The sequence below is a fragment of the Ursus americanus genome, chromosome 9 (genome assembly GCF_024610735.1).
Source record: "Ursus americanus isolate L20-20 chromosome 9, mUrsAme1.1.p, whole genome shotgun sequence".
NCBI classification, from domain to species: domain Eukaryota; kingdom Metazoa; phylum Chordata; class Mammalia; order Carnivora; family Ursidae; genus Ursus; species Ursus americanus.
The window spans coordinates 74,160,251-74,232,339 of NC_142135.1; the positions used below are offsets into that span (position 1 = coordinate 74,160,251).

At 39.1% G+C, this 72,089-nt stretch overlaps 1 protein-coding gene across 1 annotated transcript; it reads left to right on the forward strand.

The window, feature by feature from the left end:
• Window positions 1-22,910: 22,910 nt before the first annotated feature.
• OPRK1 (opioid receptor kappa 1) lies at window positions 22,911-53,340 on the forward strand. The gene is given in 3 exon segments (XM_045789159.2): window positions 22,911-23,167; window positions 38,368-38,720; window positions 49,272-53,340. Coding segments are annotated over 3 exon segments (1,230 nt in total). The 3' UTR covers window positions 49,892-53,340.
• Window positions 53,341-72,089: the final 18,749 nt, after the last annotated feature.

The following is a 72,089-nucleotide window of genomic DNA, read 5'->3' on the forward strand; positions in this document are numbered from 1 at the left end:
TAATGATAAGTAAAGGATCAAATATATGGAATATAAAAAACAATTTTGAATTTGAATGAATTTATAATATTACCTCAAAAGACCTAAACTGAAAATGAATAGAGGGGCACCTGGGTGGCTCAGTTGGTTAAGAAGCTGCCTTCAGCTCAGGTCATGTTCTCAGGATCCTGAGATCAAGCCCAGAGTCAGGCTCCCTCCTCGGTGGGGAGCCTGCTTCTTCCCCTTCCTCCTCCCCCCCACTTGTGCTCTTTCCCTCTCTCTCTCAAATAAATGAATAAAATCTTTTAAAAAAGAAAATGAATTGAAGCTAAGGAGAAACTGATAAATTTAACATCAATTTCAAAAACTGATAGATTAGGTAAGCAAAAATAATTAATAATAGTATTGATGATGTGAACAACACAATTAGTGAGTTTAATATAATGGGTGCATGCAGAATCCTATATTCACTTGTTAAGAATATACATTTTATAGAACATCTGGGCTGTTCATATAAAAATGGACTGTGTACTAAGCCTTAAAAAAACTGTCAGCAAATTTCAAAGTCTTGATATTAGAGAGACTGCATTCTGAAATCAAAGTTGACTAAGTTGGAAAGCAATTATAAACATATAACTAGGTTGCTAGCCATAAGAAATTAGGTAAAATCAGATTTATATCCTGTCCTAAACAACTATAACACCTGGAAAAATATATTTAAAAAGAACCTCTTTCAGGCATTGGAAAGCAATGGAAAAGCAATTACAAGCAGGCTTGTAATGCTGGAAACACAGGGGTACACAGGGTGAACTGCAAATTCACCCAGGCTTGCATCCTGGGGACATACTTCCAGGCCATGATTCAGGGAAAATGAGCCCAAGAAGGAAGCAGTGGTCCTGCTGGTGGAAGTGACAGAGAAGAGTTCAAAGTACTAAGGTGACTGAGATTTGGGGGACAGATTGACAGAGGGTGGGCCTAATATGAGTGGAAACTCATCTTAGGTCCGTGGATGACTTGTAGCTGTGTGAGAACATAGAAGAATGCAGCCGCTGGGAGGCCAAGAACTAAGTGAAAGTTCTGAAAAGCATACATTTCTGGGAAGGCATTAAAATTCAAGCTTAGAGTGGAGAGATTTGGAGGGAGGGATATCTCTCCCATACCTTCAGAAAACCCAAAAAGACCACATATTATGAGAAAGGATAACACCCTAGCAGTAAGGGCTATGCCTTAAGAATAAACACAGAACTACAGTTAAAAATGCTCTCTTAAATTTAAATATAGTTGATACCTTACATTAGTTTCAGCTGTACAGCTTAGTGATTTGACAAGTTTATACATTACGCTATGTTCACTGCCAGTGTAGCTATCATCTGTCCCATTACATTGACTGTATTCCTTATCCTGTGCCTTTTATTCCAGTGACTTATTCATTCCATAATTGGAGGCCTGTATCTCCCATTTCCCTTCCCCCCTTTTGACCATTCCCTCACTCCCTCCCCTCTGGCAACCATCAGTTTGCTTTCTGTATTTGTAGATCTAATTCTGCTCTTTGTTTATTCTTTTTTTTTAAGATTCCATTTATAAGTGGAATCATATGGGATTTGTTTTCTCAGTATGACTTATTTCATTTAAGCATAGTACCCTGATCATAAAGATATTCACTGGGCTGGAGAAAAGAGTGGAAGAACTCAGTGAGACCTTCAACACAAAACGACATTTGAAGTGACTTAGCCTGACAGGATATAGATGATCTACCAGCAATTTATCTACCTGTCAGAACAAAACCCAGACTCTTGAGAAGGGGCTAGCGTAATTCCCAGTGTTTATAACATATCATCTACAATGTCTAGCATTCAATTACTAAATACTTAGATACTTAAATAAGCAGGAAAAGGAATCAATAATCAAAAGATAATTCTGCCAGTATAAGGATGCCAAAAATGATCTAGATTTTTGAAATAATATAGAAGGCTCTAATATAACTATTATTACAATGTTAAAAAAAAGATAAAAAAAAAAACCTGGACCAAAAACGGATGAAAGAGGAGTATTTCAACAAAGAATTAGAATTTATAAATAAATCCAATGAGTGTTACAGAACTAAAATATAATATCCTAAGAACTCACTCAATAGGCTTAACAACAGACTGGATGCAGCAGAAGTTAGCATTAGTAAACAGGAAGGCAGGCTTATTGAATATATATATCCAAAAGGAAGCAAAAAGAGAAAGCAAACAAACAAAAAACAGGACAGAGTATGCAAAAGATACAGTGGGGTATGATATAAAGGTGTAACATATGTGTAATTGGAGTCCTAGAATGATAGGCAGGAAAAATGGAGGGGAAAATTTTTGAAGAAATAATGGTTGGAATATTTCTAAAATCTCATAAAAAGTCCAGAGAAACACAGAAAGTCTTGAAAATAGGACAGGAAGAGTATTAGCAGCAAATTTCTAGTGTAGTTTTTCATGTGACAAATGCTCAATGTCTCTTCAATTAGTGCTCTGCAATGCACCCATACAAAGGAGATCAGGCATGGGAATATCTGTCTCAAATGTTCTCCATGAATCCCTCAACCAAAAGGATTTTATGCTGAATTTTTCCTACAAGCCAATCAAGCTCCTGCCAGAATGACACAAGCTCTATCTGTGCTTTCTCTTTTGTCTAATCCTGTGGCTCTGCATTACCATTTAAGTGTCAATGACCTCTAAATGTATCTCTCTAGTACTCCCTTCAGTGATTAATAGAATTATTTCCAATTGAATAAAATACTTTCATTTGGATGCTTAAAAATGATAGATAATTAGCTTGTCCAAAGCATCATTAATGACAGCTCAGCTCTGAAACTCCCCTACATTAGTAAACTGGCACCCCAGTTATTCAAAACAAAAATATAGAAACTACCCTTGATTTCTTTCTTTACTTCATCCCCTACATTCATTCTATTAGCACTTTTTGTTAAGTTCTACATAATCTTCAAATTCATTCATTTCTGTCTATTTCCACCACTAGCCCATGGTCCATACCACTGTCATCTCTGCCTGGACTACTACAATATCTTCTTAGTTTGCCTTCCTACATTCACTCTTGTTTCCCCATCACCATAATATTTTGCAAATACAGCAGTATGAGTAATGTTTTTGAAAAAAAAAATGAGATCATGCCACTCTTTGGTTTAAATTTTCTACAGTTTAAGGTTTAACTTTTCATTATACTTGGGATAAGATTCCTTAGCCCTCTCTGAGACCCTGTGTCATCAGGCACCTGCTTTTTCTTCAGCCTCATCTCTCATCCTTCCCTCCTTTATCATTATAATGCCTCCAGCTACTGCTTTTTTTTCTGTTCCTTGGAGCAATCAGGCTGCCAGGCTGGCCCTGATGACTGGCTCCTGGCTGTCCTTCAGACCCCAATTCGAGTGTGGAGACTTCAGACGCCTTGCTGAACAGTCTCTCTCTCTCTCACAGCCCTGTTTTATGTTTATTTATGCGTTTACTTGTTTATTGCCTGTCTTCCTCATTGTAAGTTTCATGAGGCACAAGATGTTTTTCTTCCCGGAGACTAGAATTGAGCCTGCATGTAGTATGTGCTCAATTATCTGTGGAACAAATGAACATACATACAGAAATGTCGACGTCCAAAACAGTCTTGTTTTCAAAGTTCCATGCTAGGGACATTGAGCAAGCATTTACTAGTTTGCTGTCTGGTACATTCCACACATGACATTTCCTCTATATTGCAAGGAATACATTTCCATGCTTTGTCACATTCTGGCTTCCCAGCAGTTTAACCAACAGGGGGCCCAGGAGAAGTTTGGGTTTGAGAGGAATGAGAGGCCAGAATGTTCCTTTCCCAGGTTCCCTGTTTCAAGGGGCATCTTTAGCAGTAGCTACACTACCCTGTGGCTCCAGCTGCACCAGGGGGGCAGGTTGGGGTGGAGTGGAGAAGCAGTCCTTCACAATGGGGTCTGAGCTCCCTTTGGGCAGCCCCTCCTGTTGTTTTATCTCTTGCCATTAATATATTCCCAGATCCTGCCTGGGCTCTACGAATCTCATTTCCCGAAGTCCTTCAGTCTCAAGCTGGTACAACTTCATTCTATTCACTGGTCCCCTGTCTCCTGTTTGTCTCTTCATCTATGTAACCAGTTCCCAGGATTAAATATTCTTGTTTGCAATACCTGCAGTGGTTTCTCTTTTTTGAGTGGACTTATACTGATCCAAGCACATATTTCCAAAATGCTGTCATTGCTAAGAACACTTTGGTGCTCCTCTTATATAACTGTTATCATATCGTGTTTTATGAACCATCCAAAACAATAGTTTGATTAATTTGATTCACTGTACAAGCCTAGAAGTCACTTTGACTATTACCAAATATCTGAATGATATTTAAATTTTTAAAAACCCACTATTTCCACATGTACTAAAGTTTCTGGATGGAATTATAAAAGGGACATGTAAATTTTTTTTAGAAACTACTATATTGTTGGCATAACCATATCCTTCTAAACACATCTATGTATTCTGTGTCCCTCTCTCTCATTCTTTCTCTCTCTCTTCTTGCCCCTTCTTTCTTTCTTAGATCAATGATGGTACTTTAAAGTTATAGCAACTCACTTTTGCCCTTACAGATCCAAAATAGTATGGCCTGTGGTTAGATATTGGCATATGTATGATAATTTTAAAAGTTGATTTATCAGCAATTCTAAACAAAGAAGTGAAGAGAGACGGGAAATTTCAATTGCATTTTATAGTCTATATGTTCATTACATTTTTATATTGCCTATTGGATGTCAGTTTCATGCTTTAGCTTCATTCTACAAGTTGTTTATATGGAAGGTATTCTATCTCTGTGCAAGATATTCTATCTTCTCATGAAACAAGCATAAACTTGAGAAGTTTTATATATTTAAGATAAATGAAAATAAATCCTAAATTTACAACTAAATTTATATTGATGTCTCTCCCCCTCCCCCCAAAAAGCCAAGATCTTCAGTAAATGACTAAAATGAGTGTCGGTCATTTGACTTTCAAAGTATGAGCTGAATGCATCCCAAGCAGTATTGGTGCCTGCGTCTCCAGATGAGCCTTCTCCAGGAAGGTGCACACTTCACAACAGGCTGGTCAAGGCCCAGAGACAGTGAAAGTCCCACTGTAACTCTTGTTGGAAAAACACTAATTCACATCCAATACAATTCTTGTAATTGAATTCTGGTATGAGTAATGTAATATTTAATTTACCTTTACAGAAGAAACTATTCATCAGATCAAAATTTGATATAGTATTGTTCGTAACTTCTATAAAAACATAAACAATTAATTTGGTTTAGTACCTGTCACCCACTGTGTGGTATAAACAAACTGAAATGCATTCTTACCTTTCAGAGCTAAATGGTGCTGTTTTTGTGGAGGCAATCTCTGAATGTCAATATGAAATATTCTTTTTTCAAGTTCTGTCATATGGGGGAGCTTTACAAAATCTTCACAAAATCTTGTTTTGTAGTACATGTATCAATGAAATTTAATGTTTAAATTGTATAATAAAATATACTTATTCATTTGTATTTTATATCAATCTACCAATGTAACAAGAATTGTGCATGCATCAAAATCTCTTTTCTAGGGGTGCCTGGGTGGCTCAGATGGTTAAGTATCTGCTTTCAGCTCAGGTCATGATCCCAGGGTCAGGGGATCGAGTCCCATGTCAGGCTCCCAGCTCAGGGGGGGAGTCTGCTTCTCCTTATCTCTCTGCCTCTCCCCTTGCTTGTGTTTCTCTCTCTCCAATGAATAAATAAAATCTTAAAAAAAAAAAAAGAATCTCTTTTCTGGCCTTTCTTACTTCTGAATCTTCCAAAAGGCTAGTCATAGTCAACACCACTGATAAAATGCTTAGAGAGAGAAAAAGTGGATTTAATCCTGAGGATTAATTGTATTTTAAATATATTGAATTTGCGATACTATGTGGTTAAATAGCACGTCTAAAATACCTAACCCTGCTTGATTCTGGCTCCAAGGAGAGTGGCTGGAGACTTAAATACTCCCTCCTATGCAAGTAACATGACCAGATGACTACTTAGGTATTTTATCTTTTGAGTAGGCCATAGAGTATGTCCAGTATAAGAAGGAGAGAGTGTGCTAATGTCCCAGACACCTTGTGTGTGTGTGTGTGTGTGTGTGCCCATGCATGCACAAAGAAGGATGGAGAAGAGGAGCACAGGAAGAGGTGGGAGTGGGGAAGCAGTCTCTAGTCCTATTGCTTGGGCTTCCTGCTACTTCAGAAAATGTTTCCTGGTTTATATCTTTATATTATCCCATATAATTGTTTTGTTTTTCTTCAGTTAATTATACATTTTTACTTTTCATCTGTGTATATCATTTCCTCCCAGTCTCCTTTTAAATATATTTTCTTTTCATTTTTTCACTTTGATTATTCATCAATGACTGATTTTTATTTTCCTGGAGTATCTAGTTGTAGGAAGTTCTTATAGTGAAAGGATGATGTCAAGATAACATTCCATGCTTCAAAATCTCTACAAAGAGACTGACTTCTACATTCTGAAATGATAAGCTTTGTACCACAAAATTTGGTCTGAAGTGATCAACATTGAGAAACAACTAGGTAAATTTATTGGACCTTAAAAAATAATGAAAAAATTCTGTGGGCTGTTGAGAAAAATTATCCAGTCTATAAGAGTAACACAATTAAGCTGGTTTCATTTCTCCATGGGAGTAGTTAAAGCCATAGACAGTGAAATATTTAATATTTACAAAATACTCAAGGAAAGAAAGTGTGAACCAAGCATCTTATATCTAGTCAAACTGTCTTTTATGTGTAATGACAAAGAAAAATTTATTTGAGTATGTAAAAGCTTAGAGAATAAATTTTATAAAATTGTAATCATAAATACAACCACTTTAACTTTATAAATATTGTTACGGATTGAATTGTGTCCCCACAAATTCGTATGTTGAAGGTATAATCTTTAATGTGATTATATTTGAAGATGGGGTTTTTAAGCAGAAATTAAAGTTGAAGGACTTGTATCCTTATAAGAAGACGAAGAGGCACTAGCTTTCTCTCTCTGTACACATGCCCACAGAAAAGGCCATATGAGGACATAGCAAGAAGGCAGCCATCTATGAATGAAAAAGAGAGCTCTTACCAGAAACCAGCCCTGCTGGCACCTTGATCTTGGACTCCCAGCCTCCAGAACTGTGAGAAAATAAATTTCTGTTCTTTAAACTCCCCAGTCTGTGGTACATTGTGATGGTAGCCCGAGCTGACTAATACAAACATATAATCCACCCTAAATAATGGAAGAATTACATATAAAACACAAGGAAAAGAAAACAACCTATATTAAGAAAAGTTGTAAGAAAAAAAATTCAGAAAGCAGAAAACTTAACACAAAATAATCTGAGATAATTGAGTCTAAACATATCTGTGAGGTTAATAAATATAAATGAGCTTAATTCACCTCTAAGCGTAAAAAAGATTTTCAAATTGAATTAAAAGTCAAACCTCAGTTCTGTGCTATTTGTAAGGGACATTCCTAAACTGAAGTCACTTGGAAGAGTTGCAGATAAAATGATGAAAAATTATCCTAGAGAAATACAAAGGAAAAAAAAAGCAGGGGTGATATTGTGCTAACACATAGGATTCATTTTTTTTTTTTTAAGATTTTATTTAAGGGCGCCTGTGTGGCTCAGTCGTTAAGAGTCTGACTTCGGCTCAGGGCGTGATCCCAGAATCTTGGGATCAAGCCCCGCATAGGACTCCTCTGCTGGGAGACTGCTTCTTCCTCTCCCACCGCCCCGCTTGTGTTCCCTCTCTTGTTGGCTGTCTCTCTCTCTTTCAAATAAATAAGTAAAATCTTTAAAGAAAAAAAGATTTTATATATTTGTCAGAGAGAGAGAGAGTACAAACAGGGGGAGCGGCAGGCAGAGGGAGAAGCAGGCTCCTTGCTGAGCAAGGAGCCTAATGAGGGACTCAATCCCAGAACCCTGGATCATGACCTGAGCCAAAGGCAGCTGCTTAAGGGACTGAGCCACCCAGGCACACCTAACACATAGGATTCAATCGTGACATATGCTATGGCTTACTCAAAAGATAAAAATCTCTAAGTAGGCATGTGGTCAACTTACTTGCATAGGAGGGAGCAATGAAGTTATGAAATGCCTCCATTATATCTCAGATATACTTAATTTATGTGTTATTTTCTAGGAAGCTATGGCTCATACACCCAAAGATTCTTAAGTTATTTACCACAAACAATCTTAGGCCAGGAACATCCTGCTGAAAGCATTTAATAAATAAGGATATTCATCCTAGCTATTTCCATTAGTTTATTTTCTACAGCATCTATTATGGCATGCTTACAAGTAATCAGACAACCACCTGTCTCCCTATTACACAGGAGTAACCTCTAAATCCTATTAGTGAAGAAAACTGAATTGCAGGCCAACTGTTTAACTTCTTTCTTCCTAGATATTAGTATCAGACAACATGAAATACAGGACAGAAAGAATTATATTAATGTTAATAAGTTAAATTTGCAAGGAAAACATAACAGTTATAAATAATTATGAACAGCAATTCATCAAAAATATGGAAGTAATATCCATGAAGCAGAAAGTACAGAAGCACGAGGAACAGAAAGAAACACACTTCTGCTAAGGGAATTTAATTCACCTCTCACATAATACATCAAGTTGACAGTAAGTAAATGAGAATATAAAAGACTAAAACAACGCAATTAGTAAGGTACATTTGATCGACTTTTACTAAAGTCTATGTTTTTACATTGGAGAAAATATTTTTTTTCAAAAGATCGAGGAACATTCACATTTACCTTCTATTAAGTCCAGAAACAAATTTCAACATGTACTGAAAAGGACAAAAAAGAAGAAAGAAGAAAAATTTCAGACAACACTTACTCTACTTTTTACATTTTAATCATGATGGTATTAATAAATAATTATTTAGGTAGGTAGTAAATTTTCTTCAAAATCCAACTTGATGTGTTTCATTCAAAATTAAAGGAAGCTTATGGAGCAAAATCGTTTTATGTAATACTTGTATATTCCTTAAATATTATTCATAATGTAACTATGCAAGTCCCTTTAAATTGGACAAAGAGTAGAAGACAAAAAGTGGATCTTACATTATATGTTTTGTGAGACTATTTTGGCAATCCTCTGGATGCAAGTAAACTATATTTTTCAATTTAATTTTGTTAAGGATTTATTTATTTTGGAGAGAGAGCACACATGAGTGGGGGGAGGGACAGAGAGACAGGGAGAATCCTTGAGCAGACTCCCAGCTGAGCAGGGGAGCTTACATGGGGCTTGATCCCAGGACCCTGAGATCATGACCTGGACCAAAATCAAGAGTCAGCGCTTAACTGACTGAGCCACTCAGGCATCACTCAATTTAATTATTTTTTTACTAAGGTATAATTGACAAATAAAATTTTAAGATATTTAAAATACAATATGATAATTTGATATACATATACATTGTGCAAGGACACCACCACATCAATTCAACATATCCATCATCCCTTTTAACTTTTTTTTTTGTGTGAAAACACTTGAGTTCTACTTTCTTAGCAAGTTTCAATTATAAATTACAGTGTTATCAATATGGTCATCATGTTATACCTTGCATCCTCAGATATTATTCATCTTATAATTGGAAATTTGTATCTTTTACAAAACTCCCTATTTCCCCACCTCCCAGCCCTTGGCAACCACTTTTCTACTCTCCACTTGTAAGAGTTCAACTTTTTTTTTTCTTTTAAGTTCCACAGTAAGTGTAATTATACAGTATTCATCTTTAATGTCTGACTCATTTCACTTAGCACAACACCTTCCATGTTATCACATATGGCATGGTTTCCTTATTTCTTAAGGCTGAATAATATTCCACATTTTCTGTATTCATTTATACATTAATGGGCACTAAAAGTTATTTCTATTCCTTGGCTATTGCAAATAATGCTGCATTAAACATATGAGTACACATATCTCTTCAAGATAATGGTTTTATCTCCATTAGATACATACCCAGAACTGGGATTTCTGGATCATATGGAAATTCTATTTTTAATTTCTTGAGGAACTTCCATACTGTTTACCATAAACAAATTACCATAGTTGTAGTTATTTTTTTTTTCTTTAGAGAAAGCGCACAAGCAGGGAGGGAAGCAGAGGGAGAGGGAGAAGCAGACTACCCGCTGAGCAGGGAGCCCAATGTGGGGCTCGATCCCAGGAACCTGAGATCATGACCTGAGCTGAAAGCAGCCATCTAATCAATTGAGCCACCCAGGCACCCCAGCCATAGTTATTTTTAATAGTTTTTTCTTTTAACCTTCACACTAGAGTTATAAACCATTTACTCATCACCATTACAATATTAGAGTATTCTGAATTTAACTATGTATTCACCTATCTCAGTGTGATTTATAAGTTCATAATATGTTTTTCTGTTACTAGATAGTGTCCTATCATTTCCGTGTGAAGAACTGCCTTTAACAATTTTTGTAAAACCAGTCTACTGCTGATGAATTCTTTCAGCTTTTTTTTTGACTAGAAAACTATCTGTCCTTCAGTTCTAAAGGACAACTTTGCTAGGTTGAGCATTCTTGGTTGGCAGGGTTATTTTGTTTTGTTTTGTTTTGTTTTCCTTTCAGCACTTTGAATATATCACCCCATTTTCTTCTGGTCTGCAAAGTTTCCACTAAAAATCTTCTTACAGTCTATGGACATTCCCTTGCTTGTAGAAACAGTTTTCCTCTTGCTGCTTTTAAGATTCCTTGCCTTTAATTTTTGACAATTTAATTATAGTGTGTTTTGGTGTGGGTGTCTCCAGATTCATCTTGTTTACAACTTTCAGGGATTTCTTTATTTGGATGTCTATTTCTTTTCCAAGGTTAGAAAAATTTTCTGTCATTATTTCTTTGAATAAGCTTTCTGCCCTTTTTCTCTCTCATCACCTTCTGGAACCCCTATAATGCGTATATAGGACCACTTCCTAGTATCCCTTTACCTTTATTCTTTTCTAATCTTTTTTTCTTTTTGCTCCTTTAGTTGGATGAAATCTACTACCTTGTCTTCAAGTTGGCTTATCTTCACTTGACTTACTTTAATTAAATTGAAAAATATAGTTTACTTGCATCCAGAGGATTGCCAAAATAGTCTCACAAAACATATAATGTAAGATCCACTTTTTGTCTTCTACTCTTTGTCCAATTTAAAGGGACTTGCATAGTTACATTATGAATAATATTTAAGGAATATACAAGTATTACGTAAAACTATTTTGCTCCATAAGCTTCCTTTACTTGACTTACTTTGCTATTTAACCTCTATATTGCATTTTTCCAGTTTAATTATTGTATTCTTTAGCTCTGTAATTTCTGTTTGGTATTTTTAATATATTTTCTATCTCTTTGTTGAAATTCTCACTTTGTTCATGCATTGTTCACACTCTGGGGTGTCTGCATGACCTCTTCTGGGACAGCCAAGGATAAGGCAGAAAACAGTTGTTCACAAGTCAAAGAGTACCTCGGTTCCTGGGAAACTAGTTATCTTCCAAACTAGCAGTTGGTCAGCTCCTCAATGGACAGTGACTTTGTAAACCTACCCTAATGTCCTTGCTTGCTAATTTATGCATGATTAGTTATGGTTATTCCTCAATTAAAATCTCCTGACCGTCTCTCTCTCCTTGAAACTCGTGTTTTTATACATAAAGTGAAGCCATAAAACAATAAGATTCTTATTGAGTTCATGCAAATAACTATATTGCCATGAAACGGACGGAGACTCAATAAAATAAGTGAATTCTGTGGACGGTGAGAATCAGATATCAATTAAAAGTATTTAATATCAGTTTACCAAAGTAAAGTCTACAAAACTGTTATAGATCACAATTAGATTAAAGTCATCCATGAGTGGTATGCAAATAAATGTTTAACAACCAACTCTCTGGTAAGCACTAACAAAAACCATGATTTGTAACATTTGCCAGTTTCTGAGGTGTAAATATTCCTACCATTGCTGATTTCAGCTACAAGTATAAGGCTACTGAACCTGAAGTTGGGAAGAGATTGGCAGTAGTAGCTCATTATATAATTTCCCCTGTACTGATACAACAGCCATACACTCCAAAGCATGGATTGTAGTAAAACATAAAAAAATAATATGAAGTGATTCATTTTTAAGTATCTATTACCTTCAATTATAATATAATTTATTTAACTGTAAGTTTATGTGATGTAACTTTTAGTAATATCAGTTTTTAGCAGCTGATTAGATATTCCTAAAATGTTAACAGCTGATTTCAATACACCACTCTATCTCACTTGTGATCAAATTATTCAACCTCTGGGAACTTATCCTACCTGTATACATGTATAATGACATGTAAACACACTTGCAGTATTGTTTCTGGTAGAAGGAAATGAAAACAATCTAAGTTTCTATTTGTGAGGGACTTGTTATATAAACCCTGGTATATCCACAAAATGGAATGCTCTGAAGAAATTAAGACAATTTTTAAAAGAATAAGAAAACTGTATTGATATAGAAATATCTCCAGTGTATATGCTACATGAAAAACACATGATTCAAGACAATGAATATTTTTTGTGTAAAAATGTAGAGAAAGCACTTTAATTATATTTGCATAAAGGGGTAAAAAATAGAACACAGAGGAAACTCAAAAAGTAGTTTACTTGTACAAGATAAGGATAGAATACGGGAGATGGAGATAGGATGGGAGGGAGCAAAACTTCTCTATACCTTGGTAAACAGTTTGGATTTTTGGTTCATATTACCAAAACAAGTAATCTTTTTAAACCAACGAAAAAGAATCTTTTTCTATATTAAACAATAAATGATATTTTCTTGATGTTTACCAACTAAACTCAATAAATTGTACTATATTTTTAATTGTATTACTTTCACATGTGTGATACAGTCCTGTTAATATCAATTACTTTTCTTCAAATAAACATATTTGCAGTATGACACTTAGCGTCTTTCTTCAACTTTTCTGTGGAACGACTAGTCTTTCACTCTACTAACTGTAGTTGTCTAAATATAACCCTTTTTTAGGGGAGTTTAACATACTAACATTGGTGAAAATTTTCTAAATAATTCCCATTGTGACCATTTGTCTCTGTTTCATAAAATATATTAACTAGCTCTTGCACAAGAGACAATGAAGCCATAGTTCATACTTCAAAGTTAGAGCAAACACTTGACATTCTTCTCACATTTTAATTTTACTCCTATGACTCATCTCTGCTTTCATTCAAACTAAAATTTTTGTGCATCCTGAAGAGGTGAAAAGATCACTGGGTGGGATGCAAAAGAATGATTCTATTTCTGGATCCTCCACTTACTAAATGATCATGGCTATGTGGCTTGAGACCTTGGATCCTGTGTTTTAATTATAAAATAGAGACAGAGTTATTCTGCCTAAAGTACAAGGAAGTTATCACATTCGAATGAAATATTATCATATGAAATACTTTGACAAAATCAAAGGCTTACTCAAATTTATGCTACTGTTATAGCCATCAGTACAAAGAGATGCTTTGATATACTGCGAAGATTTTGAATCAGTAAAAATAGTACATTTGAAGTCAAACTGGGTTTCAATTTTGCTGTATTGTTGAAAATTTTTATATATGCATTCTATTTTTATTTACTTTTATTTCTTTACCCAAAGTAATATGTTATAGCACCTACTCCCTCTGCTGTTCAAATGTTTTTGTTTTCACTTTCTGTTAAGCTGGGGTCTAGAGGAGGGAGAAGAGGAAATCGGGAATAAAAGCAAACAAAATTCACCTCTGTGTCACCTGTTATATTACTGCAATTATCTCTTTCTTAGGGAGGATTATTCAAACATTCTGTACTTTTTTTGTAGTTTGTAGAACTAAGCTTTGATCTTCTTTTCAAGTATCACTCTTTGAGTGTAGTCTACAGCCTTTAATTTTAATGGCATATGTTGTAAAAATGCTAGAAATTGGAAACCTTTTTTCTTATAAAACAAAAGAGTCAGTCAGGGATGGTATTATTCGATGTCAGGAGTTATTGTGGCTTTGCCACTCAGGAGATTTTATTTCTAGACTGAGTGCTAACTGAATAATTGTGAAATTTATTGCAAAACACGTGACATTTTTGGCAAGCACTGCCGTCAAATGCAAAGCTTATTCTGAGTCTAAACTCTTTGGAGTCATGAACTTCAAAATTTTGTTAAGCTCAGTGGGTTTATTGATCTTAGTAAATGTACACAATGCTACCTAAGATTTAAATGAAACTACCAGCTTATTTTCTCCAGATTTATTATCCCTTGAGTTCTATCACTTTGCTCATAATTTTGCTTTAAGAAGTATGTAAGAAAAAGGGACAGAAAATGCTATTAAAGTATTAATATCACCAAGGTGATATTAAATCAAATGTAACCACTGTATCAAGTTAATTCTACCTTTCAAACATGGTAAGATTCTATCAGCACCTTTTCTGGTCTCAAGTCCATCCATCCACTTTTGCTTCTTTATTGTGAAATGTAACATATAACCTGCCATTACTCTTAATTCATTCAGTCAATATATTTTTTGTAGATGCCAGACACTGTATTGGGAATATAGGTAGTAATATCATTATGAATACTTATTAAATCAAAATACTTTCCACTCTTTGCATATAGAACAATGAGTTTGGTGAGGTTGAGTGAGCAAAATGAGTGAGGAGGATGAGGGTTTGTGTTTGTGGCATGTACTGGCTACACTCTGGGGTGTCTATACAGCTTATCCTGAGCCATTCAAGGGGAAGACAGAAAGTGGCTATTCCAGGATCAAAGAGTCCCTCAGTTCCCGGGAAACTAGCTATCGGTCAATTCCTCAATTGACAGGCTTTTATAAACCTGCCCTAAATGTCCTTGCTTGCTCTGTTGTGCATCAGTGGTTATGATTATTTCTGAATTAAAAACTCCTGACCTTCTTGCTCTCCCCTGAAACTCATGTTTTTATGCATAAAGTGAAATCATAAGATAATTGTATGAACGATGAGCAATACAAATAATATGCTCATGTTTTTAAAATGGCTCTTCTGATTCAGCTCGCAGAAGTTGAAGATCTGAAGTGCCTCCAGCTGTACTCCAGACCAGTGTTTTCAAGTAGAGAGGGGGCAGTAAAGATGGAAATGGAGAGGCACCCTCCTCTTCTCTAGACCCATTTGGGGTGGATTGCATCAGAGATGAAGAGATGGTCCAGGAAATATCTATGAAAAACGTCCCCTGGGAGGAGTCCCTTTTTACTATGCATCTTCTAAGCCAAACATAATTCCCAGAATAGCAGTCCTAGTAACAATTAACATAAGGTGTTAATTGGGGCTGTGTTAGGGATCCGCAACCCTATTGGTTTGACAGAAAACACACCAAACAAAGAGAAAAAGAGAAAAGATTCTCTTAAAATTCTAACATGTTTCTGCAAAAGGTTTTAAACAAATAATATATGAGATATGATATTACTGGGAGTCACATGAAAATTTTCTAATTTCTACAAATAATTCATATAGTGTCTAATGAGCTGAGACACAATGTGGCTTCCACATGTGTGGTTCCATGGCCCGGCAGGGCTGGATCATGTCTCTCTACAATAGCCAGTGAGGACACCCTTGGTCAATATCCATTCTGGTCATGACCTACAGTGCATGGAGTTGAAGTATGTTTTAACCTCCATGGAAAGACACACAATGTTGATGATCAAAAGGGAGAAGAAATCTCTTCTTGGGAGCCTTTGTGTTGATGTTGTTTTGTGGCACTAATGCATAGTTTCATCCATTCTAAGACAACTCAAAAGTGAGGCAAGAAAGTCAGGGCTAGGCAAGACAGTATCTTTTTAGTTAATTAGGACATTAGGGAAGGCAGATTATCAAACACAGAAGTATAATGTTTGAAAACGAACTGAAAGAAAGTCACAACCAACTTCCTTCTCTGTGACTGTAGGTCAAGGGTGACCAGGTTAACATATGAGTTGCTTCTCCCCAGCTCCCTCCTTGCAGCAGGGTAAGTATAATTAGCAAGGATCCTTGTGAATCGGGAATGTGGGTCCTGAGAGTTACCGTAAACTTGGTAACTGAGAGAATTTATTTTTTAAGTTTTTGTTTTAATTCCAGTTAGTTAACATACAGTGTTAAATTAGTTTCAGGTGTGCAATATAGTGATTTAACACTTCCATACATCACCCAGTGCTCATCACAAGTGCCCTCCTAATAAAAAGATATTTATATGGTGTGGAAAGAGCTGAGAGAAATCAGGAAAGGATGAATTGAGTACCTCAGCGAGAGAAGCAAGAGGGAGGGAGTTCTTCCCCCTTTTGGTATGAAGGACAAAGGGAAGGAGGAATTCTTGCAACTCTTGAGAGGGCAGCTGCATGAAGGGGGCTGCCAAGCAGGAGCTGTGCCTTCACAGGGGAAACAAGCTGACATAGGACTCTGGTGGGAGAACCTTGGGACAAAAATTGGACTTTACTCTCCACCTGCCCTCTGGTCTCTTGCCCGGCTGCCTCCCATACCTGGACCCAACCAGTACTTTCTAGACACAGAGCAGGATGAAGAAGGCAGAGAGTGGATGTGTAGGGGCAAAAAGATTTTCTGCATGGTTCTGGGGAAACAGGAAAGCTGGTGTTCTCCTGCCTCAGAGCCGGGTCCTTGACTCCTGAACATCACATAAGCTGACAGTCTGGAACCTTGTCAATACAGAGAGGACACCCCCCACTCCGCAGTGTGCACCTTTCTCTCGCCTGGTGACTGGCCCAGTAAGGGCCCTTTCTGTGCCCACAGTGAGATCCAAAGTGAGGAATGGCCTTGGGCAGGGCAGAAGGCAGGTCTCTTTTCCACTAGCCAGCTGAGTAGTCCTCATCTCCAGAGTAAGAGTTCCTTAACAGAGAACCCTAATATCAAGTGGCTCTTCTGACTTTCATTACATTTTATTGTCAGTTCACTTCTGTTCTAATGCTCCAATAGAAAGCACAGTTTTAATTATAGATAGTGCAAGGCCCCCAGTGACTTTTTGTCAAGCGTATTATTTTACATTGTCTGTCATGTGGACACTGTTGATGACCTTTCCTTGAAATTTTCTCTTATCTAGATCTGACTGTGTTTCTCTTTCTCCTCCTTTGTTTATGCCTGTTATCAGTGGTCTTTGTGAGATCCCTGTCCCTCTGGTGTTGTTTCTCAGCATTGTCTCATCAGTTTGCCTTTCTTTTCATCCTCACCCTGGCACCCTTATTCCTGTCCTTGGCTTTAACTGTCCTTCATCTCTCCAACACTGACTCTCCCCAGCATTAGATGATCCTGCACCACATGCACAAACAAATGCCTCATGGGCACCTCAAACACAGCTTTGCAAAACCTGGACTCATTATGTTCTCCTCCAAGCTTGCTGTGACTTCTCCTAGATTTTTTTTTTTTAAGATTTTAGTTATTTATTGGACAGAGAGAGACACAGCTAGAGAGGGAACACCAGCAGGGGGAGTGAGAGAGGGAGAAGCAGGCTTCCCGCTGAGCAGGGAGCCCGACGCGGGGCTTGATCCCAGGACCCTGGGATCATGACCTGAGCCGAAGGCAGACGCTTAACCACTGAGACTCCCAGGAGTCCCTTCTCCTCTATTTCTTATTTCAGTTAATGGTGCCATCCTCCACTTGGTCAGCCGAGCATAAGCCTAACGTAATTCCAGGCTCTTCCTCCTCCCTAACTTCTACATTCACTTAAACTACAAGTTTTTGCCAATTTAATTTCCTAAATGGTTCTCAAAACTATCATGTTCCCTACATGCTCAGCAATTACTTTGTGTTAGGGTTGAATCATCTCTCACCTAGACCATTACAGTAGTTTTACTACTGTTTTCTCTTCAAATACACCCTCTTTAAATCCATCAACCACCACTGCCAACTTGCAATCTACTCAAAACCCCTCAGTCTGTGCACCATTGTCCTTGGGACTCTCCACTTATGTCTTCCTCCATCCTCCACCTGGCTCTCACCTCAGTACCATTGGTGCTGCTAACACTGGGAACATGCCACAATGTGCTATTTATTGCCTTGTGTTGCCATAATTTCTCTCACTCCCCAACCTAGCACCTGACATGGGACTGGCCCTGAATTTTCAAATCTTTGGATTCAGTTTGATCAAGTGGCTTAGTGTAAGCAGTTTCAGGTTTAAGACTCAGCTCCCTGACCATGGGAAAGTCCTTATTTTATCCATCATTTAAATAATACTAAGACAACTTTTAGTGTTAATGTACATGATACTGATTCAATATGGGACTTGTCACACATGCTCCTGTCCCTTCCAATACAGTCTACAAATTAAAGATAAGTGATTTTTCAAAAATCCCAAATCTGAGCATACTACTCTACTGTCTGAAATTCTTCATGTCCCTTCACATGTCTTACATTAAAATCCAAAACTTTCACCATATATTTGTTAGGGCTCAGTGTAATTTTTTTCAAGATTTATTTACTTATAAGAGAGAGATTGAGAGAGAGAGAGAGAGAAGTGAGCACAAGCAGGAGAGGGAGAGAGAATTCCAAGGAGACTCCGTGCTGAGTGTGGAGTCCACAAGGCTTGATATCACGACCCCAAGATCACCACCTGAGTGGATACCAAGAGTCAGGTGCCACCCGGTGCCCTAGGGCTCAGTGTAATCTTGACCCTGACTGCCATTTTATCTTGTGCCACACATCTGTTGGCCACCAGGCTCAGATACCTTGGACTCTCCTTAACTCCATAAATGTGCTCCTCTCCTGCTCATGCACATTCTTCACATATGCTAGAATGTTCCTGACTACAATGTCCCTTTTTTCCTCCTCACCTGGAGAACTACCTTGCAGTCTTTAAGTGACAACTTCAACACCACTTGGTCCTGAGGGAGCTCCCTGATGCTTTTGTTGGGATGAAAGTTCCCTGACATCTGGTCTTCAGCACCCCCCCCCCCCAAACATGTGCAGGCTGTACACTTAGAATAGCTCACAGGATGTCTTCATGACAAAGACACGATGGGGACTTATATCTTTATTAAGGCAATTTGCAGATAGCGTCTTGAAGAAGAGAAACCTTTTATTCGCACAAACTTGTTGCATTGGTTATTGACTACCTTGTTTTATTAAACACGTTTCCTACAAAACACTTACTGGTTAGTGGTACTTGTTATTAATTAATTATTCATAAAACTTTTAAAAATTTAGGTTCTGTCTCTCACACTAGATTGCATAACCTGTTTGGGAAAAGATTGCCTTTGTTTTGTTACTCCCTCGAGTCCTGCCTTTCCACCTGCCACCTGGGGACATTCACAATATCTGATGAGTAACCTGACCTGGACCCTGCTGCATTCTGGCTCCTCTTAGGCTGTACTGGCCACATCTGGGGTCTTAGGCAAACGTAACTGCTGCCTTCAGCTATATACTTATTGCAGGTTTATGTCTGTTTTTAGAACTGCAAAAAAGCAAATTGATCACAGTTTCCTGGCGGGGTCCATAGTCTATACAATAGAAATACCAAAGCACCCACCACCCAAGACACTTGGTAGCATGAAGCAGTAAGAATCACTGAAAACACATTTTCAGCTTTACAAGTACTTTACTTGTAGTTATAAGCATAGTGTTAGCACTGAGCAGAATGGCAGGTAGCAATAAAGTGAGAGTAAGTTTATATCAGTGCATAATAGTGTACAGCATTTTAGCACTTTATTTTTCCTCTCGATTTTATATGCTTTTCTCCAATATTATGATAAAATCTCATACTCCTGACAACCTGACTCCACATAAGCACACTTCCGCACTGTGTTCAGAGACACAAGCCAGATTCCCCTAACAACCACAACTGCCTGAAGGTTTCTTAATGCTCTGCCCATTTTGGCTTCACTTTATTTTGACCATTAGTTTGGTAAAAAAGAAAAAAAAAGGAGTACTCAAATGAAACTGCCTTTATCATAATTAGTAATTTTTTGCCTTCAAAAGACTGTCTCAACTAACAGAGGAATCTTATCAGTGATCAGAATGAGAACATCATCTTATAGTTTAGAAGTCCCAGGCTGAGTTCTGCATTCTGTTTTCATTATAGAAGTATCTGACAAACCTCTCCATAAACATACACTATGTGTGTGTATATATATGTGTGTGTATATACGTGTGTGTATTATGTATATATATATAATATATATATTATATATATAATATATATTATATATATATGACATAGAGGGAGATCAAAAATTCAAGTTATTGGAATTGTACCAACTTGGAAACTTCTTTATAGTTTTTTATCTCTTGAAAACTGTTAGGGTGCCTGGGTGGCTCAGTCTGTTAAGTGTCTGCTTTTGGCTCAGGTCATAATCCCAGGGTCCTGGGATCCAGCCCCACACTGGGCTCCCCGCTCAGGGGGGAGTCTTCTTCTCCCTCTCCCCCTCTGCCCCTCCCCCAATGCTCTCTGTCCCTCAAATAAATAAATCTTAAAATAAAACCTTTACTTAAATCTTTTCAAGTAATACCTTTTGTGTTCCCCCATTTTTGTCCTTGCCAAATAACCCCTTTTATATATCTTTTGTCTTTTGGGGAAGAGAGGCTCTACATTTTCTCCCTTACATGAAATCATTCTGTGCAATTAGCATATGGTAAGAACCAGAAACACCTGTGTTTGAGCCCAACTCAGTAATATTACCAGCTGTGTGAGCCACCTGTGTGCTAAATACAACAAAAAAATTAACCAATGTGGTAAGTGCAAAAGGAGGATAGATCTTGTAAATACCCTTTCAAAAGTGTGTTGCACAGAGATAGTTGTATGTATTTTCAATGCATGAAATCATAAATAAATAGGTAGTAGACAGAAAAGATAGACGGATAATTCTGTCTTTCCTAGCTATTTTCCTTTAACATACTATTTTTACTTTCCTTTGCACTTGGGATACTACTTAGTTTTCAAAGAAAATGTCTTCCTGGGCTGGTTTGGTGGTAGTCTGGGATCCCTCTGGCAGGAAATGAGCCCCCAGACATCTGGAGAGGATTCGTCTCCCATCTTCCTAGCAGAGAAGGACCCTCAGACACATGGAGATCCCACCATTCTGATGTTTTGTCATCTTCTAATGAAAATCTGCAATCAAAACCTAAAAAATTAAGATTTGATAATAATTTTCAAAATACCAATGGTCTCAGGGTTGGAGGGATTCTATTGGGTAAAAGAGAGCTTTCCTGTTGTTCTTTGAATCAAATTGCTAAGAAGAGCTGTGCATTTTGAGGTTATTGTTAAGACTGGTGGTTAAATGCCTCTTCGGGGGGTCACAATATCTTGGACAAGATAGGAGCTCTCTTCTGCTGTCAGCTGATGAATGGAATGACTGTATCAGCATCCTGACTCCTATACCCAGTGGGGAAAGGGGAACTTCCCTACTGTCCTTCAGGGCCCTCACTTCAGTGGCTGAGTCATGGCTCCCCAGTACAACTTACCTTAGCCTTCCTTCCATTTCCTCATTTTCCCCTGGGTCTCTTTGCCTGAGGGTGTCTTTCACCCAGCAGAATCTGACAGGGATCCTTGGACTAACAGAGTTAAACACAGAAATGATTTCTCTATGGGGGTTCAGGTTCTTGGGGGCTTCATAGAGAAGGCACCTTAGGGACAGGAAAGTGATGATTGCAGGAATTAATAAAAGGGAAAGAGACATTGTTAATTACCCGGACAACACTGAGGCCTGAGTAAGGAGAGCGTTTTACTTATTCGCAGGTGAATGCGTGATTCTGGATACCACGAAACACAGGTAATACCCATAAGGTGCAGTCTGTTTGTTATCCCAGAGAAGACTAGAAGGAATAGGATGCACAGGAATATTTTATTTATGTATATGAAATTATAAATATCTTATGACCCGGTCTCATTCTAATTGGATTATTTTGCTACTTTATTTGGATGGGACATTCAAATAAACAGAAATACGCTTTTTCTCCTCTCTTGAAAGAAGGTCTGTCTCGAGAACGATGCCCACAGTTGTTCTAGACTTTATTATGAATATAATCCAGATGCATATTCGCAGTGAGACACACCCTTCCTTATTACTAAAGCTAAACGGCACAGGGGCTCAGTCTTAGGGCCATCCAAGAGAAGCTGACTGAGGCTCTGGGTAGTTGGTGCTCTCTGAGCCTCAGCTAGGGAGCGGAGCTGGGCAGCTCCCCCCGCCCCCCAAACTGGGTTTGGGTGGGCGGGACGGGGCGGGGCGCCCCTGAGCTCTCCGGCTGCCAGGCCAGTGCGCCCACGGAGTCCTAGCAGCAATTGCCTGGCTGAGCCTCCGCGGGTCATGGGAGCCGCGCACTGAGCCGCGGCCACCGAGCTTGGCTGAAAACGTGCCTTCACCAGAGCTCTGGACTGCGGGTGCGCGGCGACTCCGAGGGCTGAGAGGCCCCGGGAACGCGAGGTTCTGCAGGGGCCAGAACGTCCCCTGGACCACTCTCCGGGTCTCAGGGAGGCGGAGGTGAGCTTTGGGCTTTCGACTTTCGAGGAGCAGTCCTGGGGAGCGAGGGCTCTGTGCTCGAGAGCTTTTTGTTCCTGGGGGCTCAGAGCAACAGTCTGGGGACAGTTCCACCAGGGGACCGTGCCTAGGAAAGGGTTGGAGAGGATTTCAGGAGCCCGGGAAGAGGAGCGAGCGCTGTCCGCCTCACCAGTACCCAGCGGCCCCTAGAGGTCCGCCCTCCTTTTCCCGCCGCTGGGGACGTGCGCCGGGGTGGGCATCAGCGGGTACCGGGTTACCCGGGCTACTGGCCTCCGCGCGCTGGCCCGTGTGCGGCCAAAGTTTGCCTCTCCGGGTGCAGCTGGTTCTCTCGCTCTCGCGGCCCCGCAGGTTCTGCCTCTGCTTGCCCTCCAGCTGCAGCCGACTGAACATGGAGTCCCCGGTCCAGATCTTCCGCGGGGAGCCGGGCCCCACCTGCTCCCCGAGCACCTGCCTGCTCCCGAACGGCAGCGGCTGGCTGCCGGGCTGGGCCGAGACGGATGGCAACAGCAGCGGGGGCTCCGAGGGCGCGCCGCTGGAGTCCGCGCACATCTCACCCGCCATCCCTGTCATCATCACAGCGGTCTACTCCGTGGTGTTCGTCGTGGGCTTGGTGGGCAATTCTCTGGTCATGTTCGTGATCATCCGGTGAGTGCAGGGTCCAGGCGCCGCAGTGGCTGGGGTCGGGAGGGAAGGTCTGGCTCTGAGGCCGGGACGGACGGTTGGGGCTCCAGCCAGGCGGCGGGGACCCCTTGCCGTCGATGCAGGACTCCGGAGATTCTCAGAGGGTGGCCTTTTTGAAGTAAAGGATTTCCTGGAAGAGTTTTGGGTGGGGAACCGCGAGGTTCACACCGGGCGAATCGAACAGCTAGGGGCGTTTTGAGGATTTGAATGACCCTCCACTCCCCCCTCCCCGCCCCTGCAAGCCCCTACTGAAAACTATGGTATGGAAAGTACTAGGGTGTGGAGGAAGGTCAGTGTCTTCTGGAAAGGAAGCTAGTTCCTTTGCCTGGCTTTCTTGCTTGGTTGCCTGCGCCAGATCGGAGCACTTTGTTCTGTCCTTTGCAAATATTTCTTAAGGTAAAATTCAGGCCCATCGAATACACTGGAGATAATTCAGAATTTTCTGTGACTCATCAGATTGGTATTATGGTTTATGAGCAAAAGCCAATATACTATTTAGGGTTGTTGGTATCCATGCATGAGTCCTTTTAGTACTGAAATGTTATCTCATTTATTTAGAATATCAGTGATTTTTGTAAATAAGCCATCCAATATTTATTCTCTAAAGTGTGGGTTGTAGAGGTTTTAAAAAATTGCTTTACTTTTTATTTTCCACCGAGAGAAACTGAAGGTTCTATTTTATTGTTCTTTGGTGGCATTACATCCAGGTCAGCTTCTAATTATAAATAGCCAAATATGCACCTATTTTCACTAATTTTCTGGTAAGTGAAGTGATTCTTATATTGGCCTCTTTGAACAAAGAAAACAAGAAAAGAAAAAAAAATCCCAACTTTTCACTCAGTCCCCTTTGATATATATATATTTCACTTTCTGGGGGAGTTAATGCTTTGGAAATACACCTTTGAGAGTGAGTAAGGAGATTACATTCCTATGAGAAGTCCCTGTGAAATAAAGGACACAAGACACTCTTTTCAGGGACATTGAAGGGATGAAGAAAAACTACGTTTTTGTTTTTTAATTCTAACTTTAGTTTAGCTCTTTATTTATTATGAACCTTAAGAACATTATCTATAGTAGCATGAATCTTGGGAAATCGTCATAATAAAAAATGCCCATTTATCTGTCTATCTAGGTTTGAGAATATCAGGTCTTTTATCGTCATCTGTGCTCTGGAACTAAAACCCATCATTTAAGCCTCCAAATACATATTATAAATCTCATTTCACCTACAATTGGTGTTTGTAGCTTGGTAGCCTTGGTTTCCATAATTGTGTATTGCATATTATAGGCATTCTATCTGTAATGAGTAGAGGCTACAGAGGGAGGAGATATTTTAAAAGCACATTGTTTTTCTAAGTCATTAGTAATTTCAGGGCTGCTCTCCATTAGAGAGAAGATTATAGCAACCAAAAGAAAAGAAAAGACAGCTGTGTTCTCAATTACAATTAAAATTTTTAGGAGCTCTTTGGTTCAGAGGCTGTTATTTTGTAATAAAACATTGTTACACAAAAATAAGATGCTAAGAAAAAAGCCAACTCTGTTCCTACTTATATCATATTTAAGTGCATGAGCAAAACAAGTACATCTTATTGTTATTTGAATGAGCACCTGAAGTTTTGAATTTGAGAAGAGCTTCTTAGTTGCTTAACAACTGTTTGTATAGCCCCGCGGAGTAGGATCAAAAGGAATGAAGAATCCTAAAATATGTGCAAAGACAACTCCATGGGGAACAGTAAATATGTCAGAATGAAAACAGAATCCCAAATTAACTAGGACTTTTAATGGCAAATATGAATATGAAGAAATAGAAATAGAAATGAAATATAAATATATATAACAATTACATGTAATTATACATAATGAATAATCACCATTATAAATAGTAATATAGTACACTTACTAATTATTCATATATTTATATAACATATACAATATATAATTATATATATGTGTGTATGTGTCTCTGCGTGTGTGTGTGTATCCAAAAGGTATCCAGGACTAAAATTTGTTAAAAGGAGATAAATTCAGCTAAAAATACAAAAGAAGTTAGCTAGTTCATGTAACATCATCCATCCTCCCACCCCACTCCCAACTACTTGGAGATGAAATATGAAAAGTGAGAAGTTATACTATCATCCTGGAATGCCAATGTCCTGAAACATTAGTTTGCTTACATATATAGCTAAGAGGATTAAGAAGTATTTGCAGTTGGTTAAGACTGAGAGATGGTCAAAGAGCTGAAAAATAAATCCTCAAAAGAAAAGTTGGTGGATGTGGGTTTATTTCACTCGGAAGAAGGGACTGAAGACTAGAGAGAGGTGGCTATGGTGTACACATCAGAACTGAGAGCAGAACCGGAGTGAAGAATTCATATGCAGCTTTTATAATTGATGTTGAGGTCTGAGCAACACTGCTTGAAAAGATGGAGGATCACTTTTGAGAGGGGCACTATTTTAAAATATTACACATTGAAAAGGGCCATGGTTCAGTCATCTAGGACATCATTCTAAAGATGGGATTTAGAAGTTTGGATGTCGGGGCAGGTGCAGATCTGAGATGGCCAGCTCAGACTTGGGAAGAAAGTTATGGTTGTCGAAAAAGCTTTGACTATTTTTAGACCTATCTTGCAACAAATGCTGAGATGCCCACCCACACCAACATCCTGGATCTTGCCAGGCAGTCTCACCTGTGATATCTTAAACTTTTCCTTCTCCTGCAACTTCCATGCATACAGCTGTCTCCTCCCCTAGCAGATATGACTAAAACTTAAGGGACACTAAATATATGCCAAGCCAGTAAAGCTCCCTACTTCACGTGAATCATTTTATTTACTCTTCCCAACTATAGGTGTATTACCATCTGCATTTAACAGATGGTGAAATGAAGGCAAAGTAAGATTAAATAAACTAAGGTCACACCTTGCTGATTGTGGAGCCAGCCTGACCCGAGAGCCTGTGCTTTAGTTCACTGTTCAATTCACTGCCCACTACACCACTTCTGCAGACCTGTTACCCAGCAGCCTTCATTTTTTCCCAGATTCTCTTTTTATCTTACCTGACTGGACACCATAAACCATCGCCACAGCATCTCTTGACAATACATTCAGCTGCCTTGCCTTCTTGTCCTTCTGCCATTGTCTTCCACCGAACCTCAACGCTGGATCAAGCCAGTACCTTATTTTCCTATTCCTATTCCTGGCAAATTGAATGCTGCTGAATACAATCAATTCTATCTTTGTTAAGATAAACTTGAAGGCAAAGTCACCGCCTTCAAGTGTATCTGACCCCAAGTCTGCCTAGTGTCTCTGTGTCTCTCTCCTATTTCCAGAAAAAGCCAATTCCTTTTCCCATTTGTCACTAAAAAAGCAAAAACAAAAACAAAAAACCAACCAAACAAACCAAAAGCAGCAATAACAACAACAAAAACTAGTTTAATTGGCACTAATTTGTAAGCCCTCTTCCTGACCATATTTCATCATGCTCAGGGGATGTTCTTAACCCAGTAGTTCATTGTGACACTAGAGTCTAGCTGCTGGGAATGCTCTTCCTACATACATGCATTGGCATCCGTCCTCCCTTATATCATTCCATCTCTTTGGAGATGTTTCCATATTTGTATGCAGGGCAAATCCCTGCTCCTGAGAATTGAATCTCATCACCTCTGGCTCTCCTGAGGTCTCTGCTGTGTTAGCTATCCCCTTTCTATGCTATCTGTAATGTCTCCACTCTTTTTGTCCTGTAAGCATCTGGACATACTCAAGCATCTGTCATCTTACAGGTAATCAATATCCACGACCCTTCCATTTTTCTGAGTTCCCTTAGCTAATGTCTTTTCATCCTCCTGTGTGTTGTAGGTAAGCTTCTTGGAGGGATAATCCTTTTTCTTCATTTTCTTGTCTTCCACCTGTTACTCAGCCCCAAGCACTTGGGTTCCCTCCCTGACACTCCTTTACCAAAACTAGAGAGCATCATGTTTCAGCTGCTCATTTTCGGCTGACTGTCCCTTGATTTCTGTGGAGATTTGGCATGCTAAACCAGTCTTACACCCCTCACTTTCTCTGATAGCACCCTGTCCTTCACTTCCTGACACATCCTTGGGGTTTCTCATCTATAACACAGACTCTTCTTCCACTTGTGTTTCTTAATTGGTCATATTCTCCAGAGCCTTCTCAGCAATACTGTCCCACTTTTCACATTCTCTGTATTAGTCAGGATTCAATCAGAACAGCAGAACCAGTAGGAGATGTACATGTGAAGAGATCTATTGCAAGGATTTGGGTTATGTGACAGTGGGACTGGCTGAGCAAGTCTGAAACCCAGAGGGCAGGCATCAGCAGAGGCAGGCTGCTGGCCACAGGTGGAACTTTTTTCTCAGGGAAGCCACTGCTCTGCTTTCTATTAGTGTGCTAGGGCTGCCATCACAAAGTGCCACGGACTGGGTGGTTTAAACAACAGAAATTATTGTCTCACAGGGAGGCTGGAAGTCCAGAGATCAAGGTGTTGGCAGGGTTGGTTTCTTCTGAGGCCTCTCTCCTTGGCTTTATAGATGGCTGTTTTCTCCCTGTGTCCTCACATGGTTTTCCTTCTGTGGGTGTCTGTGTCCTAATCTCCTCCTTTGATACAGACACCAGTAAAATTGGATTAGGGCCCACCCTCATGATCCCATTTTACCCTGATTTTACCTCACTTTGACTCTTCGAAGGCTCTATCTTCAAATACAGTCACATTCTGAGATACTGGGGTGTTAGAACTTGAATGCATGTATCTGAGGGGACATAATCCAGCCCTAATCGCTGCCTACCCCCTTTCTGTTCTCCTTAAGAAAACACTTTCCTCAAGCTTCAATTTTCTTGATAATTATGTACATATGTTCTCTTTAGTTTGAAGAAAATCTTTACTCTTGTAAAGGCATGCTTCCTTTTAAGTTAAATGTAAGAATAAACAAGGAAAAAATTATTAGGACAAAAATAACAGGAATCAAGATTACTTGGTTTTTGGTCTTAAGTTTTACCTTTTACATTTCTCATTAGTTTTCATCAATTCATTGCTACCACAATAAAGACTTCTAGGCGGTCAGTCTTCTGCTAACCTTGCCCTGAGAGTAGATTTGCTTCCCCATAGTTCAGCCTGGGCAGTGTTGAAATTTCCTAAGAGGGACAACTTTACAAGAGGCTTAGGAAAAAAACAAAACAAAACAAAACAACAAAACAGAACCACAAATATACTCTGGAAATGGTTCCATTTCCTGAACTCAAATTTCTTCTCCAAAGGCAGCCAACCCACCTGAGCTTTCTGGGCACAGAGGTTGTTTTTTGCAAGGGTATCTGTTTTCTTCCTCATAAATTGGGGGACAGAGTGTTTCTTCCCCAAGCCACTGACAGAAGTCCCACTCTGCAGAGACCATCTTAGGTCACATTGCATATACGGACTCAGGTCTCCCCTGAGTTGGTCTGAGTCCCATGGTTGAACTTGTGACCATCCCAGGAAACTGTGTGGCTATCACTGAATTGGGTAGATATGGGAAGAAGTGAGTTGACCCAATCAGAGTGTCCGATGCAGTGCCTGCCTCTTTTCCATCCAGAGAAAAGAATGTCTGTTCTTTCTGGAAGTTCTCATTGCAGTCATGGCAGTTGTACGTACACACATATTCCATATTCTCTCAGATGTCACTATAGCCTACCTTGGATAATACCGCCAGACTACACCTAGTGAGGTATTGAAAAAAAGGCAAAAGCTTGGGTATAATTAACCTTTTGCTGCTCCCTCTCTGACCTCCATCTTATCTCAGGCCTTGATTGAAAAATATGTTCTCATTTATCCTGAGTTCTCTTTTTGGAATCAACGTTGAACATTTCCTTAAAAGTAAGCATAGTGAGGGGCGCCTGGGTGGCACAGCGGTTAAGCGTCTGCCTCCGGCTCAGGGCGTGATCCCGGCGTTATGGGATCGAGCCCCACATCAGGCTCCTCTGGTATGAGCCTGCTTCTTCCTCTCCCGCTCCCCCTGCTTGTGTTCCCTCTCTCGCTGGCTGTCTCTATTTCTGTCGAATAAATAAATAAAATCTTTAAAAAAAAAAAAAAGTAAGCATAGTGAAGATCCCTCCAGAAATTATTTTCAAAAGTGCCTATCTTGCATTTTTCCAAGTAATTTTATTATTTCATAAGCTCTCAAAAGAGAGAATTGGTTTCACTGCAACTGGTGATATGGATTAGCAAAATGGAACTATTTTCTTCCATGTGGAACATGTGATTGCAGCTGAAATCCAAATCCTTGTGTTTCACAGATCAGAGACTAGCCAGCTGCATCTCCCTCCCCCCCAAAAAAATGAAAAGAAAGAAAGAAAGAGAAAGAAAACCAATTTGGTCATCTGGTATAGAGCTCCTAACCTTTAACAGACTCCAGGCAAAATCCTAGTTTTCCAAATCACTTCTTGATTCTATTGACTTTATGAGACTTTAGAATTTTTACTGGTGCCTGTCTTCGACTTAGGTTGAGGAGGGACTTATTTCTGGCTGGGAGATGATTGCCCCTCTCCATTGATCATTCAGCTGTATTTCTTGAGTAGCAGTATCTTCCTGTGAGCTGAAAAGTTGGCGATTTTTTCACTCCAGATTAACTTCTGGGTGCACTCAATTGTTGTTGCCCCGGGGGCTCTGTCCTCAGTGCAAAAACCTAAAATTGTATGGCTGCAGGACAGATTTTTTTCTAAGGCTTGACTTATGTGGTTTCAGTGGTGCAAGTAATGCAGGCTCAAAACTGTATTAACAAAAGATTTATTCTTCCACAGAAAATCAGCCAATTTTTGTTTGTTTCTTTCTTTGGAGGGGATACTGGCTTATGTCTGAGATAAGGAAGACTGATGTAAGAGAGGAGATTTTAGGAGTGGGGATAATATTGTAAAAGGCTTGTGTGTGTGTGTGTGTGTGTGTGTTTAAACACCCCTTCTCTGGTCCAGCAAGTCGGAATTTAGAAGAAAGATGAGAAAAACAGAAAGCACGTGATGACTATGTGATGAATTGAGAGACCCCAAAGAACTGGTCTGAAGGTGGAGAAGGGAGCCTTCAGATTAACAACGGCTAGAATTTGGAGCATTTAGAGACAATTGGAACACTTTTCTGAGCTCCTGCTAAGTATTAACTTACTTAACCTCACAAGACAACTAAACTCGGTCTGTTTACCATGTTGCTTTCCACCCAGTGAAGGGGCCATTTCCTTCTGATACAGAGTGGAAGGGTAAACTTGTCTCCTCTCTGCCAGCATCCTGTGGCTCCCTTAGCTATGTCAGTTTTCTGTATAAAATTAGAAAAATCATTTAAGATATCTGTGTAATTCTAAATATGCAGATAGTTGTTGGCTGAGAAACAACATGTCAATCACATGAGATTTATAGTTTTTCTACTGGGTGTTGTCAGGCATGATAAACACTCACCCTGTGTGCACAGTTGAACACACTAGAACATTCATTCTGGGTGTTAGGACCATGCCTACAGAGGACAAATCTATCCTGGGCACCAGCTGTTGCAGTGAAATCACTGTTCTACTTTCTTCCACTGCCCTTCATGGACAGTCTGCCCACCCCCATGGTATGTGTTGTATGTCCACCGATCCGGCTGTATATCACTACCAGCTTGGCCACTGAGGCTGTGACAGTCGTGGAACTCAGGGACACATTCTGCTCCTCTGTTCTTTCTATAGCTTTTGCTCTTTTGCGTATGGGAGAATAATTCTGGGGAACTGAAGGGGCTTGACGTCTGTGTGAATCTGTAGATTCACACAGTGAATGTGAATATAGTGAATATATTCAATTGCAGCGTCAGATCATTGGAGAAACAGTGACCGAATTTCCTTTACTTTCCTTAAAAATTAATAAGCTATTGCCCCTTAGTAAAGAACCATAATTTCAGGGGTGCCTGGGTGGCTCAGTTGTTAAGCCTCTGCCTTCAGCTCAGGGCGTGATCCCAAGGTCCTGGGATCAAGCCCCGCATTGGGCTCCCTGCTTTGCTGGGAAGCCTGCTTCTTCCTCTCCCGCTCCCCCTGCTTGTGTTCCCTCTCTTGCTGGCTGTCTCTCTCTCTGTAAAATAAATAAATAAAATTTAAAAAAAGAACCATGATTTCAATAGTAAATAATCCAAAAAGACATGGCAACTTAATTTCGAGATGAACTGAAAGTTATCTGGAGAATTAATGAAGCAAACTCATTATGTTTTCAAATAAATTCTTCTGAAACTTCACATCAGTAAAGCCATCATTACTGATCGTTTCAAATATGAAATTTGAATGCTCTGTATCTGGAAAATATGCCCAGGAAAATGAATAAATCATTCTTGTTGCCAGTGCAGAGAAAAGAGTGTCAAAGCATGTCTCTCATTATGCTAGTCCTCCATTGTTGGTTTAAAAGGACTGCATTTTCCCAGGTATCACAGAAATTTCCTTCTACTGAGCTTGGTGTGCTAGGGGTCTTCAGACCTTAGCGCAGCTCCAGTCTTGTAAGATAGTGAGTGGCCAGCTTCCTGTGGGTCAGGAGTATTTGGTCACACTCATTCTTTTCACCAGGACCAAACAGCAATTCTTCAGGTGTATTCTGTAGGCCTGTAGGTATTTGCTATACTAAAGGGGTATATTCAGAAAAATGACCGCTCATGTGTTTATTTGTTTATTTCATTCTGTTGGACCTATAGTTCAATGGCTACAGATTTTACCTCCTAATGTCTCACTAACTTGTGGTCTGAGGCAAGCCATTTACTTCCTCTTTACTCTTTTTCCTCACCCAAGCAATGGGTATTGTTTGTGGAAAAACTGCAACTTTATAATGTACATGACAGCCTTTGTCCATGGATGGGCAGCGTGCTAGTGTTTAATATTAGTATTCCATTCCCCATATCAAATATTTTTACCCTCATGATGCGTACTTCACCACACTTATTAGAATGGTTTTCAATCTTTAGCTGGGGAAGAAGCAGAACTCACAGAATCACATTATTTCTCTGATAAAATTTCTCCCTCCTTAAAAAATTTTGGAATGAAAGCCCTGAATGCCTTTACTGATTAGCTATGGAGTCTGAGAACCCCTGAAAATCATCTCTAAGACTGTTTACTCTTCAGAAGAAGTGGGGGCAGTGGTATCATATGGAACTGTCAGGCAGGTTGTTAGGACCGTGGCAGGGAGTTAGTAACCACAGTAATGATACTAGCGGCAGCACTGATGACTGCAAGGGCTGGCATCCAATGAGCAATCATCAAATACCAAGTCCTGTGTTGAGTACGTTGAGGGATTGTCTCACTTAGTCATCAAGACAACTTTGCCAGATAAAGTTCCCGAAACAGAGTCTGCCCCACAATAAACCCTTAATGCTCCACATGGTTTGCCTCTTGGTATTCCAGGTCCTCTGTGGCCTGAGACCCCATTTCCCAGCTCAGCCAGGTTTCCATTACTGTAGCCATGAAAGCCTCTCTCTCCAAATCCTTCTCAAAGTGCAAGAACCTGTCCAGGTTATGTCTCCTTTAAATGTGTCCTGATCTCCTCACTACACGCTGATCCCGCCCTTCTGTCTATTCCTCTAGTTCACGTTGTAATTTTGACTCTGTCAGTTGAAAAGCTCCCAGGGGCATGTTCTGTATATTGAGTTTTTCAGTCATCCTCAATGCCTAGTATATTGCTGTGTATGGAGCAGGCACTTAAAAATGTGTTGAAATAATGAAATGATGAAGGCGGGGGGCGGGGAAGCTTGACTATAACCAGAGAGAAGAGAGGGTGTGTGTGTGTTGTCAGCATGGGGGACAATTGCAGGTAAGAGCTAAAAATAACTGAAATCAATAAAATGGAAAACATGTTTGTATTTAAAGCTATATGGTGATTACCCATCAAGATTATGGGTTTGTTATGCTGTCATAAAGTTAAAAGGAGCTCCTGATTAAAGAAGAATCATTTAAATTTAAAATAAAAAAGCACTTGGGCAATCAATACATCTCAACAGCAAGGGATGCTAATTGTTCAAGAATGAGCTCTTCTACCTGCACAGTGTCTGAGCACAGCAGGCCCTTGGGAAGAACAAGAAGATGTGAGACTGCTGTGGTTCAAGGTCAATGTTCCCCCCCCCCCCATGCCTCATTTTTCGTGTGGCAAGTGCCATGCTCTCCCAGAAACCCTGCCTGGTGACACTGATTCCTGATAGTTCAGCAGATAACCTTGTGTGTATATGGCTGCCAATCCAGAAGCCACCCCTCAATTCTCGGTAAAGAGAACTCCAGTAAGAAGGTCTTGAGTTAACATATGATGAGGAGCATTTCTCACTGCCGGAGACACCCTCCACCACGTAGCCAGGTGATGACCTTCCTCATGGCTGGCACCCTGGGTTCTCTGGTTGACCTCTCTTCCTGGCCTGCTTCCTGCATCCCCTCCAGTACACCTTACCATCATTTCCAGGTTTGCAACATTGACAAGTGTAGTGAGGACAGCCCACAGATTTTGCTCTTTTAGTGCCATATGCTCCTGTGGTGTGTACGCTAAAAAGTGCAACCACTCGCTGCCAGCCCACCTCCAGCTTCTCTATACGAGCCAAAACTTCCCACCCAGATGGTGCCATTTTACTTGAAATACTTGCACATTTTTGTAAAGCAGGGTGGATGAAATGGAAAATAATTTCATATCTTATTGTAGTAAGAAAGCTTACTTTTTTCCCCCTTCGGGGGATATTTGACTGAAAGGACTAGCTACTATCTCCTTTTGATTAAATGAACAATACCAGATTGTGAGGGTCTTATTATCACACTTTCACAGGATTCGGTCCGGTATAGCACATAAAAGACCCTCAGTAAATATTTGTTGAATTCATAGTTTATTCACTAGTTTGAATTACACCTGTCAGTTCTCCCTTTCAGTGTGGTAGGTTTATAAATATGTATCTTCCAGACCCCTGGAGAGAGGCCTTGCCCTGCTGCCCCTTCCAGATTGTCCCACGGAGGTCTGCCTTTGCCAACATTAGAAACATCACTTTAGAGTGCCTGGGTGTCTCAGTCAGTTAAGCATCTGCTTTTGGCTCAGGGTCTTGATCCCAGGATCCTGGGATTGAGTCCCGAAGCATTGGGCCCCCTGCTCAGCGGGGAGTCTGCTTCTCCCTCTGCCCCCCCCCCTCCCCCGCTCCTGCTTGTGTGCCCTTGCTCTCTCTCTCTTTCTCCCCAAGAATCCCTGATATTAACAAAGATTGTAGCAGGTAGTGCCTTTGACTTCTGCTCTCATATTTAGTGACTCTAATATTGCAAAGGCACAGGTAACTAGGGAATTTATTATCACAAAAATAAATAAAACCTTAAAAAAATTTAAAAAAAAACATCACTTTACTCACCTGAGTCTAACTTGCTTCACTAATATTAGGGAGAAGACTGGCTAAACTCGAGGAGCAGTTGTCGTGAGAATCAGATAAAAAACATGGAGATCAAAGCACGGGCCTTTGTAAATTATACAGTGCTTGGGGGGTTTTAAGAATGCAGAGGTTTGAGACTTGCAATGCCGTTTATAGCCATATGACTTTGAGAAATGCACATTACTCCCGTGAGTCTCAGGGGCATCATCTGTAGAAAAGGGATACTGATACCTACCATGTGATGTTGTGGCAAGGACTGAATGGGATAAATATGTGGGATGTACAGCAGAGTCTGACACAGGGAGTGTTTGAAATAAATGGTTACTAATATTGTCATCATTAACATGAACCATCTCAAAATGAGAGTGACGCCCTGACACTGGGATGCTGGCAGATCTGGGGGTCTCTATGGCAAGAGGGTGCTGGTATGTTTCTAGGTCTCTAGGTGTCTCTGGCCCTGGGGGCTGGTGACAGTGGTAGTTCTTACATGAATGGTCTGGGCAGAGCTTGTTTCTCTGGGAGCAAGAACTTTTGCTACAATTATTATTGTTAAAATTAGTGTAATTTGTAGACATTTCTGTTATAGGTGCTCATCTCTCTTATTCTGAGATCTGATGACAGGATTTGAATTCTTTATAAATTCAAGGCTTAAGCAATTTCATGTATTTATTTGTTAAAATATTTTTGAAAAGCTAAGAGAAATTGACTTATCATTTTATGATTAAAGATGTGTATTATATATATAATATGTATATATATATTTCCATCAATTTTTATTTACATTCTAGTCAGTTAATATATAGTATAATATTGGTTTTAGGTATAGAATTTAATGACTCATCACTTACATATAACACCCAGTGTTCATCACAACAAATGTCTTCTTTAATGCCAATCACCGATCTGGCCCATCTCCCCACCCACCTCCCCTCCAGCAACCCTCAGTTTGTTTTCTATAGTTAACAGTCTCTTATAGTTTGCCTCCCTCTCTTTTTTTTCCTTCCTCTATGTTCATCTGTTTTGTTTCTTAAATTCCACATATGAGTGAAATCATATGGTATTTGTCTTCCTCTGACTGACTTATTTTGCTTAGCATAATATACTCTAGCTCCATCCACGTTATTGTAAATGGCAAGATTTCATTCTTTTTTATGGCTGAGAATTATTCCATTGTGTATATATACCACATCTTCTTCATCCATTCATCAGTTGGTGGACACTTGGGCTCTTTCCATAATTTGGGATGATTAAGATGCATATTATATTTTATCATAACTCATATTTCATTCCATTCACATTCTTCTAGCATGTAAAGTTGCAGGCATCATTTTTACTATTATCTTTCATATTCAAGCTGAACCATGGCTCTAACCAAAAACTAGGTTCCTTTTTTTTCTTCTTGTGGTGACTGATGGCTTCCACATACATAAGGGAAGGAGAGGAGTTGAAGACCATGAAATAAATTAGGCATATTCTCTGGATTAGGAGCTTTCCATTAATTATTTCAGGAGCTCTATAAGATAAACATTATATTTCCCATTTTATAGTTGAGAAACTGAAGCTCCGTATTTAGTGACCTTTCCAAAATCTAACAGTTGGAGGGAAAAATAAGAACTGGAACCCAGGTCTACCCAACTGTATGAGACAGGGAACATCTGTCTAACTTCATAAAGTAAGAGGAGAATATCAGGGTCACTAAATATGAGAGCAGAAGTCAAAGGCACTGCCAGCTACAATCTTTGTTAATATCAGGGATTCTTGGAAAGAAAGTTGACAGAATAGGAGGTTGGCTTGTAAGACACACTTTTCAAACATAAAACCATACCCTAAAGAACACAACATTTGAACAGATAGCGTTTCAGTCTTGCTCACTGGAAACATTTGCTTTGTCTCAGTAAGTGGACTTTCCTAGGTATCTGTGTCTTTTTAATCACTATTTATTTATTTATTTATTTACTTACTTACTTATTTATGAGAGAGAGCAGAAGCAGGGGGGAGGGGCAGGGGGAGGAGCAGACTCCCCACTGAGCAGGGAAGCCGACATGGGATTTGATCCCAGGACCCCGAGTTCATGACTTGAGCCGAAGGCAGATGCTTAACTGACTGAGCCATCCAGGCGCCCCACATTTAATCACTTTCTAAAACTTGTAGGCCACTTAATAATATTTGAGTAAAATTGTAAAGGTAAAACTTAACATATTTTAAAGTAAACTCATTCTCCAGATTAAAGCACTGTTTAGATAAAAGAGCATCAATTGAAACCCACAGATACTGACTCTGTGCCATTCTTCACCATGCCTCCATCCAAGCACAGACAAACCATTTTGTAGCAAGAAGGAAAGAGAGGAGGGGAGGATTTGAGGGGAGGGTGAGTGGGATGCTGAGAGTAAAGTGTGATCCTATGTGTAACACATTTTGAATCAGGTCATCTACTGCCTTTACGTTGAGTATGGCCATTTGGTTTTATTATCTTTATGTGACAGGACCTGAAACTCAGAAAAGTCATACACTGAATCCAGACTCTGGATGATCTGACTTCATAGAAGACCATTCTGCCTCCCAGGAGAGCCAAGGCCGTTCTGTCACTACATGTTAAAAGACATTTCTCATGTAGAAGTTTATGTATTGAAAGACATCCTAGCAGTGATCAATAAAAACCAGTGATATTGATTTTACAGACAAAGCGTAATTTTCCATAAGGCAGCTCCTTATAAACGACCTTTAATAACAGTCAAAGCTATATCATTAAGAATGTACATGGGGCATGACTGATTTAATTATGATAAAGTCTACAAATCTGAGGTGTGTAGAAAGTAGTTAACGTGGATTTCTCCTACATATTCAGAGGCATTTGGCCTCTGAAAACCTGCTGATACTGTTTGGAATGTTTCATGCCCTATAGATCCCTCAGGGAGCATTCTCTAAGTAAAACAATCCTCTTAATTCAGTTGTAGTTGAAAATGGAATTGTTCTAAACTTGATGTTATGATGGAAAGAATAATTTAGGCTTAAAGGCAATGTTTTTGACCTGTTTTGAAAATTACTGTCCCCTTAGTTGGAAGAGAACAACTTATGTGCTTTAAAAATCTCTCAATATGAGAGTAAAGAAAAACTGAGTTATTTCTCACCTACTGTGCTAGATTACATTTAGTGCTGTGATGTGTATAAGGAAGAACTCAGCCTGCTTTATTTACATAATGCATGTAAGATGAAAAACTAATGGCACACTGGCAAACAAAAATCAACACATTTAGCTGTGTTTTAGCCATTGAAATTGAATGTATTTAAAAAATGAAAACCAGTTTGAATTTTCAAAAGACGTAATTACAATGATGGGTTTCTCAAAATGACCCTGAGGAAAAGTTGAGTAAGCTTTATCTTTGTTTTACACAGTGAAAGGGAAGTAATAAAGTATGTAAAAAAATGCTTAAAGGCAAGCAACTCCAGATAGGATTAAAATGAATTGTCAGTCACAAAATAAAGACCTGTATTATGTGCGAGTCTGTCAAAAAGATCTGTATGTATATTTATCTATTTATCTATGCTATTTTCTTTGCCTTTTTAAATTTAAATATATTTTGAAAAAAGCACTAGAATAAAAGCTAAGTCAAGTCAGAGATTTTTGTCCATTTTTCCTACTACCCCTAATATCTAGAACCATCCTTTTACATATTAGATGCTCAATAAATATGTAAAGAATAAGTGAATGAAAAACAAATTTAATAAGTCAAAGGTTGTTACAAACACATTTACCTCATGGACTTGACACAAAGTTGAAGAGAAATGATCTTGTTTCTTGTCTTTTAGATACACAAAGATGAAGACAGCAACCAACATTTATATATTTAACCTGGCGTTGGCGGATGCTTTAGTTACTACAACCATGCCCTTCCAGAGCACGGTCTATCTGATGAATTCCTGGCCATTTGGGGATGTGCTGTGCAAGATAGTCATTTCCATTGACTACTATAACATGTTTACCAGCATATTCACCTTGACCATGATGAGTGTGGACCGATACATTGCTGTGTGCCACCCCGTTAAGGCTTTAGACTTTCGCACACCCATGAAGGCAAAGATCATCAACATCTGTATTTGGCTCCTATCGTCATCTGTTGGTATATCTGCGATAGTCCTTGGAGGGACCAAAGTCAGGGAAGGTAAGGGCAGCCATGTTCATTTCATTTTTAACAACCCTAATTCTAATTTTATGAACTTTTAATTTGCAAGTGAGTAGAACACATATCCAGGGGAAAAACCAATTGCTAGTGGAAATACAATGCTTAAATCCACGGAAGATGAGAAACACAACAATTTTGTGCTTTCCATATTTAAACAGAGGATGGGATAAAGACATTACCCAAACACAGATCCCCAACCTATCTGCTATTCTGGACGTGCTTATCAGAATCAAGAGGGTTGGAGATGAAGCAGGGAACCATAGGCATGTGGATTTTTAGAATACAATCCATTGCATGCTGGCAATTGTAAGATATACCTACTTGCTCCTCTTCTTTCTCCCTAAAAAAAAAGGACCCTAAATCATTAGAAACCTATGCTGGCTCTTTACTCTTTTTCTTTAGGGGTTAATCTCCAGGTCACTATCATAACAGCTTCATTTGGCTGTAGGACATTCAGAATTGGGTTCACAGATGGATGATAATACACATGAGCAAAACTTAGATTTTGGACATACTAGTTCTTATCCAATGCAATCAGGATACTTGATGTTTTCCCAATATTGCTAGGCTAGTGGTTCTCACCCCAGGCTATGTGTTGGAATTACCTGGGCACTTCAGAAAATACAGATGATCCTTGAATAATGTGGGGGGCACCAACCCCATGTAGTCAAAAATCCTTGTATGACCTTTGACTCCCCCAAACTTAACTACTATTAGTCTACTGTTGATCCAGAAGGCTTACTGATAAAATAAACAGTTGGTTAACACATATTTTGTATAGTATATGTTTATATGCTGTATTCTTACAATAAAGTAAGCTGGAGAAAAGAAAATGTTATTAAGAAAATCATAAGGTAGAGAAAATACATTTATAGTACTGCTCTGTAATGAGAAAAATCTACATAAAGTGGACCTGTGCAGTTCAAACCCATGCTGTTCAAGGGTCAACTCTACTGCTGCCTGGGTCCCACCCTGGGAGGCTCTGGTTTAATTGACCTGAGCCACAGTCTGTGTATCTAGATATTTTTAAATATTTATTTATTTATTTATGAGGAAGGTGAGTATAGGGAAGGGAAGAGAGAAACTCAAGTGGACTCCGTGCTGAGCGTGGAGCTCAATGTAGGGCTTGATCCCAAGATCCTAGCCGAAATCAAGAGTCAGGTGCCTAACCATCTGTGCCACCCAGGTGCCCCTGCATGTCAAGATTTTTAGGATGTCCCCAGGTGACTCTGACCTGTAGCCATGGTGAGAACTACTGTTCCAGCAGTTTTGCTTTACTATTAAAAGTAAAGCAATGAAAATATCTTTGGTCTTAGTAGAAATTCATTGAGAAGAGGGGAAGAGAACCATCACTTTGTACTTTATAAATGCTATTTATTGCTGTAGCAGTTCTCTAAAATGTCTAGTTTGTAGGGAGGCTCATGATACCTGTAAATACAGATAGTTGAATATGTGTAGTAGGGACCTGCCAGATCATAGAAAAGGCAGGTGCTAAAATCATAGCTTACCTGGCATAGTCCACATTTGTAATGAAACACAATCTTTTCCCTCTTAAACTATAAAATGAATTTCCAGCTTAGCCATGGAAGGTGTTAAGCTATAATACTTGGTAAATTTTAAGATATGTCAAACTTTATCAGAGAAGCATTTTAAAATATAATTAATTACACACAGGATTTTGTTTCTTCGTGCATACAACAAATGGAAATAGAGTTGCAAGAAACTCTTCCAACCCTAGGGTGTTGATGCTTAAGAACTGGATTCAAGAGGAGAGGCTGCATATACACCATGAGGACTTGAGGAATGGGCCAGATAATAAAAGAAGATGGTGATTTTCCCCAGGGCAAATGAAAAACTGATTTTGAGATTTCATGACATACTTGCAGACTTAGCCACTACAGTCTTCTCATCATTTCCAGAAAAATGACATCCTAGAAGCAATGGATTTTAATTTGGTTTTTGAAAGATGAAATGAAGATAGATGTAGGTTTTCCAGGAAGGAGTTGCTGTAGATGAATGTGTGCAGATGCCGTGAAAGAAAGGATCCACCAGCATCGGGAGATTAATTTGTGCAGCAAATAGAGGGGAAAATGGGAGAAAATTAAAGTAATCTTGTAGACGGTTCCTTCCTTTCTTTGTTTCTTTTATTTTCTAAAGCAGATTTTGTTTATGTGATGAAATATTGTCCCTGAACCATCTAGTATGCTCATTTTTGACACTCCATGTCAAGGCTCTTGCATGACCAAGAGGAGTATTTTAGACATTCTCTATGCCCTGAATCAGAGCTGAATGGCATTGATAGTTTATAGTGTCGTGTTTGTGGAGAATGCTCACTGAAGGAAATCAGGCATCAATTGCATTAGAACACATCCACCTGGATGAGAAATTTCAGCTAATGCTTCTGAGTGTCTTTCTGGTATCTTTTTGGTTAAGAGCACAGATTCTGGAAGCAAAATGCCTGGGATTGAATCCTGATTTCACCATTTAGGGACAGTATCCTTTTGGAGACATTACTCAGATTTCTGTGCCTCAATGTCCTTCCTTATCTGCAAAATAGGGGTAAATAATAGTGCCTACCAGTTAGGGTGTTTTCCAGATCTAATGAGTCAGTGCATGGAAAGCTGAAAAGCAGGGCCCACATCTAGTGAGCCCTTGATAAATGTTAACTAGCATCTTTATGTGACATGGTGATTTTAACAGGTCCTGCCTTATTGCTTATGTTTATCAACATCTGTAGGGTATTCATTCAATATTGAGGGCTCGTGTGTACAGCAAAATTTTCACTTTATGGGCATGTGGTGTTAAATATAACATTTTACATAGTATACATGTGTGTACTGTGCATATTACATGTGAACAACTCAGTGAATTTAGAGATAAATATACACCGGTGAAACCATCACCCCGTCAAGACCACAGACAGTTGGTCTGAAGTTTCTTCGTGCCCTGTTTATTATTTTTCTTATATGATAAGAAAATTTAACATGAAATCTACCCTCTTAGCAAATGCTGAGCATGGAGTACAGCATCATTAGCTATAGAACCTATGCTGCATAGTAGATCGACAGAACTTTTTTACTTGCATAAGTGTACCCTTTGACCATTGCCTCCCATCCCTCCTGCCCCAGGCTCCTGGAAACTACAGTTCTACTCTCTGCTTCTATGAGATTCCATGTATAAGGGAGATCATATAGTATTTGTCTTCTGTGTCTGGCTTATTTCATTTAGCATAATGTTCACCAGGTCTATCCATGTTGCCACAAATGGCAGGATTTCTTTCCTTTTAAAAACTGAATAATATTCCATTGTGTACGTGTATATACACCCCATACACCACATTTTCTTTATCCATTCAATCTTTGGTGCACATTTAGTTTTTTTTCCCCATATCTTGGCTATTGTAAATAATGCTACAGTGAATGTGGAGTGCAGATATCTTTGAGATATTGATTTCATTTCCTTCGGATATATATCAAGAAGTGGAATTACTGGATTATATGGTAGTTCTATTTTTAACTTTTTGAGGAACCTCCATACTGTTTTATAGTGGCTGTACCAATTTGCATTCCCATCAACAGGGGTTCCCTTTTCTCCACATCCTTGCCAACACTTATCTTTTTTTTATTTTTGATAACAGCCACCCTAACAGGTATGAAGTGATATCTCGTTGTGGTTTTGATTGGCACTTCTCTAATGATTAGTGGTGTTGAGCACCTTTTTTAATCCCATTGGCAGCTTGTATGTCTTTAGAGAAATGTCTATTTAGGTTCTTTGCCCATTTTAAATCAGGTTATTTGCTTTCCTGCTATTGAGTTGTATGATTTCCTTATATATTTTAGATTTTAACCCCTTATCAGGTACATGATTTGCAAATATTTTCTTCCATTCTGTAGGTTGCCTTTTCATTTTGTTGTTTCCTTTGCTGTGCAAGAGGTTTCTTTGTTTGTTCTTGTTTTTTGGTTTTTTTGGGGGTTTTTTTGTTTGTTTGTTTTTAGTTTGAATTAGTTTGATGTAATCTCACTTTTTAATTTTTGGTTCTGTTGCTTGTGCTTCTGGTATCATATCCGAAAAAAAAAATTGCCAAAACCAGTATCAAGAACCTTTTCCCTTATGTTATCATCTAGAAGTTTTATGTCTTTATTTACATTGTCTTTAATCCATTTTGAGTTGATTTTTATGTATGGTGTAAGATAAGTGTCCAATTTCATTCTTTTGCATGTGAATACCCCATTTTCTCAGCACCATTTATTGAAGAGCATATCCTATCCCCATTTTCTATTGTGGCACCCTTATTGAAGATTACTTGACTGTGTATGTGTGGGTTCTTTTCTGGGCTCTCTATTCCATTCCACTGAAATATGTGTTTGTTTTTTAGTCCAGCACCAGACTGTTTTGAGTATTATAGCTTTGTAATATAATTTGAAATCAGGAAGTGTGATACCTCTAGCTTTGTTCTTATTCAAGATTGCTTTGACTATTCAGGGTCTTTTGTGATTCCATATGAATTTGAGGATTGTTTTTCCTTTCCTTTCCTTTCCTTTCCTTTCCTTTCCTTTCCTTTCCTTTCCTTTCCTTTCCTTTCCTTTCCTTCCCTTCCCTTCCCTTCCCTTCCCTTCCCTTCCCTTCCCTTCCCTTTTCCTTCCTTCCTTCCTTCCTTCCTTCCTTCCTTCCTTCCTTCCTTCCTTCCTTTCTTCCTTGAGAGAGAGAGAGAGAGGGGTGGGGAGGGGCAGAGGGAGAGGGAGAGAGAAAATCTTAGGCTCCACGTTCAGTGTGGAACTTGACATGGGGCTCAATCTCACAACCCTGAGATCACAACCTGAGCCAAAATCAAGAATTGTACACTTAACTGACTGAGCCAGCTAGGTGCCCCTGAGGATTGTTTTTTCTATTGCCTTGAAAAATGCCATTAGGTTTTGATAGAGGTTGCATTGAATTTGTAGATTGTTTTGTGTAGTATAAACATTTTAACAACGTTAATTCTTCCGATCCATGAACGTAGGATATCTTTCCATTTATTTGTATCTTCTTAAGTTTCTTTCATCAATGTTTTACAGTTATCAGTATACAGATATTTTAGATTTATTTACAGATTTATTTCTAAGTGTTTTATTCTTTTTGATGGTAACATAAATTGTTTCGGATAGCTGATTGTTAGTGTATAGAAATGCAACTGATTTTTGTATGTTGATTTTGAATTCTGTAACTTTAGTGTTTTTCTAATAGTGCTTTAATGGAGTTTTTAGGGTTTTCTATACATAAGATTGTGGCATCTCCAAACAATTTTATATCTTTCTTTCTGATTTGGATACCTTTTATTTCTTTTCTTGCCTAAGTGCTTTGGCTAGAACTTCCAGTACTATGTTGAATAAAAGTGGTGAGAGTGAGCATCTTTGCTTTGTTCCTGATCTAAGAGGAAAAGCTTTCAATCTTTCACCATTGAGTAGGATGTTAGCTGTGGGCTTGTCATATATAGCCTTTATTATGTTGAGATACATTCTTTCTATACTTAATATGTTGAGAGTTTTAATCATGAATAAATGTTGAATTTTTGTCAAATATTTTTCTGCATCTATTTAGAGAATCTTTTGATATTTAATCTTTCATTCTATTAATGTGGTGTATCACATTATTTGATTTGTGTATGTTGAGCCATACTTGCATCCCAGGGATAAATTCCACTTGATTATAATATATGATATTTTTCATGTGCTGTTGAATTTGGTTTGCTAGTATTTTGTAGGACTTTTGCATCTCTGTTCATCAGAGATATAGTGGTGTCCTTGTCTGGTTTCTGTATCAGGGTAATGCTGGCCTTATAAAATGAGTTTGGAAGTATACTTTCTTCTTCAACTTTTGAAAAAGCTTGAAATGGATTGCTATCCTTTTTAAATGCTTGATAGAACTCACCAGTGAAACCATGTGGCACTTGGTTTTCCTTTGTTAGGAGGTTTTTGCTGTAATCTCCATCTATTTTTTATTGGTCTGTCAGATTTTCTATTTCTTTATGATTCAGTCTTGTAGGTTGTATGTTTCTATAAATTTATCCATTTCTTCTAGGTTATCCAATTTGTTGACATGTGATTGTTTATAGTAGTCTCTTAAGATCCTTTGTATTTCTGTGTTATCAGTTATAATGTCTTTTCTTTCATTTAGTCTTCTCTCTGTTTCCTGGTCTAACTAAGGGTTTGACTTAGTTTATCTTCAAAAAACCAACTGTTTTTTTTCTCCTGTTTTTTTGGTCTCTATTTCATTTATTTCTTCTCTATTCTTTATTTCCTTCCTTCTAGTAACTTTGGGCTTTGTTCGTTCTTCTTTTTCTAGTTTCTTTTTTTTTTTTTTTAAGATTTTATTTATTCATTTGACAGAGAGAGACAGCCAGCGAGAGAGGGAACACAAGCAGGGGGGTGGGAGAGGAAGAAGCAGGCTCATAGTGGAGGAGCCTGATGTGGGACTCGATCCCAGGATGCTGGGATCACGCCCTGAGCCGAAGGCAGACGCTTAACGACTGCACCACCCAGGCACCCTTCTAGTTTCTTTTTTTTTTTTAAAGATTTCATTTATTTATTCAACAGGATAGAGACAGCCAGCGAGAGAGGGAACACAAGCAGGGGGAGTGGGAGAGGAAGAAGCAGGCTCATAGCAGAGGAGCCTGATGTGGGGCTCGATCCCATAACGCCGGGATCATGCCCTGAGCCGAAGGCAGACGCTTAACCGCTGTGCCACCCAGGCGCCCCTCCTTCTAGTTTCTTAATCTGTAAAGTTAGGTTATTTATTTGAGATCTTTCTTTCTTTCTTTTTCTTTTTTACACCTTAGTCCACAGATTTTATTTCTCTACATAAGCAGAAAACATTTTATTTATTTTTCTTATAATTTTTATTTTGTTATATTAGTCACCATACAGTATATCCCCAGTTTTTGATGCAATGTTCCATGATTCATTATTTGTGTATAACACCCAGTGCACCATGCAATAAGTCCCCTCCTTAATACCCATCACCGGCCTATCCCAATCCCCCAACCCCCTCTTCTCTGAAGATCTTTCTTTTTTCTTAATGTAGGTGGTTATCACTATAAATGTCCCTCTAAGGACAGCTTTTGCTATATCCCATAGTTTTGGTATATTGTATTTCTATTTTCATTCATCTCAAACATTTTTAAATTTTCTTTGATTTCTTCTTTGATCCATTAGTTGTTCAGGAGTGTATTGTTTAATTTCTACAGATTTGTGAATTTTCCAATTTTCCTCCTGTTTAATGTCTATTTTCATGTGGTCAGAAAAGATACTTGATATGATTTCAGTCTTCTTAAATTTGTTAAGACTTGCCTTGTGGCATAACATATGTTCTATACTGGAGAATATTTCATGTGCACTTTAGAATAATGTATATTCTGTTTCTCTTGAATGGAATGTTTTGTATATGTCTGTGAAGTCAATTTTATTTTTTAAATTCATTTTTTATTTTTTAAAAGATTTTATTTATTTATTTATTTATTTATTTATTTATTTATTTATTTATTTTGGTGGGGAGGAGCAGATGGGGAGGGAGAGGGAGGAAAAAAGAATCTCAAGCAGACTCCACACTGAGCTCAGAGCTGCACCCAGGGCTCAATTTCATGATCCATGTAATCATGACCTGAGCCAAAACCAAGAGTCAGACACCTAACCCACTGAACCAGCCAGCCCCCCCCCATTTGATTTATAGTGTTGTTCATGTCTGCTGTTTCCTAATTGATTTTATATCTGGATGATCTATCCATTGTTGAAAGTGGGATATAAAAGTGCCCTATTATTGCTATCTCTGTCTCCTTTCAGTTCTGTTAATATATGCTTTATATGTTTAGCTGCTCCAATGTTGGGTGCATATATACTTAAAGTTGTTACATCCTCTTGAAGGCTAGGTTCTTTTATCATCATATAGTGACTTTGCCTCTTATGGCAGTTTCTAAGTTGAAGCCCGTTTCATCTGATGTAAGGATAGCTATTTCTGCTCTCTTTTGGTTTCCATTTGCATGGAATATCTTTTTCTATCCTTCACTTTCAACCTGTGTGTTATTAAAGCTAAAGGTGCATTTTTTTTTCCTGAAAGAGAACATTTAATAGAAATGGTGCATGTGGACTTGAATTTCCTCGATGATCACCTCAGCACTCTCCTTTCTCTTTGTTGGTATAAGCTTAGCTTCACTGACATATCTGGAAGATTTTTCTAACTCTATCAGTGAATGTTTTCCAAAGTCTTGTAAAAGTAGCTGTAGTTGATTATTTCAACCATTCAGCAAATATTTATTGAGCTCCTACAGCATACAAGACAATTTGTTCAAGAGGAAGCTGATTAAACATCAGCTCTTACATTGCCTTACTTATCTCAGCAGATTGCTCTTCCATAAAAACTACTGTAATCAGTCCCCATTTTCAAGGGTTTCCATGTAGTATTGATTTATTCACTTATTTAACAATTTGTATTCCTTAAGCACCTTATGTTCTTATTTAACGATTTGTATTCCTTAAGCATCTTATGTTCTTGCCACCCTATGTGGCAGGGATTATATATTGGATAAAGCAGGCTGGTTATCCACCCTAAGGTAGTTTGCATTCTGGTTGGAGAGAAAAACGCCAGGAAAGGTAACACATTATTAGAGAAGAGCTTCTGTCTAGCTTCTGTCATTATATAATGATTAAAAAATAAAGTGAGTGTAATATATAGAGAGAAAATAAGTTGCAAGGGAGACCACTATTCAAATGGATCAGCCTCTGTATAAACATCTCTGATGTGACATTTAAGGTGAGGCCAATCTTAAGAAAGAGATAATGTTGGAGTACACAAAAGCTAAGCATGGAAAAGACAAAACAAAACTAGACATGTTCCCTACCTTCAAGGAGACTAGATTCAATAGACAAATCAAATCCAGACTAGTATATTTTTTAAATTCAGATTTTCACAATGTGCACCTGTCAAAAGTTGTTTAATAAACATTTTTTGCAATGATAATAGTGATGATTTTTTAAAAAATGATTTTAACTGTTAGTATTCCCATAAACACTAAACACACAAACTAAAAAAATGCTCGTTTGTTTTTAATAGTCTTCGCAGTAATAGTACTTTAAACAACGATTTTTTTAGAGAATAAAAAATTACGAGTTATTCTGGAAGTTTGCATTTACTAGTGACAGGTTTGATCTGGTATCTAGTTGATAAAGATATATTTCTAAGATAGTCATCTTTATTAATTGGACAAAAATGATTATATTCTTTGTATTGTAAGTACGTCTAATTAAAATTCTAAGATGGTACATTTTGTTTTTACTAAGAGATATTTGATTAAGATCACATTAAAATGTTTTAGAAAATATAAATAGAGATGTTTCACTACTTAAAAATATTCTTGTTCCATTTTTGAAGTAGATTTTTCCCAATATCAGAAGAAAATATCATTATAAAAATTATGCTCTTATTATTGCACATGATTACTTTATCAGTAAGGAAGGATCAGGACAAAGAGTTTTGCCTGCTCTGTGTTCAATGACTTCTCAGAGGGAAGAGGAAAAAATGTGAACTGGTTGATGCTTGGGGAAGAAGGGAGACCCAGAGGGGTGAGCAGGCCCTCAAGGAAGGTATCAAAAAAGTGCTTATCCTGGGTCTCTGTTCTTTCTGGTCTCTGCTTTTTTCAATATGAGGGTCACTCCAAAAAGAATACTATCCAGCAAAGAGAAGCAGAGCAAATAACACAATTTTCCAAGTAATCAAATAAAATATTTGTTTTATCTGTTGCATAGTCAGTATTGGTAAAAATGAAAAATATTTCTCACATGAATTTCCTTGATGATGGTGTTAATGAGGATGATTTCCTCCTCCTTTTCCTCCCTTTCCTTGCTCTGTTTTTTTTCCCCTTTCTTCCTCTTTCTCTTCCTTCTCCAAAAGTTTACTCATGTTTCAACAACACCCTTAATCAATCGATTCCATTAAGTCGCAACTCCTGGATCATATTTAGACACATTTTGTAAACATTTTTACTGACCCACGTAATGCTTTCTTGTAAATCACTTGATGTTTTCAGACAGGTTGGCTTTTCCTAAATTGAATGGCTAGATTTGAAATATTTAGTTATTTATTACAAATAGTTACTAGCTTTTATTGTCAGAGCCTTAGGTCTGGGAGAATTGTTAATGAATGGAAATGAAAGTAAGGACTTATGCTATAAATTACCAGTTTAGCTCTTCTGAAAGTCATCCACATCAAACTGGTTTCCACAACTACATAATTCATATTGCTAGCTAGTAATATGTATTTCATAGCATTGTGTATGTTACCAATAAATGGTGACTTTCTGGTTTCATTGATCTAGGCACTAATAGGATGGTTAATATACATAGCATTCATTCCTAACTTGGTGATCTGCTTCAGGTAATATCATCTCACCATAATTAGACCTTTATACCCAAACATATTAAAACTCACTTTCAGAATACTTTGCAGCCACAGTAATAAGAAAAAATTTTCTTTTTGTGCTTCTGTTTTGTTCACCTTGTCCAGACATGGATATCATTGAGTGCTCCTTACAGTTCCCGGATGATGATTACTCCTGGTGGGACCTCTTCATGAAGATCTGTGTCTTCGTGTTTGCCTTTGTGATCCCTGTCCTCATCATCATCATCTGCTACACCCTGATGATCCTGCGCTTGAAGAGTGTCCGACTCCTTTCTGGCTCCCGAGAGAAAGATCGCAACCTCCGTCGAATCACCAGGCTGGTCCTGGTGGTGGTGGCGGTCTTCATCATCTGTTGGACTCCCATTCACATTTTCATCCTTGTGGAGGCTCTGGGGAATGCCTCTCACAGCACAGCTGCCCTCTCCAGCTATTATTTCTGCATCGCCTTGGGTTACACCAACAGCAGCCTGAACCCCATTCTCTATGCCTTTCTTGATGAGAACTTCAAGCGGTGTTTCAGAGACTTCTGCTTTCCAATTAAGATGAGGATGGAGCGACAGAGCACTAGTAGAGTCAGAAATACAGTTCAGGATCCTGCTTACATGAGGGATGTTGATGGGATAAATAAACCAGTATGACTAGTCGTGGAGATGTCTTCTTACAGTTCTTCAGGAAGAGATGAGTGTAATGATCTCGGGTTAACTCAGATTAGTACTGAAGTCTGAGATGGAAAGGTAGAATTTTTAACAAACTTTTAGAAATCTCATGGTCTGAAGTCATAAGGTGCAGGCTGGGTTAGCCACCCAGGTCAGTGGGAGCATCAAGGCTGTAAGGATGGAGTACAAAAGATTGGAGTAAGCAAATATAGCCCCTTTCTAAGGCAGGAAAGCAAGGCTGACTCCCAGTTCCTTTGATGAACAAAGAAATAAACCTCTTTCTTCTGGTTACTTAGATTTAGTCCAGGACCCATCTGCTGTGGCTTTTCCATGCAATGTGGTTCCAAAAGCTCTGTTTATTAAAAAAGGACAAGGAAAAAATTATTGGTTTCAGAGCTTAGTAGGTGTCCAATCCATTGCTTTGCATTGACAACAACAACCTGAATAAGAACAAGAACAATTTCCAGGGCATGTGCCCAGCTCACTTTATGCTACGTGGACACACATTTCATATGGCTGTGTAGTGACGATTCTGGCTTAAGTATGGCTTGGACCCACACCTGAGGTGTCTGATGTTCATGTATAATAGGAAATTATCTTGATATTTATGAAGTTACTTAAACGTGCAAAAGGTGGTTTCCAACATAATTTAATTTCTTAAAAGGCACAGTTTGTTTTGCAGCATGCTATTCATATAAATAATTTCATGATAAAGCATGTCCTGATGTCAAGAAATATAAAGTGGCTTAAATATCACTGTAAGTATATATATTTCATCTGTAAATAATAGTATATGTGCAAATAAGGCCTGGGCTTGCCTTCCAGCCAGGCACTTTCCCAATGACACACTAACAAGATCCCCTGAGTTATTGACAGTTGATGTGGGGACATTTTGTGGCAACATGAGTTTCTCTCTGGGAATCGGTCAGACAACATCTCTTCCAGACCCCTGAGCATCATTTAGGCCTTCAGTGGTGCTCATAACTCATGTGCTAAACAACCACAAAATATTTCACTCATTCCCAGGTTGTTGACTTGGCAGAATCTAATTTGTATGCACCATCTCTTCATGACTATATGGCTGTTACCAAATTTTCTCTATCTGTGGAGGGAGGGCATTTTGCTCATGTTAATCTTGGGCTAGGATTTTGTGCCTTTTGGCAGGAAGTAGAAATGTTCCTAATTGTGGGCTGAACAAGGATATTATGTCACCCGTGGTGCTTGGACATACCTTGCACTGTGTTCTGTGAAGAGCATACCAGCTGAGGATAATGCCACGAGCAGCACATTTAGGATAATTTTGCTAAAACTTCCAGATGATATATTCATACCCTCATCTTTCCCCTGAAACTTATGATTTCAGAGGTAATGGCTTTTTCTGTAATTTGCCTCTGCAGAAGAAAGGGATAATTTAGAAATAACACCTGTCTCTTCTCTTCCTTAAGCCTATATGTTTTCAGGGCAGCACCCCCTGAAATTTAATGGGAAAATCAAATGTATAGACCTACATACTCATAGACATCATTACATCTATAATTTCTGTTCACTGTGTACTTTCTGTCTTGTGTATATACGCTCTCCTTTTGGAAACAAACCTTGTATTGAAGGCTTTATATGTGGCTTCAGAATTTTACTATGATGATGTTTGTCTACATTTCAGATTTTCATGACATCTAACAGATGACTTAAGGCAGAAAGGCAAAGTTCTTCCGAATGAACCCAAATGTTCTTTTGAGCATTTCTTAAATTTCATTGATTTTCTTTGGTGTCTTTGTATTCTTATAACTAAGTGTAGATAGGAATGGCTTAAATATTGGTTGACATTCACCCCATGGTTAAAAGTCTTGGCTACCATATAGAAGGTATATTTATACAGAGAGTAGTTTCTGGAACAAGCCCTACTGATGTGAAAAATATGCAAATCTCTTTATGGAACAGTAAGACCCAGGAGATTTTCTGGAAAGATTCTTATGCAGTGTAATAATACACAATCATGGAATAAAATTATAGTAATGGGTTCTCTTTCACTTAGCACTCCATGTGCCCTTATGGCATCTGTTGTCATTGTTGGAGTCTGAACTTTAGCCAGATTATCCTGCATGTCTTTATGTCTAAGTCTTTATGTCAGCCCATGGAGAGAGAGAAGTAGCTCTGAGTGCCCATGAGAGATGTTCTAAGTTCTCTATTATTGTGGGCATCAATTTCCCCAAATTGGAAGAAGAGAGTGGGTTTGTCATTTTAGGGCACTGCTTTAAGGAATGAAAAAGCAAGTCATATATGTTAGAGAAAATACTACTTACACAAAAGTATTCATTTGTCAAAAGTGTGCACATGTGTGCATGCATATGCAAGTTAATGTGTCTGTGTGTGCATAAGTATGTGTGTGTGTGTGTTCATGGGATCATGTGGGCATGCATATGTGAAAGTGTGAACATATGTCTTTCTGTGTGTGCATTGTGGGTGTGCATGCCTGCATGTGTGTGTGTGGATATATGTGTGTGATTGTGTATGTAAGCACGTGTAAGTATACATGTTTGTGCATGTGAGTGTGCTTGAGTATGTGATTGTATGCATATGCATGTGTGAGTGTAAGTGTGTGCATATGTGTGATTGTGTGTGCACATGCATGTGTGTGTGAGATGAGGTATGTCTGTGTCCCATGTCTTGATAGTCCTGCACTCTCATCACAGCAAGGAGGGCACACTGTCTGCTATGTCTCTTTGATACCAGAACTGTGTGTATCAAATCTCAAGATCAACCCTACATAAATTCCATCTTCCTACCCTGGTGACTTCTGGAAGATAAGATCTAGTGAGGGGTCATAAAAAGACACAGAGAAATGAAACAGCCATGCAAGAGGCAGCAATGAAGATGAAAACCCATAATTCTAACTGGGAGGATACTGACATTAATATCTCAGAAATTCTCTTAAGAATCTAAAAGCATCCCCTATGCCAAGAGCTTAAGTCAAAACTCAAAGCGTAATGCTGTAAAAGAAACACAGTTTAAGAAGTTATTTTGAAAAAATCAAGGAATATTCACACAAATCTTAAGAAAGTGGTTCCATTCTATGATGTATTGCTGAGAGATACAAGTTCTTAAATGTGTAGAACCATTATTGGACAATTTATAGAGGTTTCATCTAGTATTGGGACATAATAAGATGAATAACTGGAATAAAAGGAATACATTTTATTGGTATTCTTATTGGATGGCTTTAAATTAGACCTTTTTAGAAGAAAACTATGACAAGGCTGTATGTCCATCCAATGAGATTTATTTTCTAAACAAGAACTGTTTGGAAAATTAAGCATAAATATGAAAATACCATCCCAAAAAGGCATAAACCTGTTTGCCCTAAGGCAGTTTTCTTCTCTGAAACAGAAGTATACTCATATATTCTTTATTATATATATTTATATCTCGTACTTTTGGAAGGTGATAATTATGCATTATATATAAGATTGTGTGTCTTGCAATAAAATAAAAACTGCACCTGCTCAAAATGCAGCAATCTATTACTGTGGTAAATCATGTATTCTTTAATGCTTTGATGATGCTGTACTTCAATAAGAACAATGGTAACTGTTTCTCAAAACTAAAAACAGTCTCCTTGATTTTTCATCCATGACAATGTTGTAGAGGATTAACGGAAAAAAATAACACATGTAAAGATCTAAACCATGATCTTAAATTCCAAAACCTACCAATCACTTAGGAAAATTCACGCCTTTCTACAGTTATGCTGTCTAGATCCCAGAATCGATGTTACATGCAGCCTTCCCTATGGAAAACCATATTTTCTTTATGGAAAATATTCAAAATTCAAAGTGAAGCTGTCCCAACTCTCCTGCCCTTCTTCCAGTACAATATAACTGCATTACCACCATGAATTACCTGTTTCTAAGCCTCATGGTATTTGTACACAGAAAGAGTAATTTAAAAACCAGTATCTTGACAAAAGAGAGATTTTTTTTTTTTGTAAGTAGAAACAAAGTTAGGAAAAGGAAATTAAAGAGGGACTCCTCTTGCTAATTGGAGAGAACACACTAGCAGGTCCTACTTTCATTTAAAACAACAAATTTCCTGTTGCAAACTTTATCTTTTACCGATAACTCAATTTCATTGGGGATTGGATATCAAGTATGTTATAAATTGGACTGGAGAGAAAACTCAATACGTAGCAAATTTTAGGCATTATGATATCTTCTTCTCTCTGTAATTAATTTGCTGCACTGTACATTCCTACAGATAGCCTCCAGGTTTGTGGAAACTAGTGATAACAATAAAAAAGAAATATAACTAAATTTTCAATAGCTGTTGCTTGAGAGGATGTTCAATCATATTTATATCAGTAATTATGCCAGATTCTGCATAGGTAAACAAAACAGATACAATTTTAATACTTACATCTAAGAAAAACAAGCAATAAGGAAATAATTACAATGTATAGCAATGAAGGCATAATTTAGTGGATGCAACCCATTCTAAAAGATTTATCTATGCATTTATGTAGACATACTTTTAAAAATGCTTGATCTATGTCTATACATTGCACTTGAAACTGCTAGAAAAGTTAAGAGTAACAGTATTCTTACATATGAAGATAGTTAAAATGACAACTACTAGTAAATAATATGGACATTGTGGGTTTTAAATAGTCAAGGAAGGCTATATGTTGAAAGCCAAATAATTTAGGAAACACAGCCTTGGAATTACACCAGAGGTTGAGACATTGATAATTATAAGCTGTGCTGTGAAGGTGTTTGTAAAACACAGACCAAACTACAGGGTCTAGTGTAGTTACTTTCAACAATTTTTAATGGAACTAGAGAGGAAAGAGTTAAAATAGCTGGTTTGCAACCAATTCATTCCCCTTGTGGAGGAGCCCTCTTTACAGGTGGGACAGGAAAAAAGACTGGTAACTGCCTAATATCCTCAAGTGGTTCTCTGATAAATATTGATTTTTGCCTGATGGAAGAGACATTATCTATAGAACACCCTTAGCAGGATGTCCCTGGCTAGAAGATTACTTGTAATAAACTAATAATCTACAAGTTTATGGTTTTGAAGGGCATAAAGAGAATTTGTTTCTAATGTAAACACTCTCCTTACTGTTTGAAGTGGCCTAGAATTTCATCAGAAACTTCAACTGTTATTTAGGGGAAGAGACTCCATGTTGGATGTGGGAAAGAAGGACCAGGGACCACCCATGTACTCTTGGATGCCTCTCTACTTCATCAAAGCTGTAGAATTTCTGTATCCTTGAAATTACAAATAAAACTTGATATTTCTGTGTCATAATGTGCCTCAACCAGAAATTCACGCTAAAAAGATACTGTTCAAGCCTGAGAGTTATTAAGAAAAGTATCAGTTGAGTTTTGATTTAAAACTAACAATGCTAAGGAGTTAAGATGGCGGAGGAGTAGGGGAGCCCTTTTTCAGCCGGTCCCCTGAGTTGAGCTGGATAGGTAACAGACCAGCCTAAATAACCACGGAATCAGCCTGAGATGCAGGAAGATACATCTGGATCTCTACAAATGAACATCTCCAGCGCTGAGTATTGAGGTACCAAGAGGGGAGCCCTAAAACCGCGCACAGATATCAGAAGATAAACGGAAGGGGGAGGGAGCCGCCGCGTATGGGCGCCAGGAAGCGGCAGCCACCTGCACGGGGGAGCGGGCGGACTCACGGAGGGCACCCACGAGCGGACTGAGACCGGTGAGCTGTGAACGCGTGCCACCAGGCATCTCCCGGAACACCGGAATCCCGGTGTGCTCACGGGATCCAGACTGAGACCGGGAGCTCCCGGAGCGTGCGCGGGGCAGCTGGCGGCTGGCGGGCCACCTGCATGGGGGAGCAGGCGGACTCGCGGTCAGCACCCGCGAAACAGCAGACTGAGACCCTGAACCGGGGGCGCGCACCACCAGGCTTCTCACGGAACTCCGGAATCGCGGTGTGCTCACCGGGCATAGACTGAGACCGGGAGACCCGGGAGCGCGCGAGGCGCCGGTGGCTGGCGGCATTAGAAACACAAAGGACAGAGATGCGCCGGCCATGGAAGTGAGGGCAAGGACGCCGGGTGTGGGGCGCACATCCCGGGATGCTGCAGGGTTGAGCAGCACCAACAGTAACAGAGTTAAAGTGGCCAGAACATCAGTGGAGAACGGGCCGCAATCCCTCTGTTCTGTGACAGAGGCTGAAATTCGGCCGCTGCTGCTCTGACTCTCAGAAGAGGCATAGCTGACCGCCAGGGAAAGCCGCCAGAGAACAAAAGCCTGGAAATACCGGCTCAGAGAGTGCCCATCCCCATCCCCCCTCACAGGGGACACGGAGACTCTACCCAAACAGGGTTGCCTGAGTATCGGCGCGGCAGGCCCCTACCCCAGAACGCAGAAGGCAGGCTGAAAAATCAAGAAGCCCACAACCCGGGGCGCCTGGGTGGCGCAGTCATTGAGCGCCCGTCTCCGGCTTACGGCGTGATCCCAGCGTTCCGGAAAGGAGTCCCTCATCAGGCTCCTCCACTGGGAGCCTGCTTCTTCCTCTCTCACTCCCCTGCTTCTGTTCCCGTTCTTGCTGACTGTCTGTCTCCCTCTCTCAGATAAATAAATAAAATCTTTAAAGAAGAAGCCCACATCTCTAAGATCCCTATAAAACAAGGGGCACGGCCTGGGACCCAGTCAATAATTTGGGCTCTGGACAACCCCGCAACCTCTCCTCATCAGAATGACAAGAAGGAGAAGCCCCCCCCCCAGCAAAGAAAAGACAGTGAGTCTGTGGCCTCTGTCACAGAAATAACGGATATGGATGTAACCAAATTATCAGAAATGGAATTCAGAGTAACAATGGTCAAGATGATGAGTAGACTTGAAAAAAGTATTAAGGAAAATGTTACTGAGAATATAGAATCCCTAAGGGCGGAAATGAGAGCGAATTTGACAGAAATTAAAAATTCTATGAGCCAAATGCAGGCAAAACTAGAGGCTCTGACGGCCAGGGTCACCGAAGCAGAGGAAAGTGTTAGTGAATTGGAGGTTGGGTTAATAGAGGAAAAAATGAAAATAGAAGATGCTTTTAAAAAAATCCACGCCCACGGATGTTGGCTACGGGAGATTACTGACTCAACGAAACGATCCAATGTTAGAATCATCGCCATCCCCGAGGGGGTGGAGAAAAATAGAGGTCTAGAAGAGATATTTGAACAAATTGTAGCTGAAAACTTCCCTAATCTAGCAAGGGAAACAAACATTCGTGTCCAAGAGGCAGAGAGGACCCCTCCCAAGCTCAACCATGACAAACCTATGCAACGTCACATCATAGTGCATTTCGCAAATATGAGATCCAAGGATACAGTATTGAAAGCGGCCAGGGCAAAGAAATTCCTCACGTACCAAGGCAAAGGCATCAGAATTACGTCAGACCTGTCTACACAGACCTGGAATGAGAGAAAGGGTTGGGGGAGCATTTTTAAAGCTCTTTCAGAGAAAAACATGCAGCCAAGGATCCTTTATCCAGCAAGGCTGTCATTCAGAATTAATGGAGAAATAAAGACATTTCAGAATCGACAGTCACTAACCAATTTCGTTACCAAGAAACCAGCCCTACAGGAGGTATTACGGGGGGTTCTATAAAAGTAAAAAGTCCCCAAGAGTGATACAGAACAGAAAGTCACAGCCAATACAAACAAAGACTTTACTGAGAACATGGGATCATTAAAAGCATATCTCTCAGTAATCAGTCTTAATATTAATGGCTTAAATTCTTCCTTAAAACGCCACAGGGTTGCAGATTGGACAAAAAGAAATGACCCATCCATTTGCTGTCTACAAGAGACTCATTTCGAACCCAAAGATGCATTCAGACTGAGAGTAAGGGGATGGAGTACCATCTTTCACGCAAATGGACCTCAAAAGAAAGCTGGGGTAGCAATTCTTATCTCATATCAGATAAACTGGATTTTAAACTACAGACTATAGTTAGAGACACAGAAGGGCACTATATTATTCTTAAAGGAAGTATTCAACAAGTGGATATGACAATTATAAATATATATGCCCCCAACAGGGGAGCAGCAGGATACACAAGCCAACTCTTAACCAGAATAAAGAGACATATAAATAAAAATACATTAATAGTAGGGGACCTCAACACTCCACTCTCAGAAATAGAACACCCTGGCAAAAACGAAGCAAAGAATCAAAGGCTTTGAATGCCATACTCGACGAGTTGGACCTCTTAGATATATATAGAACACTGCACCCCAGAACCAAAGAATACTCATTCTATTCTAATGCCTATGGAACATTCTCAAGAATAGACCATGTTCTGGGACACAAAACAGGTCTCAGCCGATACCAAAAGATTGAAATTATCCTCTGCATATTCTCAGACCACAATGCTCTGAAATTGGAACTCAACCACAAGGAAAAATTTGGAAGAAACTCAAACACTTGGAGACTAAGAACCATCCTGCTCAGGAATGACTCGATAAACCAGGAAATCAAAAATCAAATTAAACAATTTATGGAGACCAATGAGAATGAAAACACAACAGTCCAAAACCTATGGGATACTGCAAAGGCAGTCCTAAGGGGGAAATACATAGCCATCCAAGCCTCACTCAAAAGAATACAAAAATCTAAAATGCAGTTTTTATATTCTCACCTCAAGAAGCTGGAACAGCAACAGAGGGACAGGCCTAATCCACGCACGAGGAAGCAGTTGACCAAAATTAGAGCTGAAATCAATCAAGCAGAAACCAGAAGTACAGTAGAGCAGATCAACAGGACTAGAAGCTGGTTCTTGGAGAGAATCAATAAAATTGACAGACCACTGGCAAGACTTATCCAAAAGAAAAGAGAAAGGACCCAGATTATCAAAATTATGAATGAAAAAGGAGAGGTCACGATGAACACCATTGAAATTGGAAGGATTATTAGAAATTTTTATCAACAGCTATATGCCAATAAACTAAGCAATCTGGAAGAGATGGAATCCTTCCTGGAAACCTATAAACTACCAAGATTGAAACAGGAAGAAATTGATTCCTTAAACAGGCCAATTAATTATGAAGAAATTGAGTCAGTGATAAACAACCTCCCAAATAACAAAACTCCAGGCCCGGACGGTTTTCCTGGGGAATTTTACCAAACATTCAAAGAAGAAATAATACCTATTCTCCTAAAGCTATTTCAAAAAATAGAAACAGAAGGAAAGCTACCAAACTCATTCTATGAGGCCAATATTACCTTGATCCCCAAACCAGGCAAAGACCCCCTCAAAAAGGAGAATTACAGACCGATTTCCCTAATGAATATGGACGCCAAAATCCTCAACAAGATCCTTGCTAATAGAATCCAACAGTTCATTAAAAGGATTATCCACCACGATCAAGTGGGATTCATACCTGGGATGGAAGCGTGGTTCAATATTCGCAAATCAATCAGCGTGATACATCATATCAACAAGAAAAGACTCAGGAACCATATGATCCTCTCAATCAATGCCGAAAAAGCATTTGACAAAATACAGCATCCTTTCCTGATTAAAACCCTTCAGAGTGTAGGAATAGAAGGTACATTTCTCAATCTCATAAAAGCCATCTATGAAAACCCTACTGCAAATATTATTCTGAAGGGGAAAAGCTGGAAGCCTTTCCCTTAAGATCAGGAACACAAAAAGGATGCCCACTCTCGCCACTAATATTCAACATAGTACCAGAAGTCCTTGCAACAGCAATCAGACGACAAAAAGGGATCAAAGGTATTCAAATCAGCAAAGAAGAAGTCAAAATGTCTCTCTTCGCAGATCACATGATACTCTATATGGAAATCCCAAAAGAAGGCACTCACAAACTATTAGAAGTTATAGAGCAATTCAGTAACGTGGCGGGATACAAAATCAATGCTCAGAAATCAGTTGCATTTCTGTACACGAATAACGAGAACGAAGAAAGAGAAATTAGGGAATCCATTCCATTTACAATAGCACCAAAAACCAGATGTTACCTTGGAATTAACTTAACCAGAGACGTAAAGGACCTATATTCTAGAAACTATAAATCACTCTTGAAAGACATTGAGGAAGACACAAAAAGATGGAAAGATATTCCATGCTCATGCATCGGAAGAATTAACATAGTTAAAATGTCCATGCTACCCAGAGCATTCTACACTTTCAATGCTATCCCGATCAAAATACCAAGGACATTTTTCAAAGAACTGGAACAAATAGTCCTTAAATTGGTATGGAAACAGAAAAGGCCCCAAATCTCCAAGGAACTGTTGAAAAGGAAAAACAAAGCTGGGGGCATCACAATGCCGGATTTCGAGCTATACTACAAAGCTGTGATCACAAAGACAGCATGGTACTGGCACAAAAACAGACACATAGACCAATGGAACAGAATAGAGAGCCCAGAAATGGACCCTCGGCTCTTTGAGCAACTAATCTTTGATAAAGCAGGAAAAAACATCCGATGGGAAAAAGACAGTCTCTTCAATAAATGATGCTGGGAAAATTGGACAGCTACATGCAAGAGAATGAAACTTGACCACTATCTCACACCATACACAACAATAAACTCCAAATGGATGAAAGACCTTGATGTGAGACAGGAATCCATCAAAATTCTAGAGGAGAACATAGGCAGAAACCTCTACGACATCGGCCAAAGCAAACTTTTTCATGATACATCCCCAAAGGCAAGAGAAACAAAAGATAAAATGAATTTATGGGACTTCATCAAGATTAAAAGTTTCTGCACAGCCAAGGAAACAGTCAGAAAAACTAAGAGGCAGCCCACGGAATGGGAGAATATATTTGCAAATGACACTACAGATAAAGGACTGGTATCCAATCTACAAAGAACTTCTCAAACTCAATACACGAGAAACAAATAAACAAATCAAAAAATTGGCAGAAGATATGAACAGACACTTTTCCAATGATGACATACAAATGGCTAACAGACACATGAAAAAATGTTCAAAATCATTAGCCATCAAGGAAATTCAAATCAAAACCACACTGAGATACCACCTTACGCCAGTTAGAATGGCAAAAATAGACAAGGAAAGAAACAAGAATTGTTGGAGAGGATGTGGAGAAAGGGGATCCCTCCTACATTGTTGGTGGGAATGCAAGTTGGTACAGCCACTCTGGAAAACAGTGTGGAGGTCCCTTAAAAAGTTAAAAATTGAGCTACCCTATGATCCAGCCATTGCACTACTGGGTGCTTACCCCAAAGATACAGACGTAGTGAAGAGAAGGGCCATATGCACCCCAATGTTCATAGCAGCAATGTCCACAATAGCTAAATCGTGGAAGGAGCCGAGATGCCCTTCAACAGATGACTGGATTAAGAAGTTGTGGTCCATATATACAATGGAATATTACTCAGCTATCAGAAAGAACGAGTTCTCAACATTTGCTACAACATGGATGGCACTGGAGGAGATAATGCTAAGTGAAATAAGTCAAGCAGAGAAAGACAACTATCATATGATTTCTCTCATCTATGGAACATAAGAACTAGAATGATCAGTAGGGGAAGAAAGGGATAAAGAAAGGGGGGTAATCAGAAGGGGGAATGAAACATGAGAGACTATGGACTATGAGAAAAAAACTGAGGGCTACAGAGGGGAGGGGGGTGGGTGAATGGGATAGGCCGGTGATGGGTAGTAAGGAGGGCACGTATTGCATGGTGCACTGGGTGTTATACACAACTAATGAATCATTAAGCCTTACATCGGAAACCGGGGATGTACTGTATGGTGACTAACATAATATAATAAAAAATCATTATAAAAAAAAATAAAAAAAATAAATAAATAAAACTAACAATGCTGAGGGAGTTAAGATGGCGGAGGAGTAGGGGACCCCTTTTTCAGCTGGTCCCCTGAGTCAAGATGGATAGGTACCAGACCAGCCTGAATATCCACGGAATCAGCCTGAGACACAGAAAGATACATCTGGATCTCTACAAATGAACATCTCCAGCGCTGAGTATTGATGTAGGAAGCGGGGAGCCGTGAAACCACGCACAGATATCAGAAGATAAACGGAAGGGAGAGGGAGCCGCAACGTTCGGGTGCCAGGAAGCGGTTGCCACCTGCACAGGGGAGCGGGTGAACTCGAAGACCAGCACCCGCGAGAGAGCGAGAGAGCAGACTGAGACCGTGAGCCAGGGAACGTGCGAGACCAGACGGAAACGGAGCTCCAGTGTGCTCACTGGAACCAGACTGAGACTGGGAGCTCTGAGAGCACGTGGGGGCGGCTGGAGGCTGGCGGTGTTAGAAACATAAAGGACAGAGTCACGCCAGCCCTGGAAGTGAGGGCTGGGACGCCTGGTGTGGGGCACACACCCCAGGATGCTGCAGGGTTGAGCAACACCAACAGAAACAGAGTTAAAGTGGCCAGAACATCAGTGGAGAACCGTCCACGATCCCTCTGTCCTGAGACAGAGACTGAGATTCGGCCACTGCTGCTCTCTCAGAAGAGGCACAGCAAATTGCCAGGGAAAGCCACCAGAGAACAAAAGCCTGGAAATACCGGCTCACAGTGTGCCCACCGCCATCCCCCCTCACAGGGGACACGGAGACTCTACCCAAACAGGGTTGCCTGACTATGCCCACAGCAGGCTCCTCCCCCAGAAGGCAGGCTGAAAAATCAAGAAGCCCACATCCCTAAGATCCCTGTAAAACAAGGGCACATGGCCTGGGTCCCGGTCAATAATTTGGGCTCTGGACAACCCCGCAACCTCTCCTCATCAGAATGACAAGAAGGAGAAATCCCCTCCAGCAAAGAAAAGACAATGAGTCTGTGGCCTCTGCCACAGAACTAATGGATATGTATATAAACAAATTATCAGAAATGGAATTCAGAGTAACAATGGTAAAGATGATGTGTAGACTTGAAAAAAGTATTAATGAAAATGTTGATGAGAATATAGAATCTCTAAGGGTGGAAGTGAGAGTGAATCTGGCAGAAATCAAAAATTCTATGAGCCAAATGCAGGCAAAACTAGAGGCTCTGACGGCCAGGGTGAATGAAGCAGAAGAACGTATCAGCAAATTGGAGGATGGGTTAGTAGAAGAGAAAGCTAAAATAGAATCTGGAGTTAAAAAAATCCACACTCAAGAATGTAGGTTATAAGAGATCACTGACTCAATGAAATGTTCCAATGTCAGAATCATCGGCATCCCTGAGGGGGTAGAGAAAAAGAGAGGTCTGGAAGAGATATTTGAACTAATTGTAGCTGAAAACTTCCCTAATCTACCAAGGGAAACAAACAGTCATGTCCAAGAGGCAGAGACGACCCCTCCCAAGCTCAACCACGACAAACCTACAACACGTCACGTCATAGTGCATTTCGCAAATATTAGATCCAAGGATACAGTATTGAAAGGGGCCCGGGCAAAGAAATTTCTCACGTATCAAAGCAAAGCTATCAGAATTATGTCAGACCTGTCTACACAGACCTGGAATGAGAGAAAGGGTTGGGGGGGGAGCATTTTTAAAGCTCTTTCAGAGAAAAACATGCAGCCAAGGATCCTTCATCCAGCAAGGCTGTCATTCAGAATTGATGGAGAAATAAAGACCTTCCAGAATAGCCAGTCATTGACCAATTTCATAACCATGAAACCAGCCCTACAGGAGATATTAAGGGGGTTTCTATAAAGGTAAAAAGGCCCAAGAGTGATACAGAACAGAAAGTCACAATCTATAGAAACAAAGACTTTACTGGCAACATGGCATCATTAAAATTATATCTCTCAATAATCAGTCTCAATGTAAATGGCCTATGTGCTCCCATAAAATGCCACAGGGTTGCAGATTGGATAAAAAGACATGACCCATCCATTTGCTGTCTACCAGAGACTCATTTTGAAACTAAAGATACATTCAGACTGAAAGTAAAGGGATGGAATACCATCTTTCACGCCAATGGACCTCAAAAGAAAGCTGGGGTAGCAATTCTCATATCAGACAGATTGGATTTTAAACTAAAGACTATAGTTAGAGACACAGAAGGGCACTATATTATTCTTAAAGGTTGTATCCAACAAGTGGATATGACAATTATAAATATATATGCCCCCAACAGGGGACCAGCAAGATACACAAGCCAACTCTTAACCAGAATAAAGAGACATATAGATAAAAATACATTAAGAGTAGGGGACCTCAACACTCCACTATCAGAAATAGAAAGAACACCCATGCAAAAAATCAACAAAGACACAAGGGCTTTGAATGCCATACTTGACGAGTTGGACCTCATAGATATATATATATAGAACACTACACCCCAGAACCAAAGAATAGTCATCTATTCTAATGCCCATGGAACATTCTCAGGAATAGACCATGTTCTGGGTCACAAAACAGGTCTCAACTGATATCAAAAGACTGAAATTATTCCCTGCATGTTCTCAGAACACAAGGCTTTGAAATTGGAACTCAACCACAAGGAAAAATTTGGAAGAAACTCAAACACTTGGAGACTAAGAACCATCCTGCTCAGGAATGACTTGATAAATCAGGAAATCAAAAATCAATTTAAACAATTTATGGAGGCCAACGAGAATGAAAACACAATGGTCCAAAACCTATGGGATACTGCAAAGGCAGTCCTAAGGGGGAAATACATAGCCATCCAAGCCTCACTCAAAAGAATAGAAAAATCTAAAATGCAGTTTCTACATTCTCACCTCAAGAAGCAGGAACAGCAACAGAGGGACAAGCCTAATCCACACACAAGGAAGCAGTTGACAAAGAGTAGAGCAGAAATCAATGAATTAGAAACCAGGAGTATGGTAGAGCAGATCAACAGAACTAGAAGCTGGTTCTTTGAGAGAATTAATAATATTGACAGACCACTGGCAAGACTTATCCAAAAGAATAGAGAAAGGACCCAAATTAATAAAATTATGAATGAAAAGGGAGAGGTCACAACCAACACCAATGAAATTGGAAGGATTATTAGAAACATTTATCAACAGCTTTATGCCAATAAATTAAGCAATCTGGAAGAGATGGAGGCCTTCCTGGAAACCTATAAACTACCAAGACTGAAACAGGAAGAAATTGATTTTTTAAACAGGCCAATTAATTATGAAGAGATTGAGTCAGTGATAAACAACCTTCCAAAAAACAAAACTCCAGGCCCAGATGGTTTTCCTAGGAAATTCTACCAAACATTCAAAGAAGAAATAACACCTATTCTCCTAAAGCTATTTCAACAAATAGAAACAGAAGGAAAGCTACCAAACTCATTCTATGAGGCCAATATTACCTTGATCCCCAAACCAGGCAAAGACCCCATCAAAAAGGAGAATTACAGACGGATTTCCCTAATGACTATGGACACTCAAATCCTCAACAAGATCCTGGCTAATAGAATCCAACAGTACATTAAAAGGATTATTCATTATGACCAAGTGGGATTTATCCCTGGGATGCAAGGGTGGTTCAACATTCACAAATCGGCCAGTGTCTTAGATTTTATCCAGAATGAAAAATTCAAAAATGATATGATTCTCTCAATAGATGCAGAAAAAGCATTTGACAAAATACAGCATCCTTTCCTGCTTAAAACCCTTCAGAGTGTAGGGATAGAGGGTACATTTCTCAATCTCATAAAAACCATCTATGAAAAGCCTACAGCAAATATCATTCTCAATGGGGAAAAGCTGGAAGCCTTTCCCTTAAGATCAGGAACACAACAAGGATGCCCACTCTCACCATTATTATTCAACATAGTACTAGAAGTCCTTGCAACAACAATCAGACAACAAAAAGGGATAAAAGGTATCCAAATTGGCAAAAAGGAAGTCAAAATGTCTCTCTTCGCATATGACATGATACTCTATATGGACAACCCAAAAGAATCCACTCCCAAAATATTAGAAGTTATAGTGTAACTAAGTAGTGTGGCTGGATACAAAATCAATGCTCAGAAATCAGTTCCGTTTCTATACATGAACAATGAGACTGAAGAAAGAGAAATTAGGGAATCCATCCCATTTACAATAGCACCAAAAACCATATGTTACCTTGGAATTAACTTAACCAAAGATATAAAGGATCTATATTCTAGAAACTATAAATCACTCTTGAAAGACATTGAGGAAGACACAAAAAGATGAAAAATATTCCATGCTCATGGATCGGAAGGATTAACATAGTTAAAATGTCCATGCTACCCAGAGCAATCTACACTTTCAATGCTATCCCGATAAAAATACCGAGGACATTTTTCAAAGAACTGGAACAAATAGTCCTTAAATTTGTATGGAACCAAAAAAGGCCCCAAATCTCCAAGGAACTGTTGAAAAGGAAAAACAAAGCTGGGGGCATCACAATGCCGGATTTCGAGCTATACTACAAAGCTGTGATCACAAAGACAGCATGGTACTGGCACAAAAACAGACACATAGACCAATGGAACAGAATAGAGAACCCAGAAATGGACCCTCGGCTCTTTGAGCAACTAATCTTTGATAAAGCAGGAAAAAACATACAGTGGAAAAAAGACAGTGTCTTCAATAAATGGTGCTGGGAAAATTGGACAGCTACATGCAAAAGAATGAAACTGGACCACTCTCTCACACCATACACAAAGATAAACTCCAAATGGAGGAAAGACCTCGATGTGAGATAGGAATCCATCAAAATCCTAGAAGAGAACATAGGCAGAAACCTCTACGACATCGGCCAAAGCAACCTTCTTCATGACACATCTCCAAAGGCAAGAGAAACAAGAGATAAAATGAACCTGTGGGACTTCATCAAGATAAAACCTTCTGCACAGCCAAGGAAACAGTCAAAAAAACTAAGAGGCAACCCATGGAATAGGAGAATATTTTTGCGAATGATGCTACAGATAAAAGACTGGTATCCAAGATCTACAAAGAACTTCTCAAACTCAATATGTGAGAAACAAATAAACAAGTCATAAAATGGGCAGAAGATATGAACAGACACTTTTCCAATGATGACAAACAAATGGCTAACAGACACATGAAAAAATGTTCAAAATCATTAGCCATCATGGAAATTCAAATCAAAACCACACTGAGATACCACCTTACGCCAGTTAGAATGACAAAAATTGACAAGGCAAGAAACAACAATTGCTGGAGAGGATGTGGAGAAAGGGGATCCCTCCTACATTGTTGATGGGAATGCAAGTTGGTACAGCCACTCTGGAAAACAGTGTGGAGGTTCCTTAAAAAGTCAAAAATTGAGCTACCCTATGACCCAGCCATTGCACTACTGGGTATTTACCCCAAAGATACAGACGTAGTGAAGAGAAGGGCCATATGCACCCCAATGTTCATAGCAGCATTGTCCACAACAGCCCAACTGTGGAAGGAGCTGAGATGCCCTTCGACAGATGACTGGATTAAGAAGCTGTGGTCCATATATACAATGGAATATTACTCAGCTATCAGAAAGAATGAGTTCTCAACATTTGCTGCAACATGGATGGCACTGGAGGAGATAATGGTAAGTGAAATAAGTCAAGCAGAGAAAGACAATTATCATATGATTTCTCTCATCTATGGAACATAAGAACTAGGTAGGTTAGTAGGGGAAGAAAGGGATAAATAAAGGGGGGGTAATCAGAAGGGGGAATGAAACATGAGAGACTATGGACTCTGAGAAACAAACTGAGGGCTTCAGAGGGGAGGCGGGTGGGGGAATGGGATAGGCTGGTGATGGGTAGTAAGGAGGGCACGTATTGCATGGTGCAATATACGCAACTAATGAATCATCGAACTTTACATCAGAAACCAGGGATGTACTGTATGGTGACTAACATAATATAATAAAAATTTAATAAAAAAAGACTAACAATGCTGCTATGGCTAGTGCTAATAATTATAAAACCTCATATTTATTGTTATACTGATTGTTTTCTATGTCCTGAATCCATACTCTCAACGAACCAATGAGTTAGTTGAAATGGAAAAGTCAAGTAGGTTTGCAAGTGTGACATGGTAAGTGGCAGAGATTATTACATGGAAAATGATGGGATTCCTCAGGATCAGCATTCTGGGATGTTGGTAAGCTACAACAGAAGAGATCAGGAGAGAAACACTAGCATAAACTTGGGAATTAGATGGCCTGCATTAAATCCCAGCTCCAGCTGAAATTTGTGTGATTATGGGCAAGATATTATTTTCTTTGCATGACAGTATCCTCTGTAGAACATCGACCGAAAGAGTATCTACCATGTAGAATGACTGGGCTCCTATACCTAAAGTCAGGACTCAACAAGTGTTAGTTAATATAATTACTATTTTTCTCAATTAGCCCCACTGCAAAAACATTGGATTCCATGATTTCCATGGCTTCTTACAATTCTAAAACTGCACCACTCTGAGATTCCCCATAGGGTGCTTCACACAGCCATGTGACACATCATGACCATGTGAGGTTCAGCAGGTAGTGAGGACACAACTCCAGAAATAGAACGCCCACAGTTATCTACCACAGTACCCATCTCGTCAAAACTTCCACTCTTTCCTCAGTGGCTGCATAGGAAGAAAGAGGAAGAATCTGGTGGGAACAAAAAACGAGGGACAGCAGCATTTAAAGGACAGTGCATGTGAAAGGTATTTTCAGGTGGAGGTGGAGGGTGAGCTGAGGTGTGGGATGAGGAGAAGAGAACAGCAGTGTCATTCACTTTGGCTGCCACAGGGTTGGGATACATGGCGTTCTGATAGCTGCATCACTTCTCTCCTGTTCTGGGAACGGGGCTCTAGATTTATGTATAGCCACGAAGAAAACCTACACTGAAAATATTTATATTCTTGAGTAATTAATTCTGAATAGCAATTAGTATTCAAATTTACAAATTTTATATTAAAAAAGAATCATTAAATAGTCTTCAATTTAGTGAGTAAAATTTAACACATAAGCTTCAGAATAATTAATACTTTTGAAGGATTCTAACACTGGCAATATTTTAGAAATAATACAAGGTGACATCTGTTAGAAAAAAATGAATATGTGCAGAGTTAGAAATAACACTAAAAATGGCACTGCTAATAAAAAACACAATGTACAATTGCTTACCAGGATGACTAAATTCATGCTTTTCTTATACCCTCCATATCTTCCATATCTTATGTCTCCTTATATCTTACATAACAATGAAACTTGGTGGCTATTTATACCCAAATTTATCCTGCAACTATCAGGTCCAAATTAAACACCATTTGGAGGATGAGAGATCCAGGCATTTTATTGGTATGGAGAAGAGATTACGATACAGGGGCAATGAGGGAAAATGACTTAAAATAATGTGTCTTCAATCTGTGTACAGATGGTAGAATTTTGCCATTTTTCCTTGTAACCCCACACAAAGCCATGACATATGCCAGCTGGAGCATGCTTTCATTGGAGGGAAAATTAAGAGTGTTTATATTCTGAGATAATTTGAAGAACAGTGCACCCATAAACACCAAATAGATATATTTTTTTTGTAAATTGGAAGATTTTTTTTTTTGTAGCCTGTTTTCATTTTGGAATTCTGCTTAGATGAACACACTACAATAAGATGACCCTCTCAAGGTCTTTGCCAGCGTGCTTCCTTTATTCTATGCTACTTTCACACCCCTAACTTTATTTTCAAATTAAAAAATAAATCTCAGTGCTTAAGTTACATTTTGAAATTTTTCCTCTATACATAAGCATCTGTTTCTAAGGACTACTTTTTAAGGAATAGAGGGTATTTCCATTTAGTTTGATAGGTAGGCAAAATTTTTTTGACTTATGGACAATTTCTTGATTATGTCATTCAAGTATTAGTTCAAATATAAATAAAGACTTAAACAATACCAACTCATATATACATGCACAAAACCTCAAATATTTTGTCAGGGATTTAAAAAATTGAAGGTCAAGATTGCCTTTATTACTGAATTGTTTTGCTCAAGGCTTTCCAGCATTTGATTTTTTTGTGATTTAGCTGCACATCGAACTGGGTTTTCTGCGTGACATCTACTTAAACAGGCTTTGCTAGTGTCTTTCTTATCATTATCATGGAGCAGATTAGGAAATGACTGGCAGTCAATGGGTAAAGTATTAGCTGTCTTACACCACTCTTTCTATATCATAGAAATACAGAAGGAGCAAAGATCCAGTCATAAAGAATGGACATACAATCAACTTTCACTGGTCTCTAGGAGAAGGCCCATAGTGTGGATAATTTAACTTACAAATACCCCCAGACCATTGTTTCTTTTCATACTTCTGTTGCTGGAAAATCACACGGCTTATAAAATAATGACAATAATTTTTAAGATTTGACTCATTGTGGTAGACTGTATTTTCCAAAATGGCATGACTGTATCTTTCATTCCAAGTAATCTTCATACAGTGTGAATATCTTGAAATTATTCTCATCTACTGTGAGGTTTATGTCCCTCCCTTGAAGCTGGATAGATCAGTGTTACTGTCTCAATCTACAGAGTATGGTGGAAATGAAGGATGTGATTTCTGAGATTAAATCATAAAACACCACATAATTCTGTCTTTCTTTCTTGGAGCCAGCTGCCATGTTGTGAGGAAGACCAAAAACGCTGTAGGGAGGCCACACAGAGAAGCTACGGGTCAGTGGAAGAACCAGCTGAGGCCCAGCCAACAGATGGTTTCAACTGTCAGAAAAATTAAGATACTTCCTTGTGATTTCAGGCCCTCACTGTAGTCACTCCTGGCTGAGAACCCAGATGTGAAGCAGAACTAGCTATCCTACTGTCTCCAAATTCCTCACCCACAGAATCAGTGAGCATAATAAAATGCTCATTTTATACCATGATGTTTTGAAGCACTCTGTCATATAATAACTGGAGCACACCCAGATAGAAGCAGTCAGATTTCATGACCTGCCTCCACTCAGAACCCCCTTTCACCTCTCCATACAGCAGATACGAAAAACTACTCCTCTCTCTTCTTTTTACTATGTTATGTTAGTCACTATACAGTACATCATTCGTTTTTGATGTAGCGTTCCATGATTCATTGTTTGTGTATAACACCCAGTGCTCCATGCAATATGTGTCCTCTTTATGAGAAAAGGAATCATCCTGAGCAGTCAGCCTTTCTTCCAAATCTTGTTAGCTCACCAGTTCACATCCTTTCTAAGGAATAGAAATATAAAAATGCTAAGGCTTCTAAGAAATTCATATAGATCTCCTTCCCTCCAGCTACCACTGGACCATAAACAGCAGATAATGGACATAACTAAAAAGGCAGCTATGGAGTGGGAGATAATACTGAAATGAATTTATTAATAATGGAAATAAGCAATGAGTATAGACATTTTATAAGAATACAGAAGATAAGTTTTTTTAGGTATGTATAGTTTCCCCATAATAATAGTTTATAAAAAGTAAATTTATTGTTACATATTATTTCAGATTTCTAAATATTGTATCAAAATTACACAAATGCTATTACTGACAACATTGTGGGAATGTTGAAAGATCATGGTTTTGTGAACCAGAGAAAGTGGGATTTGGAATCACCTCCATTTCCGGACTTTATGACTTTGAATGTTATTTGACAGTTCTTGTCTTGGTTTCTTTATGAACTAAAAAAGACGAAAGGAAGATAAAAAAATATCTACCTTGATATCTGTTATCAAATTAGATTGTTTGAAATTTTGAGTTAAAAATCAGAAATACAAATAGAGGGGCGCCTGGGTGGCTCAGTCGTTGAGCGTCTGCCTTCGGCTCAGGGCGTGATCCCAGCGTTCTGGGATCGAGCCCCACATAGGGCTCCTCTGCTGGGAGCCTGCTTCTTTCTCTCCCACTCCCCCTGCTTGTGTTCCCACTCTCGCTGGCTGTCTCTCTCTCTCTGTCAAACAAATAAATAAAATCTTTAAAAAAAAAAAAGAAATACAAATAGATATGTCCTTTGTTGGTACAATGTTGAATACATTTCCCAAGGCAAATTGTATAAATTTTAATAGGCTGAACAAAGCATCAAAGAGCCCATAATAATTTGTTCTTAGAGTAATTTATTTATTTTATTTGTAGTATATTCTGTTTGAATTAGTGGCAGGTGGGGTATTAGATTATATGACTGGGTACAGGAGCAAGATCATTAAAGCTTTACAGAATAAAAAAGCCAAGGGAACTTTTAGTCAGCTCTTTAAAATGCAAAATGTTTGGATTGTAATTTACAGTGACTTTCATTTAAGACTTATACGTTTGAGACAAAAATGTAAGGTGAAGGGGATAGGGGGAAG